Source organism: Calypte anna, chromosome 1 (genome assembly GCF_003957555.1).
Source record: "Calypte anna isolate BGI_N300 chromosome 1, bCalAnn1_v1.p, whole genome shotgun sequence".
Lineage (NCBI taxonomy): Eukaryota > Metazoa > Chordata > Aves > Apodiformes > Trochilidae > Calypte > Calypte anna.
Window position 1 is genome coordinate 119760119 of NC_044244.1, and position 72089 is coordinate 119832207.

The following is a 72089-nucleotide window of genomic DNA, read 5'->3' on the forward strand; positions in this document are numbered from 1 at the left end:
TTTTAATCAGGGTCTCCCCAGGCCAGCAAAAGTAGCTTCATGCCTCACCCACCGCAGGAGCTTTGGTTCAGCAAACCTCATCAGTGTTGCCATAGGATGAGGCAGCTCAGGGTGCACACATGGGCACTCATGCACACTGCAGGATTCACACTGCCCCAGGAGCCAGAGGGATGGTGACGTGGGGAGCATCCCTGACACAGTGCCCATGCCCAAAACCCAGGCAGCAGTTGTCATCCTGCCCCTGCTCCCCACCACTCAGAGTAGCTGCAGCTCTTAGAGGTCCAGAGCCAACACACAACTGGCTCGTGTTAACCCCATCCCCACATCTCCTCCAACACGCTGTCTGCTGCCAAAGTTAACAAAGAGGAGAAAGACCAGTATGCTAAGTTTTGGATTAGCTGGTGCTTCTCCCACAAAAGACATTTCCTAAAGAGCTGTTTGGGGCTTTCTGATTTGTTTTAAGTGGTGGTCATCCTTCTGACTCTCCTAAACTCTGCCTGGCCCTGCAGCCACTCTCTTTTCTCTTTGGATAACAATAAACAAGTTGTTGGATGAAGTGGAATTTGGTGGCTCACAGGAGGACAGTCACCCTAGGAAAAAGCACTTAAAAGTACACCTTCCAATTTACAATACACATTTTACCTGAATTCAGCACTGGCTCAGAAAGCTGAGAGCAGATGTGAATCCTCAAGTGGCTCAGCATAACCCCAGGCCACTTCGGTACTGTTTTCACTCCAGACTCATGCAGCTGATCATGGGAAGTGTGTCTGCTTGTCTTTGGAAAAGAAGCTCTTCCTGTTTGCCTGTTTTTCTCAGGCTTCATAGTTGTAATTTTAATCCAACTAGAATATTTCACTTGAACCTTTGGGCAGAAAATTCTGGCTTCATCAATTAATTTCTATAGTGTAGTTCAACATTAGGAATTATGTTGAAAAAAAACTTGATCTCCACGGTCATATGCACTTAGGTTGGTTCTTTTCCCCCATGCTTGCCTCATAGTAAAAATATACTGTACACTATACCTTACTGTATGGAAATTTTAATGTTTGTAGAAGATATATGTGCTCAGTGAGCTACAGTCCTATATAGTCTTGTTAGCCTTAGTTAAAATTCTTGCTGTTAGATTTTAGTCAGTGCCTGACAGCATTCTAATACTGTTACATTCACTGAATTTATACAAAACTTGGGTCATCAATATTGCAAACAAAACCACAGTGATACCTGGGCTAAAAAGCCACTTAAGAGTATGACAAAAAACTGCTTAAGCCTGGGTAGTCTTCCAAAATGGAGGTTCACCAGTAAAGGTAAAATCTTAAAATTGCACAGTGAGCCATTGGGAATGCTTTGGACTGGGAACAGAGCACAGCATCCACACCTACTAATCAACTGGTGCAGTGAGAACCCATTGACTTTGGTGAAATTAATCACTCCAGAGGAAAAAAGTCAAAGGGGAGGAAGGCCAAAGTGGGTTAGCATAGTCTGAAACCTTGAGATCATGCCATTTCTGGTTCACATTGAGGTATTCAAGCTACCTGTAGAGAAGGAGCATTTGGTGCATCTCTCAGACACTTAAGATTCAGGCAGAAATCTCATGGAACCTGGACGTTTTCATGGCTTTACCTTACCATGCCTGGAAGTGGGGAGCAGAGTGGTGACTTGAGGTGAAACATGGTGAAACACGTGTGTAAGTTGGTTTTGTCTCTGGTTTCCTCTGTTTTGGGGATGCTTCAAAGACTGTCTCCTGCCTGGCCTGTTCATCCCTGTGCGGAGAGGGGCCTGGCTCCTCTTGCACCCACTGGGTGACCAGTTACTGGTGGGGTAATACAGCCCTGGGGGAACCTGCGAGGGGAGGAATCTGCCCTTAAAAAGATTTTTAAGGGTGGGCTGGACAAACATCCTTCAGAAACAATTTAAATATTGTTTGCTCTGTGTTGGGGCAAGGGGGTAGGCTGCATGACTTCTCATCCTGTCTTCTGTGGACACTCAAGCATGTCTGGCAGCACTCTGCCTGAGTAGTGCCTCCACATCCTTTCCCTGACAGCTCTGGAGACAGAGGTGTAATTTTATCACTGTTTTTATTACCTTCCTTGAAGATCTCTGAAGGCCTCACATGCTGAGATTTAATGAGAGATCTGTGAAGCTACAAGCTTGTCTTTGGACATCTCTTTAAAGATGCTTCTACCTATGCATTTCAATTAGATGTGAGGAGGTTTATGGTAGCCATCTTTGACTTTGGTACTTGCAAATGATAGCATCAGAGATAGCAGAGGTGTAAAATCAGTGTTTGCCATGTATTCCTCCCTGCACTGTACAACCTCCTTCACACATCTCCCATTTCCAGGTGTCCCACAAGCCAGCAGCCCGCTGCTGCCAAAAGTGGTTTGCAATTCCTCAATAACTTTTCACTAATTTGCCAGTGCCCTCAGAAGTTAAAAAGCCATGGCAGCTGCCTGTTGAAGAGCCAGGGGCTAGGGTGACCATTATTTAAAAGACATCACTGACAATCTACAGTGAAGTATATTTAAGGAAAGTTTTTTGGCTGGGAAAACATAGCTCCAAGCCTGTGTTTGAAGAAAGCAGGGGAAACAGATCTTTCCCCTAGCATCACATTCCTTTGTCTTCAAAGTATCTGCCTGATTTCTGCCAATGCTGAAGTTGTTAGAGCTTTCTAGCTGCTACCCCAGCAAATGGTGTTTGTTCAAGCAAAGAGCTGGAGCATTCCTGGATACAGATTCCTCTCCTTCTGGTCAGAGAAGGGACTTACCTAGGGAAAATAAACATTGCCAGCTGCAGTGCTGACTTGTTTTGCTAGTCAGTATGTAAAATTTTGCTTCAGGGAAAAATATCTGGTTATCTTATTTGCTGCTCGGGAGGAAGCTCCAGAAGTACCTCTGTGCTTAATACTCAGTAGGTGGCATGTGTGTGTTTTGCACAGGGCATCTGGAGAGTCACTGGGATTTGATGCTAAAGAGAAGTTCCATTCAATTCAGAATACCCTAGGTTTGAGACCACAGATGTGCTCATCACCTCATGGGTAACACAAGCAGACTGTGGTCCAAGACCTGTGGCTCCTGCCATATTCCTTCCTCCTCCAGATTCTGTGATTGAGGCAAACACATTGTCAACTGCTGAGAACTTTTCAAGTACTCTTACTCTCTGGACAAGCTGTAAAAACACCAGTCCAGTTGCAACACATTCACCTTGCACAACAAAGCAACAGGCCATATATTCACAAGAGCACCCGACACACCAGCCAGCTTCCTGCAACTGGGTATTTGCAGGCAACATAGAGCTGGAATTCTCTCAGCAAAACCTATAGAATCAGCTTACATACCCCACTGGGGTTCAACTGCATGATAGAACCTTACAGTAACAAGCCTGTCACTCTTATGGGTGGAGGAGGAAAGAGATGATTCTGTAACAATTATTCCACATCACAGGTGCTGACAGAATTGTTGATTCAGAACTCAAAGCTCCAAAAAGCCTTGGTGAAGTAATCTTTTTAGGATTTTTTTTTCTTTTTTCTTCCCTCAGATGTGGTGTTTTCAATAGGCCCCTTAGGTGTGGGCTCTTCGGGGACATGGTTCAACTTGCTGCTGATAAACTGCAGTCCCAACCTTTGGTTTGCTCCATACAACTCTCAGAGTCTACTGCCTTTTGGAAGAGCCCACAGCTGCAAGGTCTACAGGTATTCTAGGAAGACTGAGGGATTAAGTTATACCTTAGGTAAAACTACCAACTAATCCTCTTAGGGTGCATTACCAGTGAATGGCCTGAAATAGGCTCTCACTAAAGGAGCCCTAACATTCACTTTCTTGATGACATTTTAGTATTTGAGGTTTGTGTCATGGATTTTGGTGCTGAAATATTCAGTACACCATCTTACATCTGCTGTTAGATGCACTTACATGTGTTAGTAGAGTGCTAACAAAATTACAGTTGGTAAAGCAGATATGTGTTTAACTAGTAGTGAGACATGTAAAAAATAGAATTCTATATTTTCTCAAGTGACAAAGTCACTGGAATTTTTTTTTCTTTCTTTTTATAAGAAAAAGAAATAACTATAAAACCATGATCAAAAATGTTACAGAGGATGATTTACATTTTCAAATGATATTTTTTTAGGAAAAAAAAAGAGTGATTTATAACATACGAGTGTTTGGTTGCTGTGTACTGCCTCCTTCCCCAGTACAGTTTGCTATCTGTTACACAGTCTTGCATAAATGTTTAGATTAGGGGAGAAAAGAAAAATTAACTGTGATGGCTAAGACCTAGAAGAGCTGACTCACTGACTTGAGTTATTGCTGTGCAGAAAGTTTGTAAAGCCTTTACATCCAGCGAACATTTGGTGCTACTTCAGCCTTGACAGTTGACCTTTCAGTCTGATTGGGTTTAACAACAATAATTGCAGCATCCGCAGTACAGGCGATGCAGACGGCTGCTTAGGAACCTAACTTCTCTCATTAGGTCTGACTTCATGTGTGTAACATTCAACCTCTCTTTGCATGTGTGTGCAAATTCTCTTGTAATATCTATTACAGGAGCTAAGCAAGGTGCAATCCCTCAGCTCCTTTAAAAAAAAAAATTTAAAATTTCTCCCATAATTTTGAATATTCCTGGATTTAGCGTAGAGGGGGGAGGGAAAACCTCCAAACCCTTTCCTCTCTCCAGGTATTTAGTCAGTACTGTTTTGATTTGTTTTGTTTTTCCCCCTTAGTAAGACCTAGTGTAAAAAAGCAACAAACAAACAAGTTAGACTGTTGTAATTTGGTCAACCACTCGGGTGCTATCCATATCCACCATTTCAACGCATTCTATTTCCTCACGGTTTTCAGGATTCTTCTTGTCTTTCCTCTTCTTCTTGGATGGTGGCAGGAAAGTCAGTATCACAGGTAAAATGGCAAAGCAGTGAAAGAAGGTGACTAATGCTATTAAAAACAAGCACCTGAACAGTGTACGGGTCAGATTTGAAGGCACAGCTGCAAGAGGAATCAGACCAACAATATAGCAGAGGTAGCTCTGCAAAATAGCTACCCCATGCACTTCCAGGGCATTTTTCACCCATTTAGTTCTTGTGAGCTCTTTGCCCAGGACAAAGGTTGATAACAGTGGAGCACAGTTGTCAATTGTATAATTAATTCCGTAAATTAAGCACAACACAGAAATACAATCTAGTTCCACTTTCCACAAGGTCATAAAACCTATAACTCCAAACTCAACCGAGGCAACAGTTAGAGTGAGCCAGACATTGATCAGAGAATCTGCCACCAGGAATGCAGAGAAGAAGAGCAGAAATAAAGCACTAATGCAGGAGTTTTGTAAGGGGGCTCCCACTGAAGAGGCATAGCGATCCATGTACACAAATGATGGATTGAAAACAATGAATTTCACCTTGGAGGTGAGAGAGAGCTTCCTCAGGGTCTCCAGGAGGTCATAAAGTTCTTCCCTCTTGGTTTCCATTGTCTTAGCCACCAAGAACATCCTGGAGGCCACGACATCAACTTCGTTGTTGTATTTCTTTGAAAAGATGATATCCTCTGAAAAATGGGCAAACTGAGGGGCCTTCAGGAAGGAGTTCCTCAACATATCAGTGAAGTTCTTCTTGGGCAATCCTGTAGATATGTTGAGTTTCCTAAGGTAATTTAAGTAGCTTTCAAACCAAGATATCCTCACAAAGCCCTTGGTATACTCCAGCACATCCTCCTGGACACTGGTGTTCCAGTACTCAATGGACTCGTAGATGTAAAACCCAATCACGGGGCTGTAGTTACTGAAATACTTCTGCTGGGCAGTCGTATACTCAATGGTCCGCGTCGCGGTCGCTACGATGTTGCTCAGGTCTGACCCTTCACTGACCTGCAGGTAGCCCATTAAGGCAAAGGAAATATAAACAAGGTAAAAGAGAACTACAAAAGGCTTGACGTAAGTGTTTGTTATCCAGTCACAATAATAGCGTTTCAGGAACCACACCAAAAGATGACTCTCGTAAGTGTTTGTTTCCTCTGAATCTGCCGTGTCCTCGCTGAATCTGGCTGTCAGAAGAAACCTATACCATGCAGGCTTCTCTTGCAACACCTCTGGCTTTGGTACCTTTCTGCAGAAGATACTATGCTGGTAGTTGTTTTCTATGTAGCCAGTAAACACGAGGCTGGAACCATAAAAGGAGAGTACATAGAGGTAGTTGAAGAAAATTGCAATACAGGAATTGCAGCAGAAAATCCTGGCTGCTTCAATGTTAGTGAAGGGACTGGCACCTATCCCAAAAGTGACCAGGTACATGGCAGTGGTGAGAGAAAACGAGAGCATGGAGTCTGCAAATACAGCTGCAGTCCTCTCTTTTACGTGTTGGTCTTCTCTAGTTTTTCTCCAGGAGGACAACATTTCAAAAGTCCCATATAACCCATGACCTACAATAGAGAACAAAGCCAGTGTTTAAAGTATTCAAATTAACATGTGGAAAAACTTAATGTGGATATGCTAAAAGACTCAAAGTAGACAGAACCAGCGATTACCAATGCTTGAAGTAAATGTCCTGCAGAAGAGAGAAATGATTATGGACATCTAAGCCACAGAAGTGCATTTGCTACCTGACCAGCAAACCTTACTGCCAGAGCTTGAGAAGAGTTCTGCATCGCTGGCGCAGGGTTGATGGATTAAAGAAAAAAAATTTTTTCTGGTTGCCCATTTCGTTTCATTATTTCAGAGTGCCTGTGATGGAAGATGCTTTGAAATTAGTTTTTCCTGGTGATGGGATCTGACCTGTGGTGAAAACAAAGAAATTCGACCTTGAAGTGCCAATGCTGGAGGCAGAGTACTGGCTGGCTGCTTTGTAGGACATCTGTAAAAAAATGAAACCTTCATATAAGCTGAACATTGTCAAGTGAATCAGTCACTGATTTCTCCACTTCCCATACAAATTTTCCATCGGTAAAAGAAATCCTAGAAGTGGAACAGAAAAAGCACAAATAAATTTTAGAGATGCAAGAATGGTAGAACTGATACAGAACTGCTTAAGGCATTGGTCTTTAATATACCTAGGGGCTTGTAAAACCAGCTTTATTTTTCTCAGAAGTTCCTACATTTTATACTGTATTTAACTAACTCTTAAACCAGATAGAGTATTCATGAAAGGAGATAAAAACTGCAGACCTAAATTCCTGTGTTTAACCCCCAAATGCAGATAAATCAGGAAGGGTGCATGCTTTTATCTTAATTCCTGGTTGGTTGTCATCCTCCTATGGGTTCTTTTTTGTGACTGATAACCAAGGCACATTTGGAAGACACAGACCTCTGCTCTCTCATAGTAGATCTGAGCTGGGAATGCAGCCATCAACCAGTGATCAGATGAGAGTGGCTGAGATAAAAGTACAGAGACAAATGTAAAAAATACAGTCTTGGTATCACAACTGAATTGTAAAACCTAAACTTTTTCTCATTATACTTTGTATCATGTTTATCTTTACTTAATAGATCCTTCCATCTAATCCCACAGTCTCTGCTGCTTTTTGATTACTCCTCCTTATTATTTTGCTGGATTTGCTGTCCCATATCCACTTCTCTGGTCTGGTCCTACATTATCTCTAGAAATTCCCATAAACCGGTTCACAGCGTTTTGCTCTTACCCATTCCCTGGTAATATTACATAAAACAATCAGTGCCGAATAAGCTGATGATGATACTGAAGAGCAATCATTGGATTTTAGAAGCTGATGCTCCAGTCAGGCAGGTCAAGGTAATTCAGAGATCACTGTTAGGATTTTCAGAATGACTAAAGAATTCCAAAACTGCTGTTTCAGCTTTCCACCTGTAGATTATTAACATTTCTGCCACAAGGGTTGCAAGTATGGGTCAAGAAATTTCATCCTCCTCCTCCCCCCAAATGGATGTATGCTGAAGAACCAGAAAATATGCTAGGGGGGTTGGACCTAAGTGGTCTTTATGGTCCCTTCTAACTCAAACCATTATATGATTCTACGATCCCGTTTACACTTAAATGCCTCATGTAGGCTAAATACTTAATTAACTTGATAAAATAGCCCTTTTGTGGTCAGTACCTTTTAGTGTAGGGGCAGCTGTAGCTGATTCACTCCACTCCTCCTGAACGGAACATCCTATCTACATTTTAACAGATGGCAGAGCTGACCACATTGTTAATGCTGAAAGGAACAGGTATAGAGTATTTTATAAAGAATTCAAAACACAGAGCTCATAAGATGAGATAATAGGACAGATCACAGAACCACAAAATCAGCCGGGTTGGAAAGGACCTCTGAGATTATCAAGTCCAACCTTTAATCCTCCACCACTGTGGTTACCAGACCATGGCACTGAGTGGTAGGTATCTCCCTGAGTGTATGGTGTATCTCCTTACCACAGTCATCTGATATTTAAAGCAACAAAGTCCAAGCTTTCGTGTGAATCAGGTATCTTACCTACATCGTTATCTGAAGTCATGGCATGGGCCACCACTGTCCAATCTGTAGCACTACGACCCTGCTTCTGGTATGGCATTTGGCATTCATCCTTATTTTCCCAAACAATGTTTTACAGCTGCTTTCAGAGGCCAGGTCATGACTGTCAATTTGATAACTAGCACTGTGCCCCCTCTTAACGCTAATGGGGAATACTGGAACTCCCCACACATAAAATCAAGCAAAAAGGACAATCAGTGACTGGCACCCCGTTGCTAATTATGCTTCAAATAGTTATGTTCTAGGCTCAGTAGGGAAAGCTATTAAGCTTGCTTTCACTGTGTTCTTTGTAAAGACAGACTGACCTTTATTTAAATGTAACTGATCACTTGCCAAAGCAAGGAGTGAGAGGTTTAATCCATTTATGGCTCCCATAAGTCCTGCAGACAGGCTCGTCTGAGAATTTCACATGGCATCATATGCATTAGTGTCGAGTGAGCAAAACAGTATAAAATGAGGTCACTGAATATTATAAATTACTTCCATTGTGAGCTTTACCTATGGCATGTTTTTTTTTTTTAAATAGGCTCTAAATAATAGACTCTTGCCTAAAAATACTCAAATAGCTGCATTAATTTGGAAAGCCTTTGACTTTGTGATGAATGAAAAAATTTAGAGCTAATTAAATATGATGCTGAGCATGACTTTTTAACAGGTATAAAATTTTGGATAATGTCTGCTAATGTGACTCCTGACACCACGTATTTTCTTAGAGGGGGAGCCATGAAAACACAATTTCCTCTTACATAATCTTCAAGTTTACCTTAAAATGAAATTCGATTTAGAGAACTGCTCAAGTAAATGTACGAAGAGGCGTCACCATATGTGCTCCACGAAGCCAACAGAAAAACATTTAGATACCATTCTATTTTAGGATAGGTTCCTTTTGTTGTTTGCTGCACAATCTATGTGCTAGGAATTGGTATTTTCCTTCAATTCTGTAATCTGTGATTCCTCTGTTCATTTGTATAATAGCTACAAAACTGTCATTACCTTTATGAAGACAAACCTAAGTAACAAACCCACCTACTTTTTCACACCAGGGGCACTACTGACCCGATCCAGTATCCTCTGAGAAAAAGATTTAGTCCAAACTCATGCACAAATCAGGCATGGCAGCCCAATGATCTGCCAAGGCATGGGATTTACCTAATCTACCTTATTCCTCTAAATACTCACTGCAAGCATAACTTGGAGTGACAATCTCCAAACTTGTCTAACTTGCTGATGCTTGCGTAAATATAGACCACACAGAATAGGGCAGATAGCTCCACGTAAGCATTTTGTAAGAATTTCCTTCACAATTCTGTTATTTCAGCTTCCATTTTTTCGTATCCCTAATTGATTTGCATGAATTACCTCTTAATTCTCGTGCTGGTGTTATGTCTTCTCTACATAATACCAATGCAAGGGCAAATTTTCCCCTGCAAATAAGTTCTGTAATTGCTTTAACTGACTTCTCCCTTTTACTAGAGATTTGGCCACAAATCTGCAATGATTTAGAGTAATTTGTTCATTATTCACATCATTCAGTAAATAATAGATATGAACTCAAACATCTAATGGGCTCCAGGAGATCTTTTCCTGTTGACACTTGCTATTATGATCTGCTGGTCGTGCTCTACAGTCAGACTGTGTAACCATGATGAAATTTTTTTTTTAAGGAAAAAAATGTTCTGAATGGGAACAGTAAAATCTTAGGGGAGTAGTAGAAAGGTATTGGATAAAATGGGGACCATTTATTTACCTTATTATCTTTTCCTACTGCTTCTATCACATATTTTGGGTGGCCGAGGACTGGAATTATGGCTTATGTAACCAAAGAAAATGAAGAAGACAGTCACTGTGATTTCTGAGAAGCTTAGGTATTTTTTTATGCACTGAGGTGGGTTAACTTTAATTTTAGAAGCTAATAATAATATCAGCAATAAAATAAATAAATCATGCCTGGCTTAAATACAGTGCTTTTATGAGTGGCTTGAAAATGCTATAAAACGTTTAAATTGCCTCCTTCAGGATCAAATCTTGCAATTAAACATGCTCTGAAAATCAATACAAAGTATGCATGAGGGAAAAAAAAGGAGTTGTAGGAAGTTGTAAAAACTAAGGTAAAATTTCTGTTTCTTAAAATGATCAAATTATTTCTCTCATTTTAAACACTGCTTATGTGCAAGCACTGAAACTGTTCTTATAGTACTGTATTAAGAGCTTAAAAAAAGCAACGCATCCTTTCTCCTGCTAAGTGCTTGTTCAAGCAAAAGGTCTTTACATCAGCAGCCTAGGCTTAAAGTTGGCTCTGCTCCTGCCTGGCAAATGGCAGGACTGAAGCACAGAGGGGTTCAGGGATTTAAAGAAGCTCCAGAGCCTGTGGGAGGGCAGCGAAGTGACCTCCAGGTCACCAGAGTCACAGAGCAGCTCTGCATTTGCTTGGCTTGTTTCCCTAAAACAAAGGCTGCTGCCTGCTTTTATTTTTTAAAGATTAAGGAATACATTCAATTTTGCACTAAAATCATGTAAAGTTTCAATCTTGTCACGATAGGATGAGGTTTGGTATTCAAATGGACTGCTGTTAGAGAAAGTAAGGGGAATGACCAAGATGAAGATTTTGTTTCCTCTTGCAGTTTTACCCATTTATGAAAACAGAATAGCAGTACACTGTGGCTCTGATTTTTTCATTCTTACTGTTTCGAAGGGTTTTTGTGTGTGTGTTTTATACTTAAGTGCAGTCTCTCTGAATAAAGTCTCACTTCCAGGTTGTGAAGCTCCAGCCTTCTGTGTGGAAGGTCACATTTCAGGAGTAATTAGTTTTATTCATCTCATTTTAATGCAGTGGCACACAAAACGCTAATAATGATTGATTTCCACCTTAGTGAGGCTGAATGCTGCACCAGTACGTATGTTGCCCATTAACTGCCAGAATTAAGATGAGTAAAGCACCAAACTGTCTTCCAAAGGAGGCAGAATCTTCCAGCAGCAAAGCTAAGAACTTTTTGCCCCATTCTTAGGCACTTCCCCACCAAATTTTACTGCTCCCTCATTGCTACTAATTCACCTGTTTCCAGTCTAAAGTGGGCTAAAGGAATGGTGGGATTAGATGCATCAGCAACCCTTTTTAAGGTTTGGGGGTTTTTTTTTTGTTTGGTTTTTTTTTTTTTTTTGAGGGTTACTTTTTAATCTGAAGCCTTTTCCTGACACTGATGGCACAAAAGACTGGTGGAATATGGGGATGAATCATAGCAAAATGTACAGAAGCCTTCTAAACTGAGTAGGAAAAAACCTGAATTGGAAGCATGCTCTGATAGACTTGCTGAGGTTAAGTCTAGATTTTAATTTAAGGTTTTTGCTTGTATTGTAATGGCTGCATCCCTCTAACACTCCGTTTAGCTAGATGAATGGTGTCTCAGATTGATTTAGGCCTGAACCCATCCCACTGAATAGGAGTACTTGTCTGCAACAGGAATTTAGTGTGCTGTGACTTTACAGAGGGCTAGGTGTGTTGCACCAGCTTTCCTTGTGGAAATCTGTGAAGGATAGCTTGCTTCACCTTCTCAGTGGAGTGAAATAACATCTGCAGAGACACACACTGGATGAATTAACATGGTGTGTGTGTGAGTCTGACCTCACTGATTTGCAACTGTCTCAAAAGAGCAATTTTAAAATGAAGAGCCCTGGCTAGGGTGGAGGAGCTGGCTGGCCAGAGCTGAGCAGGGGTGACCCCTCGGGATGTGATAATAGCTATTGGGTGGAGGCTATTCCTCTTCTGAGTGCCAGTCTTCAGTGCTGGGACATCCCTCCAGGCACGAGAAGTACCTGGCTAAGGGGGCTGGAGCAGAGCAAGGATGGCATCAGGATGGCATCAGGAAGAAAAGACCTGTTGAATGGGTGGAGACTACTCCCCTTTCCTGAGGGCCAACCTTCAATGCTGGGACACCTCTGGAGGCACGATGTACCTGGTTAAGCGGCTGGAAGAGAGGAGGAATGGCTTCTGGAAGCAGGTAAGAATTGATGACTGGGTGGAGGGCTACACCCTCCTGCTCCCCTCCAGGCAGCCTGCTGTAGCGGGAGGAGCCTTTCTTGCTCCTGAGGCTCGATGAGCTGCTGGCCTCCCCATTGCCTCTCACAAGAGTGAGCTTCTCTCTGTGGGTGTGTGTCCCACCTTTATTGGCCCCCTGGCAATAGGGGCCTGCCCTAACCAGGCACAGGTGGACTCACACCCACTCTTTGGCAACTTGAGGCACCTGGATGTCTTGTTTCTCTACAGCCTGCCTACTAGCGACCCTGGCTGACTGACAGCTGCCCCTTCAGAACAAAAGGACTCAGGGGTATATATAGCTGTCCGTGCTCTGACTGTTTGGTCGTCTTTTGACCCACCACCATCTCTGCACTGGACCCTGTCCAGGATCAGTGCCATCCTGAAGAACCTCACCGGACAGCTGGACCCCTGGTGGTGACTCTCTCTCTCTCTCTCATTCTTCCCACTTTCTTACCCTTTATTTCTCCTCTCTTCTCTTGTTCTTTCTTACCATTTTCTTACTCATTCTTTTCTCTCTCTTTCTTATATCTTCTTTTCCTCTCTAACTCTTTGCCTGGCTCTACATTTTTGCCTGTGTCAATTGTCAAATAAAATCTGCTTGCACTCAACCTTTTTCTATGGTAGGACTTTGTTTCGTGTATCCAAAACAAAAATAAACTTTAATGTTACATCCGACCGTAACACACGGAATGCCTAGGATGCAACAAATTCACATGACAGCTTGCTGCCAATGTAGGCAAGGTCTCAAGTACTGCATTTGGGCAAAATAGTACATGGGAAATCAGAATCACACCACAGGAACTGCTCTTTTCAAAACCATACCTGTAATAACATGATACAACGAAGGTGCAATGAGTTTTCCTAGCTGACAGTATTAAAAATAACAATGTACGCTGTTCAATTCCGGGATAGCTTTCCACAGTAATGTCAACACAGAGAGTGAGATAATTTTCCCCTGCTGACTTATTTTTTCCAGCTAGGTCAGTGAGTTTATCAGCTCCCATCTTCTGAAAAGCCAAGTGAAACTGCTAATCTGGACTCCTTCTGTCCCAGGTGATGGAATCACCCAGTTGTTGACTAAATACATGACCTGCCTCACTGTGGCCTCTTCCAGCAAGAGTACTTTTACCTTGGAACATACAGTACGTTCCAAATGCTACTCAATATTCAGGCAGAGCATGGGAATTTGCATCCAGTTGAAACAAATACTTGGCTTCATACTTTGTTCTCAATAAAATAGTAAAATACTCTACCTAATGGAGATCCTTCAGCACACAGGCAGAATTAACAACAATCCCAGCTTGTAAATCAGTTCTCACTGCATATATTGTAACTTAGTGGCATGGGTTGAGCCCAACAGGTTAGCATGCTGTTTACTGTTTGTTAGCTAGCAAATCATGGGCTACTCTAACTGATGTCTACCTTTGTGGTCCATAAACAGTGCTGCAGTGTTAGTTTTGCTGTGTGAATGTCAGACCTCAGAGGGTGCTCACTGTAGGACATCCCATCACCTGCGGATGTGCCCATCCCACACACTCCTGCAGGGTAGAGTATGCACTGCAAATCCTACTTGCTTAACCTATACGTGCCGGAGTATTTCTAGGGGGGCCCAATTCACAGTGGAGAGGAAAATCCTACAAGATGATAACATCCTATAACGTACTCATCTGATGAGTTTCCAAGAGGCAGTGTTTCCAAGAGGCAGTATTTCTATCAGAAGGCACTGAGGGCTGCATACAGTTGTGTAGTCTTAAAATGCATCCTCTTTTGTGAAGTGAGTGAAGTGCCAGACACCCAAGCACAGCCTGACTTCATATCATACCTTCCAGCACCAGAATCAAAGGGGAAGTAAGCATAAAGGCTACACACTGGAGTGGTAGCTGGATTAAAAAGAATGCTTGAAGAGCAGGATGGGGCTTACTAGTATAAACACAGCCTCTACACATTGCAGTGTCTTCTTTATCTCCTGTTACATAGATGCTACATGCCTGTATTGTAGCTGGATTATTGTTGGAAACATACCTCAAAAATATAATGACAGTGTTGTTCTGTTCAGTATTTACAATTATTGCTTTAAAGACCACTAAAGTTAACGTCTCTATAAGGTGTACTATGCCTGCAGATGTTAACATCTGACTTGGGATTTTCCCAAAAGAGAAATATACTAAAATTAGATATGTCAGTCTGTTAGGCATCTAGGAATAATACCAACAGATCAATCTCTGGGATTGCTCTACAAATGAATATTAGCCATTCACCCTCAATTATCAGGCTGATCTCTCCAGCTGTGCTTACAACATTACCAGCCATTCCAGGCAAAAAGTCCCAGGCCTGCCCAACTCCTCCCCAACTTACTCCTGGGTCAAACCCACTATCATCTTGGCACATTCACACCAGATAAAAATCTGCCTCAGTCTCCAGAGAGGGAGTTGTGTTTTATGCAGTATCTGCTTGGCAACAAAATAAGAGAAACTGAAGTGTTTATAATAATATGCTCCCAGTATCTGCTGTGCTTCACAGCTGTGGGCGGTTGTGCCCACAGAAGCACCACTGAAAAGAAAGTGTCCCCATACAACACATCCTATTGCTTGGAGAAATCTTCAGCTGGTGCTCAGTGCTTCATGCTAGGAGACTATGATGTTATTTTTAATTGTCAGTCCTGCAGAAAGGCTCTCTGGGCTGCTACGCCTCTGCCCAAATTACTCAATCAATGCACCAGCAGGAAAACGGTGCATCTGGAAACTCAGGACAGGGTTTATGCCTCATCTGGGTTGGGTATAGCCCCACCAAGTACAGCTTGGGGGGCTAGGCTCCTCATAAGACTTATACAGATCTGCTGCACTGGAGTAATTTAGACCCCAGAATGCTGGCAATGAATGTCTGCTGTAATATCCTACCTTTCTACGATTCTAAACTTGACTTTGAGAAGTGCAGCATGGGATTTACTCTCTGTTCTTCTGTGAAACAGTCTGCTTTGGTCAGGCCCTTTCTCAGTGAAAAAGTACACATTTGCACAAAGAATGCACTGACAAAACCAAGACACCTTCACTCCCTTGGCCTCACCCTAAGTGGTCAAGATACAGTCAGTGATGCTTGGGGTACACCATGCATCCCTATTATAAACTCCCCAGAACTATCTTTTATCATGGCAGAGAAGAAACAATGAGCTGATGTTTTAGAAAACGGTGCAAATCATAAGCTATTTTTAAGAGCATTATCTACATTTTACTATTGAAATGAAAATCATTCCGTACATAAATTTCTAGTTCTGAAGAAATACCTACATATATACAAGACACACGCAGACACTGCAACTACTTTTCTACCTGTATAAAGGAAAAAGAAACTAAGAGAAGAAGAATTTTATATAAGAAGGATTAAACAATGCCTCAGTATTCATAGTCCTAGTCTTCACCACCATCCCTAATCAGCAATGGCAGTAACATAGTTTTCCACTGTTTATTTTTGGAGTATGTGTATTTTAAAGCTATTCATTATAAAAAAGGCATCTCATATAATGCATTTTCAAATTAAATTTTTAAAACCATACCGAATTCAGTTCAAATCAGTAGCCTCTTATTATGATTACATGGGTAATTCAGCAAGTACATGATGGTTAATCTTTAATAGTCCCATTGATTTCAACAGAGGAAAAATTTAGGATTTAGGCCATAGGAGAATGCTGGGGTTTTGCTTGGGTCACCCTTTTTAGTACTGAACCCATGTAACACTTGCAGTTTTGTTAAAGTGATAGCGAGAATGTCAGACAAACACTTTAAAAACAGAAACATATCTGGGAGCAGACGTGTGGCTCTTTTATTTTGATGAGGACAGATAAAGTAAAGCAAGTTCTGGTTCAAAATCTACTCAGATAGTAAGTGCGTATTTAATTCCACTTACGAACTGGTAAAGGTTTGTTTTGGCATTCAAATAGTAGGCTGTCAGATCTGCTTAAATGCATGCCTTGCTTTACTCTGTCTTCATGAGAGACCTGGCAAAAGGTAAAGTTGCTTTTTGGTTTTGTTTTGTTTGTTTGTTTTGCTTTTTTCTTTTTTCCCCACAACAGAAGGAGCTGAGCATTAGGGAAATTTGGTTTTAGCTGCCGAACTATTTATGTCTGCACACTGTGCTCATCTCCAAACAACCCAGACCTTGTGCAGACCTGAACCGAAAGCGTTTGAATCAAAGCGGTGCTGTAGGTGCAAGGCGGCAGCGCCGGGGTAGCAGCAGGGCAGCATCTCATCCTTGCGCTCTTCCACCAGCTTCCCTGCCTGGGAGTCCCCTCCTGCTCCTCCCAGGAACACCTCTTCGGAAACCACAGAAAATCCCCCAGGAAGCCGAGCGCTAAGCTAGTACTCAAAGAGAGCAGGGAAAGGCTGAGTTTTGCAGCACGGAGGATGAGAGGAGGAGGGCACCGGGATGCAGCCGGGGTGGGGGAACCGTGACCACTCTCTGCACCAGGGGAGAGGCACAGGGCAGTGAGGTCCGGTGCCAGCACAGTGAAGCTATGAGAGGTGTGGCTGGAAAAAGGAATTTCCCCCGTGATTTGTGTACCTAAAGCCTCACTTGCCAAAGAGGTGGTTAGATGCAGAGTTTTATGTTCAGTACCACTGGGCTCATCTTGCTTATGACACTCATACCCGCAGACAAAATTGCCAACTCTTTTCCCCACAAAGTGAGTTTTGGAAAGATTTTATACATGCTGTGTAAAAAAAAAAAAAAAAAAAAAAAAAGAGCAAAATAATTTACTTAAACATAAATGAAAGCCACCTGCAACCACCAGTGCAAAGTGAATGTTTACCATGTTACAGAATAGCCAAGTGGCATATAGTACATGATGGTTCCTGAAGACAGAGTAAGACACAGGGAGTACGTTTGGGGCAAAATAATGTTTGAAATCCATTTTAAATTTCTAAGCCCACAAGCCTAAATAGCACTTGCTTTTAGGAGTATTTTCCTAGTGGAATATGAATTAGCTTACAACAACTCAAGTTCCTCTTTTCTGCTGAGAAAGCTGCAACCAAAACATCTCAGGCATACCCTTAAATTCTCCTGTTTAATTGACATCTGTCATTATTCTTATTATATAAAGATCAACCGTATGTGAAACACAGTATTTCAAAACTTGCAAAACCATTGCAGATTTGGAACTCATCTTGGGCTTTTCACCAAGCACCCAGACTTTACTTATTCCAATTTTACTTAATCCATCTATCTCTGTCAGTGTTCTCTGCCAGAATGCAGAGGTCTCATGACCTTAAAATGGCAGGCCCTCTCTGCTACATGGGCCCCTTGGCTATTGCCTATTTTGGGGATATCATTTATCAGCTGCACAAAACATCCAGAAGGACCTAAAATGAAAAGTCACCATCAGTTCTGGCCCTCCCTTCCCAGATCTTCATTGGCCATCCAAGTCTAGTATGCAAAGCATACCACAAACACACACACACACATATATTTCCTATATATATATGCAGAGATAGTTGAAGGTCCCTTTTCTCTAACCTGTGAGCTTCCAATGTATTTTCATATATGTGGCAGTTTTTCGTGAGGGACTTCACTACCTGAATAAAATCTGAATAAACTACCTGAATAAAATCAGGGTGTTTTCTGGACTGTTTTCTTTTAAACTGTTCTCTAGACTGACTTTCTAGAGATTCAACTCCTCTTTTCCAAAAAAACCCCGTTATATTTACTGAACCATCCACACCATCTCATGAAGCCAAGAAGCACATATGTGTGCAATGATTTAACTGGAGTTTGTGGTGGTGAGGGGGAAATATGGACACATCAGCTGTGTCACCACTATACATGTACAGCTGCATTCTGTACTTGCCACTTCTGAACTGCACTGAAAGGGCTGCTACAAAATACTCTGCCACCATTTGTATTTTAAGCCTATTTCATATTTAGCCATACGTATTTAAGCCTATGGTGGCTTCTTGGTGTCTAGGCTCCTCTCAAGGAGCTCGGGGCACATCTTAGGAGACCTGGAGAGAGGGAGATCAGCCAGTGAAACAGGTGGTTAAACACCTTGGCTTCAGGTGGAAAACACTGACTTTGGTAAGAGGATTCATTGGTACATTGAGAGAGGAAGGGTGGCCTAGGGTTCTACTTCTGCTCTTCCCCATAAGGACCAGGGACTGCAGAAGATGCACAGCTGCTTAGAGAGCACAGAAAGAGCAAGACAGAGGGACCGAGGAGAGAAAAAGTAGAGGAAGAGGAATGACTAGGAAAATGACATGTCTGGCATCGTGCTCAAGGAAGATAAAACCAGATCATTTTATTTATGTATTAGAAGGGGAACATTTCAGAGTGTAAGTGAGCTGTGCAGGGTTGAACTGGGAAAGCTGAGCAGATGGAGTGACAAAAAAACACGTGTACTTCCAGGGTACTCTTGGAGTCCTTTGACAGCATAAAAAAAAGAAAAGGATGACTGGTGGAAATCTGATGCAGCTGAGATATGATGGCAGAGTATGCTGGGGACCTATTTGGGAGCTGTGAAAATTATTCAACATAAGGAAAATGGTAGGAGCAATGGGCGCTGCTGTGACTGAGAAGAGCAGAGGATGGAAAAAAAAATAAAAAAAACCCCCAAAATCAACACAACAAAATGGCAGAGGCGTCATGATGGTAGGAGTGGGGAAGAGAAAAGAAATAAGGAAGGTCTCGGGGAGACCACAAGATGCTGATGTGATGCAGGCACTAGGAAAGAGATGCCATGGCCTGGAGACCTGATGTAGGAGGCTGCCAGAGACTGTAAATGAGATGTATTAGATGGGAGAAAGGGGCAGTGGGGCATAAAGCTGGGGCAGGGCACGCTTCTCCCCAGCACAAAGGGACAGCAGAGGGGCAGCAGGACAGGGAGAGCAACAAAACTTAGCTTGGGGAAGAGAGACCCGGTAAGCTCCATATTTTTATTAACTGATGACAGGAAAATTGGTGGAAAAGTACTATATAAAGTCAAACATTCATGTGTGTGTTACCTTTATGTGTAGACTGAAGGACACCGGGGACACCTGTGCAGTGGCTGCTTTTTTTCTCTTTGAAACTCTCTTTCTATAACCAGTGTTGACACTTCAGGTTTATTGAATACAGCAAACACTTGGGTGCTTGATAGGGAGGATAATGAATGCTTTTAGGGCATACAAATCTGGCATATGGTGCAATTCCTTACCAGCATTCTTCCAGAAATCTGAAGAAGCTGGGCTAGGTGCCTTGTCGAGACTGAGGTGCTGCTCCAGTGAGCTGCATGTGCTGGCTTGTGCCGGCCCAAACACCCCCACCCTCTCGGAGTTTTCATGATGCTTCTTTGCTACCCTGATTGGTTTTGCTACCTTCACAGTCCCTAACCTTCAGCAATCCTCTCTCTGTCCTCTCAGGCTTTTCAGTCCAATAATCAAAACCAAAGTCCCCTCTTCTTCTTCCTAACATTTTCCGTCCTATTTTCTTTCCCAGATGTCTCCGACCTCAGATCCCACCTCTGTCACTCCAACTTCTTGTATCCACAAAGCCCCTGGGCTGACATTTCAGCTTACTCCACCACCAGCACAGCTCTCCCTAGGAAAGCTACGTGGAAGGTGTGCATCCAACAAACTGGTGTTGCTGAGAGATGATCAGCACTTCTCTTCATCTGAGAGGAGCTCCAAGTGCCCTGGTACCTCCCAAAGCATTTTAGTCCTCTGCTGCTCCTGTGCCTCCTCATGCCAGATGCAGTCCCATGCAGTCTCTTTCTCCCCCAGACTTTTGCCCCATGACTGAACCTCAGGAGGACCCTCTGTGGGTTCTGCCAAACACTTCCACCAGCTCCTTCCCAGCTGTCCCTGCTCTTTTGACCATTTCCCCTTTCTTTATTCCCAAGAAAGGTGCACCTACAGGGCAGGATGCGATGGGAGGATGGAGGGAGGTGATAAGAAGAGGTACTCACATTTATCCCTGTTTTGCTGACTTTCACACAAGGCTGGCTATCATTTCTGTTTACAGCAAGCTGCAAGCTCGAGCTGCACTTGTAACTGCTAGCTGGTTTTCCCCTGCCAGCATGGGAGGCTAAATATAAGCCCCTAGAGCTGGCCCTGCGTCCTTGCCCGTATCTGGCAGTGCCTGGCAAACCACCGCGATTTCACAGAGCTGATGCTTTCCACTTGGCAGCTGAAGAGAGCTGCCTCTCCCTAAATAAGCCCTACGAGTTTCTAGAGGAATAGGAAACAGATTGCTAGTTTTCTCTTCAGTGCAAAGGGCAATACTGCAATTTTCTTTTGAGTCTCGGAGTTAAACGCTGCGCTTCACCTCTGGGAGGTAAAAAAAAAAAATCAACCCAAAAATGTGTTCAGCCACTGCTGCTTGTTGTCCGATGGTTTGTTTGGTAACACTGCGGGGGGGTTTTGAGGAGACTGGCATTTTTAAAGGATTGCCAGTTATTAAACAACATTTAATGCGTAAGGGAAACTTGTGATGAATACATTAGCATCTGTGCCAGACCAAACATCTGTAGTTTTTAGTGGAACAGGCAATAAAGAGATCAGAATTCTAATTCTGCTTTCCAGCTGACATTATAAAGCAGCTATTTTAAATTCAGTCGAATTAAAGAATTTATTTTTTTGGTTCTGAGGGTCAAAAATGAATAGCCCTAATTCAGCAAAGAATTCCACATGAACTAAGCATGTGAGTAATCTTGTCCTTAAATTACTTGTTTGCACACTGATAAATGCAGATGATAGTTTTAAAAAATCACAGAGGCATATGCTAATTCAAAACATGCCCAGATGAAGGGTGGGAGACTGCCAAGTTGCACTGCCAAGGTTTTAGGCTTAATTTTCACATAAGAAATACCTGTATAAATCCAGACGTCAAGAAGAAAAGTTCCCAGTTTGACAAGATATCCTCAGAGCAGAGGGAGGCTGCAGTCTGCCTGCTCTCTGCTATCTTGCCCCCAGTGCAGCCCCTCTGTGGGGGCTTGGACACATCCTGGCTTTGATTTTTTGCCATTCAGTTAGCAACCAGCAAGGGCTAAAAAGAAACCTGCCACAACATAAAACCTGTCAGAGTAGGGACATACTCAGGCTATGAGCAGTCATCAACTACTGAGTTATTCTGAATTAATGAGTTACCTTTTGTGAGCTGAGTTACAGTAACCTGCCTTAATTAAAGAGTAAAGTGAATTAGAATAAACTACCATGAGGGTGATTAAACCCAAAGCACAAGTTGTTTAAACCAGTTTGTCAGATTTAACAAGTGGGGTGGGCAAAAGATGCTCTTGCTTAGTTTCCACAGCCTAAGCGTAGGTGTGAAATTTAGTAAACCATACCAATTTAATACGTTAATTGTCCAGGCAAAAGCTAGGGATTCAGCACTTAAAGAGGCTCATAGCCTTCACTATAGCTTGTTTGCTCTTGGAAATGGCTGGTGCAGAAGAGATGTCACAGAAAACAGGATGAATGAAATTAGGTATTATGGAGCACACTGAAGGGAGTATTTAGCAGTCATACTGCCTAAGTTATTAGGATGGGCTTGGGACTGGACAAACTACTGAAACTATTCAAGAAGTAATACTTGAAAACACGAAAAAGTTGATAAAACCATTGATGACCACCTTCAGTAACTGCATGTTGGAAGGGCAGCGATGGTCTCAAGAAAAACTTAGTGAAGAAGAGAAAGAGTGTGAGATGAACAAGTTAAAATTCAACAAGGACAAGGGCAAACTTCTATATGCTGGTTGGAATAACTTATTGTGCAAAGAGTAGAAAGTGACATGAAGGATCTGTCAATTACCATGTGCCACCAACCAAATGCCAAACATTTTGTGCTGCTGAGAAAAATAACGTCATATGGGGATGTATGAACAGGAGTGTCATGTGCAAGATGTGTGAAATCATTCTCCTACTCAACTTGCTGCTGAAAGCTTCAGCCTGAATCTTGTGCCCAGATTTAGGCACTGCACTCCATGGAAGATGTTGAGTGGCCAAAAGCAAGAACACTGCTGGAAGTCTGGTAAGTATAGTCTGAAGAAACCTAGTTTGAAAGGGAAGAGGATTGGAAAAGTAAGAGTGGTTCCAGATATGGAAAGAAAAAGAAAAGAAACTTGTTTTCCAGATGCAGCAGGGAAATAAAGACAGATGAGTTGTAAAAGGGGAATTTAGATTAGACATGACATTAGTGCCATAGCAGTACTGCAGTGCAACAAAGAGGGATGAGGCCCAAGAAGACAAAATGCAGGGTGAGAACTACCTGTTAGGAAAGATGCAATCCTCTCTTGTGGCAGAGGGAAGATGATGTCTGGAAAGCGTCTCCCCTCTCCCTGCCCATTGAGATGCTGACGAAAAAGTCCTCAGCTGCTATAAACCAGGGAAACTTCATTAATTATACCAGTGAAGGGGCCTCGCCTGAAATGTGTCCAATGTAATATTTTTTTCTTTCTAATTTTTGCTTTTAGGCAGCAGATTATGTGTAATAGCTACAGGGATACACTGCTAGCAAGAAATCCATTGGCTTTCTAAAGGTCAGTTAATCTATGATCTCATCAGATGGTCTCTGAAATTAAGTGGAAGTAGTCCAGTGGGCTATAATGGAGGCTGCTTTCTGTCTCTAGCCTTCCACTAGCTTGAGTTAAAGCACCCCTTCTTGCTGACAGCCAACACAGCTTCACTGAGGGCAAGTCCTGCCTGACTAATTTGGTGGCCTTTGGCAATGGGGTCACAGCCTCAGCTGACAAAGGCAGAGCAACAGAGGTCATCTACCTGCACCTGTGCAAAGCATTCGACACTGTCCTGCATGACATTCTGATCTCTAACCTGGAGCCATACAGATTCATTGGATGGAGCACTCGTTGGATAAGGAGCTGGCTGGATGGTCACACCCAAAGAGTTGTGATCAGTGGCTCAGTGTCCAAATGGAGATGTGTTTATCAAGGGTCTGTACTGGGACCAGTGCTGTTGAACACCTTTTTGGTGACATGGACAATGGCATCAAATGCACCGTCAGCAAATTTGCTGACACCACCACCTGTGTGGTGAAGTCAGCACACTATAGGGAAGGGATGGTATCCAGAGGGACCTTGGCAGGCTTGAGAACTGAATTTGTGCAAACTGCATGAAGTTCAACAAAGCCAAGTGCAAGGTTCTGCACCTAGGTCAGGGAAATCCCATGCATGAATACAGGTTGGGAGGAGAAAGGATTGAGGACAGCCCTGAGGAGAAGGATGTGGGGGTGGCAGTGGACCAGAAGCTCAACATGAGCCATCAATGTGTGCTTGCAGATCAAGAGAGCCAACTGGATGCTGGGCTGCATCAAAAGAAGCACAGACAGACAGTCACAGGAGGGGATTCTCCCCCTCTGCTCTGCTCTTGTGAGGCCCCACCTGGAGCACTGTGTCCCTGTCTGGAGTCCCCAGCATAAGAAGGACACAGAGCTCCTGGAATGTGTCCAGAGGAGAAACACTGAAATGATCAGAGGGCTGGAGCACCTCCCCTGTGAAGACAGACTGAGGAAGTTGGGGTTGTTTGGCCTGGAGAAAAGGAGGCTCTGAGGTGACCTTGCAGCAACCTTCCAATATCTGAGGGGGGCCTACAAAAAAGCTGGGGTAGGGCTTTTTACACAGGTGTGTAGTGAGAGGATAAGGGGCAATGGTTTAAAACTTGAAGAGAGGAGATTTAAGCTAGACATTAGGAAGAAATTCTTTAATTTGAGGGTATGAGACACTGGCCCAGGTTGGCCAGGGAAGGTGTAGCTGCCCTCTCCCTGGCAGTGTTCAAGGCCAGGCTGGATGGGGCTCTGAGCAACCTGGTCTGGTGGGAGGTGTCCCTGCCCGTGCAGGGGTTGGAACAAGATGATCTTTAAGGTCTTGTCCCTTCCAACCCAAACCATTCTATGATTTTATGATTCCATAAGCAAAACAACACATAGAAATGAAATAAATTTTGAAACACATAGTCAATCTTTCTGTTGAGCTGCAGGGAAAGAAAGAGGAAACTCTGCCATTCTAGCTATCTGCTGCTTTAAAACAGTTCTCATTAAAAATTCCAGAATGTCTTCAGCACCACCTGTTCACCTGTTGATATTCCTGTCCCATGGGAGATGTTATGCAGCTGGGGAAGCAGGCAAGACTCACATGAATTTGACTGCTCTGTCGTGACTTGTTCACATTGAGAGCTGAGCTGCGTATTTGAAACTTACTTCTTTTAAGAGTGGGAACACTTCAACTAAGCAAGAGCAGAGAAAAAAAAAAAACAAACCCAGAAGGAAAAAGAAGAAAAAGAAAAGAGGACCTTTTTCAACTGGCTCGGCAGTTGAAGGAGCACTAAAATAAGAGTGTGAAACTTTTCATAGTTATCTGTAAGTCTTCAAGGATTTAAAGTCTCAGCATAGTCACTATTAGTGAATTAAAGATCTGAAAGGCTGTTCCAGCGAGCAGATGCTTTGATCTCTAAACAGAGCTAGTATTTCATATTTTTAAGTCGCTTTCCCCAGGTACTTTTATTTCACATAGCTGGACTTCAGACTGCTTTTTTACTACTCTTGCAACACATCTGGAAATCCCCTCCTATGTAATATACATTACTTAGTTTGAGGAATTAAATTGTATAGCACATGCACAGGCATAAAAACCCACAAAAGAAACCAAAAGACTCAGGTCAGAAAGCTAGCTTTCTTTTGCCTCTGACTTTCTTGTACTGCATTTCCCTTGGACTGTGATACGGTTTAATTTTCATAGAAGCCATCTGAAAACAAGAGACCTTGCAATGTAGCTGAATTCTCTTTGTCACAGAGAATACATTCTGTACGTTAACTGGTGGTGCAATGCACTGAAGCATAGTCTTTAATTAAAGTGCAACAATACCACAGCTACCATACAGGCACGGCATAGGAACCTGGCGCTGGATATAAAATTAGCTGTGCTGAAATGTGTTGTATCACTACATGATGCGAGTAAGTCAGCAGAGACACTCTTACACTTGAAACCTGAAGTATTACTGAGCACTGATTTTCAGATGGGGGAAGCTGTGAGCAAATCAATGTATGTATTATTCTCCCCAAATGAATAATGTTGCAAACAAGGACATATTAAACACCTACAGCGCACAAAGCTTTTCACACTGGTTATGAACCAAACACAAACAAAGAGGCTGTGATCTCTCCAGAGCTCTTTTTTTCTCTCCCATGAAGTCCTCCTGCCTGTCTGGATACAACACAGAGCATCCCCTCAAACTCCCTGGTGCCAGCAGGAGAGGGCACTGATTTTAGGTCGGGACCAAGCTGATCGCCCTTCTCCCCTTCTCTTTCCTACCCTTGAGGAAAACAAAATGAAATGAAACCGCCTCAGCGGTACCCCACAGCGAGCGATGGTGGCATGAAAACCAGGGGGATGAAGATGCCTCTGCCAGCACCATTCCTGCTTTCTCTGTAGCCCTCCTCAGTGGGATACTCTGGCACTAACCAGAAAGGGTCCGTCCCTGATGAGGTGGGGGGAGGCAAAGCTCTCACTCCACCAGGGCTGTGAAACCCTCCTTGCTCTTGCTCAGCCAACACAGAGGCTTCAGGAGAAACATAACACAGAACCAACAACCACTGCCCTTATCCCATGGACAGGTCCCTGCCAAGCACTGCCCTGCTCCCCAAAGGAGCCAGCGCTCTCCCAGTGCCCCGTGTGGGCAGCCCTTTGGATCTGCCAGCACCGTGGATGCTGCAACTGTGGCACAGGGACTTCTGCAAAGGTTTCCCTCCAACCCTGGCCACTGAAACAAAGCAAACATCCACAGAAAAGCAGCCATCAGGCTCCCCCCTCACATAAGGTTTGACATTCATGCTGCCCTTGCTCCTCACTACCAGACGGGCACAACATCACGCCACACCAGAGCCCCAGGCATGACTTTAACATCCTGGTGGGGTACAAAGATTATAAGGAAAGAGACCCTGTGGGTTTGGCACAGCATGGTGCTGCAGGGAGGAGGCACTGGGAGCCATGCAGTGATGCTTCTCTGCTTGCTGGGCAATGTATCAGGGAGGCACAGACAAACAAAAGAGAGAGGAGATAGTTACCTAACATGACGAAGGGGATTCCCAGGAAGGTGGAATTGTATTTCCCACCAGTGAGATTGATGATCCCAGCAGCAGTCAGGGTGGCAAGGGTCACAGTCAGCAATCCCAGCAGGCCAAGCCAGGGTTTGCTGCGGACACAATCCTGCATGGAGCAGCAGAGAATGGCCAAGGTGACCACAAGGGCCAAGCTTGTGATCAGGTAGCGTTCTGACACCCTGCTCGTCTTCTGGAAATCCTCCTTCAGCGAAGAAGAAGTGAAAGGATACATTTTCACCTTCCTGTTGGATTTCTGGAAAAGTTCAACAGTGTCACAAAAAATGGATTCCCACTTCTCTGCCACCATGTCATTCAAGGAGTTGATTGCCTGCAAGTAGTAGGTGAGCTGAATGGCTTCTGCAGACTTCACCCGGTCTTTGCTGTGCACAGTAACCCCACCAAGCTGATGCCCATTATACACTTCCCTGCCATCCTTTAAGTGAGTAATCGGGTAAGTGATTGCAAAATTAGTTCGATTAGAAGAACGAGCAGCCTTTAATTCCTCCAGTACATGCACTATGTCGTCCACTATGCATGTCTTGTCATTGTTCAGGATACATATATGGGCAAACGTGTAATTGAAACCAGGTCTTTGAACTTGGATCCTGGTCACAGCAGAGTGCAGCTACAAGGGAAAGAGAAATCACACACGTTATTCACCGGTTCATCTCGCACGGTAGCAGCCAGATCAACTGCGGCTCCTCACCTCCGTCCCTTTCCTACTCAATCTAAGCAACAACAATGAAACTTCTGGTGACTGCAGTATTAATAGCACGCTCATTGCCAAAAAGAAAAAAAAAAAGAAAAAAGAAAGAAACATGCATTAAAATAGCAGCATTATTCCCTTCTCCTTTGCTGGTAGCTCAGGTATGCTGAAGCTTTCATCTGTGCCATGCACATCTGTCGCCCAGCTTCCCTAAACCAGCAAACCCAAAAGTCTAGGACCTCTGATTTCAAGCGATTTGGGTGAATGTAAAAGGGGCAGCTACAACTCAGCTGTGCCTGGGGACACTGTCATGCTCAGGATTGCCTGATTAGTCTCTGGACAGATAAACTTCAGGTACAGAAGGCGGAAGAGTAACGTGACTGGGGGGGGATGCAGCTGGGTGGGACAGCAGTGCCAGCAGTGGCAGGGCACAAGCTCTTGCTCCAAGGACAGGCCACAGCAGTACGTCCCAAGTGAATGCAGAGATTTTTGGCATAGCAGGAATAAGATAGCTGGCATTAATTAATTTGCCCTCTTTCCCCATCAATCTTCAGAAAGTCTAAAAGAAGGACTCTCAGACAGGTAACACCACTGGTTTTCTTTCCTCTCTCCCAGAGGTTGTGATAATCAGAGAAGGCCCAAATTTATGTTCTGTAGGTTATTCCTATTTCTTGTTTGGTCCATCAGCTCTTAGTACAGCTTCCTTGGTAAGTTGTTCTGCAGCTTTCTGAAATTTGCCATCCCTGAGCTCTGACCTGAACACTCAGTTATTTTTAAATACCAGGAGGGCAGAAAAACTGCCCTCTTCTTGAGAAAAATAAAGAAAACTCATGCAACCTTTCCTGAATCCATTTTAGTCAACACAGAAGAAGCAAGAAATCTAAAAGACAGGAAGGAAATAGCCCCAATGGGCTGAGGTTAAAATATTTTTCAAAAGTAGAATATTGAGTTTGCTAACATTCAGAGCCTTAGCAAAGTGCAAGCTGGTTTTTTGCACAATTTTCCTTGCCCAATGTGCAGCTCTAACCCACCACCACTTAACTCCTCCCGTGCTGCTCTCATTTTGCAGAGTACCAAGACCTTCCGTGAGGATGCTGCCGAGGCCAAGAAAACGTCACCCACCGCCAGAAGCCTGAGCAGACTCCCTGTGGCCACCATGTCCTTTGTCATGGGTAGCCAAAAAAATTCTGCAGCTTCCAAGGTGGCACAGGGGCTACCTGATATCTCAGAAGCTGGGGGGCCTTGCATGATGATGCTTATGTGCTCCATGCAGGACACAGTGAAATACATGCATTCTCCTGAGGTGTCCGCAGGACGATGCAGAGGAGCACGTGCCCTTGTGCTGCAGGGTCTCAGTAACCCTGTGGACATGATAGCCTGCACAGTCTGGTGGCTTGGGTGGACATGTCTGCTGCTCTGGAGGGAGAAATCACCAGATCTTTTTTGTGAAACCCCAAGGATTTATTCCTTCCATGTCTTCTAGACCGTGGAAGCATTGCAAAGGTGTGGTGACACAACCAGGGCTGATAAAAAAGCAGAAAGCCCTCTTTCACCTGCAACAGCTCTTTCAGGGAGCTGAAAAGCCAAATTAAGAATGACTATAAATTCTTCTCCTTAAAGGGAGAATTGTTATTTTCTACCTTCAGATTTTGAGCAAGACAATGAAAACTGGCTATGAGGAGATGATTCCTTTTTCTTCCTGCTTGTGTATGCTGGTTTCCACTGCAATGCAAACAAGGCAGAAAGCTCCTATTCCCACTAAAGTGGCTGGGGTTAGGTGATATTTATGGAACTAGCTCCTTCTGAAGACAAGCACCAGTTAGAAACATAGAAGATGCAGTTCACAAAAGCAGAAGAGATTATATACTCATTGGTGACGATGGACAAAATGTCTAATAATCATGGCTAAAATCCTGTGTCTGTTGAAGTTAAATAGTTATAGTGACGTTTGATTGTTTCTTTCAGATGTATTTGCAGAAAATAACCCCACAGTTACAGGATACTATAAGCCTGCTTCGTGATGGGTATAAATTTAGTTACGCTGTCTCTGTTCCTCAGGATGATATGACATCATACAGGGAAATTTTAAAAAATTCCTATATTCTCAACTTGTTTCTCCAGCAGCACAGGGGTGTATTTTTCCACATTTGAGTGTTTTTTACTTTTGACACAACAAGAGTTCAATATTGACATTAGAAAGATAGATTTGGGAAATGAACTCAACTAACAAACCTTTTCACAGCACTGTGAGAACACAACATGGTGAGAAGCAGAATTCTCCATCCTGATGGGATAAAAAGTAACTGCCTGTGCAACAGATTAGGGTCCCTGGCACAACTTTGTTCTAAAACAAAACAAGCAAAAAAAAAAAAAAAAAAAAAAAGCAAAGATTTGCAGGACCATGACAAAGCATTGAGTCTCTATGGAGAATTCTTCTAATCTTTCCCATTTGTTTCTGCAAAGTTCTGCTTTGCAAGAGCTGTTCTGGGGTATGAATTCAAATGTACGTCATTATAGCTTGGAAAAATGTCCTGATCTACCAAATCAAAGACAGATATATGATTTTAATTTTTTTACAATGGCAGCTACTGTATGGTTTTCATCAACAACGGTAGTAAAGTCAGATGTTGTATAAAGAAGCACAGCTGAAAACAACTAGGAGGAACAGGAGGAATTTCCTGCCTGTATTAGATCCACAATACAACTTTTTTAGAGAGGATCCATCCAGTGACACAGTGCAGAAGAAACTAAACCTTCATGCAACTTTTATCAGTGTTGTTATTTACCTACCCTACCTCACTGCTGCATTTGCTTCCTTTTGCATCTGAAGCACTTTCTTTTAATATTCAGCTTATAAAATCAGCTCATCTGTCACAGCTGTTACTTCACCTTTAGCAAAAAGCTAGAAGCTAAATGTCATACCTAAAATACTCATTTCTTCTCAGAAACAATCATTTCAGACTCAGAAGCCTGTTCTGCAGGGATGGCCTGGTCCTCCAACTGAGCCTGTGCTGGGCTGGACTGGACACTGTGTGGTGAGGACCTGTCCATTGCACCTCCCAGCACTGGAACTTTGGGAAGAAGAGGGGAGCAGGCAGCCAGCTCTGGGTCCTGATGTGTCCCAGCTGCCAAGCAGTCCCCAGAGCCTGCTCCAAGCTCCTGCTGCTCAGAGCAGCTCTGCAGCACACTCTGAGCTTTTCAAGTGGCCACAATGCTTGGTCCTGGAGTGGAGGCAAACAGATGAGGAGGTCAAAAACCTGTTATTCCCTCCATCCCAGCAAAGTATGCTGAGCACTGCCCCCACACACCTGGGGAATCAGCTCTCTGAAGCCTGACTCAGACTTTCATCCTCAGGACAAACATATCACTACACTTGCACTTTGCTTTTTAACACCAGACCCTAAAAACCAAACCTCTCTTGTCTCAGCACCAGGTAGGGGTGTGCTGCAGGGTGGCTGCACGCTCTTTGTCCCTTTGCTTGTCCGTGTGCACCATGAGGCTGCTGCCTCTTCCCTGCCAAGAGAGCTGCAGTCTTATGGCACTCTTCTCTCTGCTGTCATCCCGGGGATTTAAATGTGGCCTCACAATGGTTTTTTCACTCATGTCCAGAGCCCAAACCCACAGCCCTGAGTGAAGGGCTTCCACAGAGAACAGTCCATGAGGTTACAAGTACACATCCTATGAAGTTCAAGGGATTACAGTCTTGACTGTGACACACCAGTAGGCCCCCCCAAGAACTTCAGTTTCTTAACAGGATATGATAAAGGCTGTTGTGTGATGTGGACAACATTAGCAATATGCTAATACATAATGCATATTGCACTCCACAGGGCAGCAGATTTTAATAGCAAGTAACCATATTCTGAATAAACCTGGCACGTAGTACTGGGACAAATGACTGACCACCAGATTCTCACTTACCCCACTGTTTTCTTATCCTCACCAGTCCTATTAGGAGAAAGGAAGATTTAAAGGACTAGCAAAAGCTCAATGAATATTTTCTTCTTAAAGGGAGACATGAACTGCTTGCTCACTGCTCACTGCCTTTTCAGCTAGTTCAAGCAACCAAAAGGTGGTTTACTGCTGAGGTGCCAGAGCACTGCAGCACGAGGTACACAGCACTCCCAAAGCTCCCTTGCCATGGTGGCACAATGTCCCCGAGAGCGCTCAGGCACAACACAGTAACTTCCACCTCTCCTTTCCACTATTGCTTAAACAGCAACTGCCACTTTCAATTGCCCTCTCCTTTCCAAAAATGGTGTTTATGTGTGTCCTGTACCACGCCAGAGTTTTCTAGAACAGAGTTTTATCTTCCTCCAGCCTTTAGCCATTTGTATTTGGTTAACATCTTGGTCCGGGTCTTTGCTTATCCAATGAGTCCCATGCTCACTCAGCTATTTCTTTTAGACAGAGAGGAAAGATGGCTTCAGCTGGGAGGGAAGCCCCTTTCTGCAAATACCTCCAGGTGAGGGCTGTTCTCGTCTCACCTCTCCACACCAAGCCACGTTTCAGCCTGTGGCACAACTGACAGATGAGATGTGACAAAAATTGCACTGCCCTGCCAGATGGTTTTGCCTGCTGACCCAGAAGAGGATGCCAGGAGGTGAAACCTGAGATACCTTCATTTATCCTGGGCTAAAGCATTTGCTCCACGGCCTCAGAGTCTAGCGGCTGCAAAGACTTCTTCAAGCTGTTTTTGGCTGATGGTCCTCCTACCTCTGCCATGGGCACAGTGGGGCAGGTGCTGCAAACCAGAGGCCCTGAATAGTCTCAGTTTGCCCATCCTGGGATGGCCAAGCTCTGCGAGATGGCCCTTCCCTATGCAGAGCTTGGCACAGCTTTCAGCAGTGGCAGTGAAGCTGAACCTGAAGGCAAAGGGGTTGTACTTAGGGATGTGTATTCAGGACAGAAAGGAAAGCTTTATTATATCCTTAAGTATGTGCGAAAGATGCACAGAGACAAAAGAAGGGGTGAGGAAAACCTCTAGCCCCTTTGCGTGTCTAAGGAGTCCTTTCTTTAATTCAGAAGTGAGCAAGTATATTGTCAGTTTAATCAGGTAACAAAAAAGTCTGCAGCCTCCCTGCAAAGCAAACAGATCCCATCCCAGCAGGGAGGGGTTAGAAACTGCTGATTCATTTGCAAAATGGTCCAATCGCAGAAATCCTTCAAGCCCATATTACATAATCTGCTACCCTTATCAAAGCTATGGGCAAAAGAGATGAGGCACAAGGCTGTGGTGATGGCCACTGGTGTGCCTCCCAGGTCTCACCTCACTGGTGGAATGGCTTTGCTCCAAGGGAAACTCAGTGATGAGAGCAACAGCAACATGCAACGGGACAGTTCAGCCTTGCCAAATTCTTAGTCCCAGCTCATGGAAAGACATCCTGACTCCCACAGGAGCTGCATCAGAGTCACAGCCACATTTCTAACATTAAGGATGTGTACAATTACCTTCTGCTTATCTTATATCCCACAAATATGTGTTTGGTTTTGCTGCTGAGCGGTGACATGTGGCATTTTATAGAGGCATTACTCATTGTAAGGACTTAACTAAGCTTTGCTACTTGACATATAGCCAAACAACGGCCAACTAGACAGAACTAGCTAGATATATGGACATCCTCCTGTACCGTGAATGAACTGGCACACAGAGACATGTTTTACTCTCAGGAATAAAATCTTTGCAATGCCATATTACATTTTGTTGGTAGTGGTGCTATTATGTGACTCCACTTAGTATTTCAGTCTATATCTGATGATTCAAATTAAAAATGAGGGCTTCACTCATGCTACTGTTCCCAATTCCTACAATTTTTTACTGTCATTTTCAGCAAGTCTGGTTTTCCTTTGATCCCTGGAGCCTGAAGTATTGTGATTTTTTACTTATTGAAGTATTCTTTTAAAAAAATCCTCAGCTTTCATAAAAAAAAAAAAAAAGTCTGGTCTCATGGTTATAAGGAGGAAAGCTCCACAGAGAAGGCTCAAAAATTTAGTGAAGAACGAACTCGTTATCTATTATTGCTTAAAACCTCGTCACTGTTTTGGGTTAAAGACTGAAAAGCTAGTAAGCAAGATGAAGAAAATGATTTTAAAAATAGGCTTCATTTCATGTGAAGCTAGTTTACTCTTCTGGTATTTTTTACCGGTAATTTGTGCCAAGGAAAAAGAGGAAAAGCCTTTAATGTATTGCTATAAATTTCTCCATGTTTTCTATGATCTCAGTAATCCCTGGCATTTCATATCTTTCTGGAATGCTTTTTTATTCACTTCAAGAGGTGGCCTCAGTCAAAATGTGAAAGGGTTATGAGAGAGAAGAGACTTGGACCACTTGCAGCTTAATTCACGAAAGAAAATACTGTGGGTTCTGCAGACATGGGCAAAATAAACTCCTAAGAGTGGATTTTCATCAGAAGAAGGTACAGAGAGGGAAGGTACGGGAGCCCCCAAACAGGGACATGCCTTGCCTGAGACCATGAATTCAGGGTGGAGGTTCAAAAAGAGGCTGGTAGACAACAACCTCCTGACCAAACCAGTTTGCCCCAGGGATGGAGAGTGTGAACACAACTGATGGAGGAAGCCAACAAATTGTAATGGCTCAGGGTAAACATCAGAAGTTGCAGCTGGAAAGTGTGCAGCAAGGAACGCTGCGGGTAACTGTGCTCTTTTTCTAGCAGTCCTACAGTCAGGTTTCCTGAAGAGATGCTAATATATTAATTATGCAAGCTATGTATTTTTGCAGCTAAGTTTTTCAGATGTCCAAAAGACACGAGTTATATTTTCTCCAAACATTTTTCATGTAAGTGAAATCTCAGCATTTTCAAACTATATGTCATCGACTGATGGAAAACTGTTAGTGCTCAAACTGGCAGATGTGCATGAATTTGCATTCACATCTGCCTTTTTGGCAGCTACAGAAAATTACTAGATATGATTTTTCTTTTTTAATATCAAGTGGAGAAGCTTTTCTAATCAATACCATCTTAATTCTGACCACCACCCTGATAAACCTGCCTAAATTTGTTCCACTGAGAGAAGCCCACGCTGGTTTTTGGGCCAACTCTGTCAGAGGACAGGATGCCTGGGCAAAAAAAACCCCTCTGTGCAGCCTGGTACATGGCTCTGAGATGGATTTTTCCCATTTTTTTCATGGTGGGGAAGAAGATGAGAACTTTGCTTCTGCTACTGGTCTCACATCAGCTCTATGGTGACCTTCTCCATGCACTCTAGAACTCTCCATAAACACATCTCCATCATTACCATACTCCTCAGCAAGACGGAGATACAGTGTTGGCTTTTTGGAATTGCTCCTCCAGCAGAAGTGGGACAAAATATCCCTTGCTCCTGCAGAAAACTTTGAGTTCACAGCCCATCGTGTTAATTAACGACTCTGCTCCTCCTTCTCCCTTCCAACAGCAGGGAGAGGCATTTCCTGCTCTTAAACCCCAACTTAAACCCCAGTTACAGCTTGCAGGAAGCCCAGATGTGGTAGCTAGGGAACCCTGGCAGCTCCCTTCAAGCCACCACCTGGGACACTGGTAGCCAGGCCTCGGTGTCTGTGACTCACCAAAGTCCCCCCGACACTTGTGCTGCCAGCTTGCCGTGCTCTCCTGGAGGCTCACCCAGAGGGAAGATGACGTGCATCAGACGCAGCCAAAAATCCGCCCACTGGGCACTCTGTCAGATGTGAGGTCTGAGCCTGACCTTCCCGGGCAGGAAAGGTGATACCACAGAGAGATGGGGCACAGCGGCCTAGGGGAGCATCACACCACAGCACAAGGCAGGAGGGAGGAGAGAGGGAACCCGTCCCGGATGGTGTGGCTGGTGCTGCTGGAGTCGGTCAGGAGGGTGGCGGGAAGCACCGGGATGTGGTTGTTCTCTCAGGGAACAGGCAACTTCAGGACTTCTGCTCCAAGCCCTGGCTGGTGCTGCAGGAGAGAAGAAACCCTCCTGCCTGCAGGAACCACGCCGAGGAGCTGCTGCTGCTGACACCGGGAGCTTAGGGGGGTTCCTGCACATGATTCCACGCTGCCCTTGCCGTGTGCTGTTTATCTTCTCCCTTCCCTGGCTGTGCCCGGATCTTACCTGCGTATCTTAATTCTCATCTGTTTTCGCATAAGATACATTTTAGCCCCTGCAGCATTGTGCTGCTATGACAACAGGCTTGCACTTCTGCTGCTTTCACACCCTTGTTTTTCTTGTATTAGGACTCTTCCCCTCATCTTACAGCCTTGCTCTGAAGACATGACTTCATCCTTCGCTCTTTCTAAATAGCAGAATTCACTATTTGGTCTGCTGACTGTTTCCCTAGAAGTGTTTTTAGTGCCAGATCTACCTAGAGAAGGTGGAGATCTACTGTATCAATTGCTAGATCCACAGATGACTGCCTGTCTCCCGGCATTCAGAAGTAGAGGAAGTTTTAAAATAAAGGGTACCTTGCATTGGCCAGGATCACGACAGACCCAGCTTTCCGCTCTGCTGAACAACCTGAACCTGTTCCCACTGACCTTGAAAATAATGGCTTAAGTGTGCCATGTTTGTACAGCAAAGCAATTGGAAACAACTCAGGCACGGGAACATAAATATGGTTATTTCCTCCATGAGTTTCCTCACACGTAGAAAATAAGTGAGGGAATCTGGGAAGACCACAGAGAGAGCGTGCAGACACGCACATTAATAGGGACATAATAATTAAAGAGTGAGGAACTAAAACCCCAGTAAGTATGAGGTCTAGAAAATTCTGAAGTTAAAACTATTTTCTTCTGCAGTAATTAGAAGTTATGCGGTTCTAAGATAAATGCGTTCTTAAGCAGAAATACATAATTTTAGATATTTGCTTACAATGTACAAATAGATATTTAATCAGTTATCTAGATATGTTGATGGTCAGTTTATATGAGAAGGGCAATATATAAGCACTGTCTGAAAATATGTAGTTAAGAAAGATTTCTTTAAAAAGTAACCCCCCATCTATAGACTTTCGCAGATGCAAACTGCAAATGCAATCTCCTTTGGTATGTTACATTTCATTCCCTTTTCCTCTTTGCATCTTGTCATCTTAAGAAGAGGTTTTGCCAAGAAAATATTAGTACTCTGTTATTGTTATTAACACATAACTTAAGTGGAAGAGAGGATATCCTTCTTAAAAAAAAAAAAAAAAAAAAAAAAGGAAACCTTTCATTTAAAAAAATAATTTTTTTTTCAGTATAACATGGTTAACTCACACTAAGTATAGAACTATAGAGGAATGAACGGGTTCAAAAGTATGGTTGTCTCAAATTCTGGCTAAATCAGAATATATCTGAGGGATTAAAAAATTCTGATTAGGTCCATATGATTTCAACCTACCAAGTGTTTATCTGCAAGTGGAAATACCACCACAGAATTGTAGGGGGGCTGCTCTTGCTATTTTTAGGAGGGATTCTAGACTTAGGCAACTTGTATAGACATTACATAATCATCTGAACTTCTACACAATGATCCACATCAAACCCCCCAATCATTTTTGTTTCTCCAAGCACTTCTTGGAAATACAGGGGTAAAAGCACACTTTCTTCAGTTACACCTTTTTACTTCATACCTCTCTCAAATCAGTCGAATCTTAGGGAACATCCTGCACAGTGGCAGCACAGGACACCAGTGCCCTGCGCTCAGCTGTAGAGGGGGTACAGCAGCAGGTAAAATTTCATTATTGCCCTCCCACAGTACCTCAGTCTCAGGATGCTTCTCTTGGATCACCTATTCAAAGTCAGAAGCTCAAGGTATGTTTAGGCTTCACCCTTTCTTCTGCAAACGACTGTGCTAGCTGTAAATGCAACATCAGGATGTCACGCACAGGATGGTTTAAGTATTTGTGGAGAGTTATGAGAACTGTGGATGGAGAGTTATAATTTTTTTTCTTTTTTTTTTTTTTCTTTTTTTTTTTTTTCTTAAAAAAAAAGGTTCTCAGCATCAAGTCTGAGTCAAACAAAACTATTATGTAAGGCAGCCACACGCCTCCCTTGTGTGGAGCAGCTTGTACATTCAGCAAGCCCTGCCACTGTGGTGTGAGCAGCCAACACTGTGCTGGCATATGTATGCTGTCAGCAGGGAGTCCTACGGCAGCTCCTGCGCCGGGAGTGCCGCTCGAGATCTGGGCCTGAAGCAGTCATGAGGCCGAGCTCTTCCCTCATCTCTTGCCAGCCAACAGGGTATTGTGCAGTGGTGGTAATGGTGAGCTTCTCAGGCTGATAACGTGCCCGCAAAGAACTACACTAAGTCAATCAGAGCATTTTAGAGATGCCACCAAAGAAGTTATTTCAATACCTAATTACTTGGTTAGGATGTTGCAGCGATGAGCTTCTGACAGCATCAGCTGTGTTGCAGTTTCAACTGCTCAGACCCCAAAACTTTCTGTCCCTTTACTAAGGGTACAATGGAAGCTGTGCTCTTCTCCTTCCCTTGCCGCATGACTAGGGGAGCTGTAGCAGTTCAAGGCTCATTCCCTTCCCTCCTCGCACGATTAAGTGGGATATGGAACATAAAGAAACCAAGATGAGGTGCTGCAAGAGCATCTGGTGCCTGCCTGGGGCAACCATCCTCCTGGGTCTCCCATCCTCCTGCTAGTGGGTGGAGATGCAGCAACAACCATGCAGGAGGAGCCAGCATCCAACCTGCCTCTGCTAAAGCAAAACCTCTCCCTTGGGGTGGTCATCCCTCTCCAGAAAAGAAAAAATAAGCAAATGCTGCCATACAGGTTCTCCACCCTGACTGTGTCTACAAAGCAGCATTTTCAGGAATGTAGGTGGGATTACTCCTTGGTTTCATCCAGGACACTTGTTTACAAGCACGACACTTTGAACTGTTTGGCTCTGGATGGAGGCTAGGGGGTTAACTTCAGATGCCTTTGCTCTCTTCTCCCCCATGCAACTGGATGTATGTAGGAAAACCTTGGTGGTCATCCTTCTCTTTCTCCATCCCTTGATGAGTCCGCTTGACACAAAATGTAGCCCCGCATTACTACAGATATAACACTACTGGGCACCCTCCCTCCTGCTTTGCTGTGCTCTGACCCATAGGTCCTTCCAGAGGGTTGGACAGGCAGCTGCCTGAGCTCTGCCCACAAACAGAAGAATAATTAGGACAAAAGATGTAATCTATTCTACAAAAGACATATTGGCATCAATTAGATAAGTAAAGAGTTGGAAATAACGCATCAAATATGCCTGACAATGTCAGATTAACAGTAAGAGTAAACAGTCAAATGACAATGGTGTTCATTATCTCACTAAATGAAAAATAATTGCTTTGTTGGCAAATTTTGTCTGTTAAAAATGAGGCAGTGTTAAATACTGACAGAACTTTCTAAGTTATAGCTCTTTTACTAACATGATAAATCTCATGCAGAAGTTTGCTTGTGGAAAGATTCTGAGTGCCATTTATTTCTGTGTCACTATGCTATCGATAAAACTACAGATCTCTAGAGGAAGCAGTATGGAGAAAAAAAATCATTATCATTATTATCCCATGACTGAGTAAATGTACACATACTGGATGTGAATGCTATTCATGGTACAAGAAAACGAAGGAAACTCTCTGGAGTTTCCTTGTTTGCCAGTAACATTCCAGTTACTGTACTCAGTGAGTCGATATTCATTAAATCTGTTTGCTGATTACTGTCAACAGAAAAAAAAAAAAAAAAAAAAGAAAATACTGAGTGGTTCAGTAGTCTAGTTCTGTATGTGGCTGCAGTGGAAGCAAAACATAAATAAATCCACTGCAACAGTTAATTCCTTGCTTAGTGAAGAGTGAGGTCTCCCCAAATACAATAGGTATGCATCTATTTTCTCATCACAGAAGAGACACTCCCTGAAGCTCTTAAGAATTAACATTGGCTGTTGTATGGCCTGACAGTTTGACATTCAAGGAAAAGAAGAAAAAAAGCAATGCTGAGCCGCTGGGATTTCCACAAGCCAACAGCAAAAAACGTGCAGGATGGAGCGAGCCACACCTCTGGTTATTTGTAAATGTACCTTTCCTTTGGTGAACTTGACCGTCCTAACATACCGGTTTTTTTCTGCATCTGTTCTCCCTGTTTTTCTTTTCAAGATTGTTTGAAACTACTGGCGTGTAAACTAGAGTACCAGCTTCAATAAATGCAGATTTCTGACATGTTATGATATACAGTGCAGTGCGATGTCCTGTTAGATGCTGACTCGCACGCTCCATACCACTCAAGTGACAGGGAAGGATGCTGCTGCCCGCTTCAACTTGAACCGGCAGCACAGGCTGCACCACGCCTGCAACCTACAGCTGAGCCGGATTTTTCTTAATCTATGAAACCAGCGTTTTCTGTGATGGTGGGATGGGGGCGGAAGGGGGAAAAATACTACTCGCTAAAAATAATCAGCCGAGTTATTTCATTATGCCTTCGTGAGCCGCGAGAAGGAGGTTTTGTGCTACTTCGCTCCGGGCAGAAGTGCAACCAAGACACAGCAGCAGCCCCCAAAAGCGTTTTCGGCAGCTCGGTACCTGACTGTTTTTGAAGTTTGAGTTTATCAACACCCGAGCCGCTTTCACTCGTGAGCACGAGTACAAAGGCACCGAAGAAATTACTTAAGCAAGCAGCCTGCCCTTCTCGCTCACCCAAAGCAAAAAAAGCCAAAACAGGGAGGAGAAAAAAGGAAAAGAAAATAAAAAGAAACAGGGAGGGGGGGGGGGAAAGAGGGGAGCAGCGGGGCAAGCGGGATGGCGGTGCCGGTCCCCGCGGCGTTCAAGCATCCCAACTGTTGCCGGGAGGTGACCGGGCGGCTGCGGTGGCAGCGCTGGTGTCGGGCGGGCACGCAGGGGTGGCTCTGTGCGGGCGGACAGGTGCGGGGAACGGAGCTCAGGGCCGGCGGGAAGCGGGGCGGGATGCGGAGAGCCGGGACAGGCGGGAGGAGGGCGGGAGGGGGGGGGGCGGTGACCGGGGCCCCGCCGTGGTTACCTTGAGAATGAGATCGGTGTGGTGCTGGTCCAGCATGTTGGCCTTACGGAAAGAGGTGATGATCACCCTGCCGTACCTCCCCGGCGTCTGCAGGTCGGAGTAGAGCCGGTGCTTGGAGCGGTTCACCGGGAAGAGGCTGTCCACCAGGTTCCTCTCGATCTTAGCCAGGCTGTGCGTGGGGGCCAGGAGGTGCTCCACGCTCTCCTCCACCTGATAGCGGCTGAAGCTGGCGCCCAGCAGGATGGAGATGAGCACGGGCGCCGAGGCGAAGAACACCGGGTGGCTGGCGACGAAGTGGCCGAGCCGGGAGAAGGACGTCCCCAGCCCCCTGTGTAAGACCTGCCGCAACATCCTAGTGCGGAGGGCGCGCAGGAGGGCAAGCGCCTCGCCGGGGCCCCCGCAGCTTGCCCACGGCCCCCGCAAGACCATGGGGTGGCCCCGCCGGGCGCCGCCTCCCCGCCGGCCGCGGCTGCGGGGGGCCGGGGGCCGCCGCTGGGGCCGTGCGTGTGTGCGGTGTGTGTGGTGTGTGCGGGCTCCTGCCCGCCGCTGGGCGTGCGCGGGGCGGCTCGGGCGCTCGTCCTCCTGCGACGCCGCCGCTGTGCCCGAGAGGACTTTCCCTGCGCCTCGTTGCCTGACTTGCCAACCCGCCGCCCCTCGCCGCGGCCGCGGAGCGGCGGCACGGACAGCCGAGGGAGGGGGCGGGAGGGGCAGGTGGGGGGGGGGGAGCAGCCCCGCCACCGCCGCCGCGGCCCCTCGCCGCGGGAAGGGGAAGGGGCAGGCGCCGCTCGCCGCTCCCCGCCCCCACCGCGGAGTTTGCGCGGGAGCGGGGCTACCCGCAGACTGCTGACTAATCCCCCGGCCGCCGCAGGCGGGGCGGGCGCGGAAAACCCTCCGCGGCGGCCCCCGCCGCCGGCGCCCTCCGCCCAGGGGCGCGGGGCCACGCCGGGCGGCGCCTACCACGGGGCGGCGGGGCGCAGCGCCGCGCCTCCCGCCGGGGCCGCCCCGCGGGCCGTGCTTGGGACGCCACGGCCCGCCCCTCTCCGCCCGGCTGCCGGCCGGCTCCGCCCGCCGCCGCCGGCACAGCCGCGCCGCCACATCCCCGCCCCGCCCGGCCGGCAGGGTTTAGCGCAGGCTGGCTCCGACCCCGACGGGCGGGCGGGAGTGTCCGCCCCCTGCGGAGGGGGAGTTGGTTGTGTTTCGTGGGAGGCTTTGGCTCCGGGACCCGCTGGCCGAAACAGCTGGGCGCCACTCCCCGGGAGGTGGCCGGACGCGTCCCGGGGTACCCGACGGTTCGCCCCCCGGTCCCGCCGCGCAGCCTACGGCGGCGGCCGCGGTAACGCGACAGAGCTCGCCGGCCCCGCGCCGCATGAGTGGGCATGTGCGGCTCCTCTCGCACATGCCCATTAAGAAAGGCCCCTGCCCGCATCGCCGTCCCCAGTCACCCGGCGTCGTCCGTGGGCCACCTGCTGCCACCCCGGCAGCCCCTCACTGGCCATGCGGTACCGGGGGAACACGCTCCTGCTCTCCTGATCACAACCCGGCAACTCCGGTAATGTGCCTCAGGCAGCGTGTGGCTGAGGTGCCCACGTGTGCGTGGGTACGACCCTATCCCCGCGGGGTGTGACCATGCAGGACGGCCTCGTTTGTAAACACAAACTGCACTTAAAAAACAGGAACGAGGAAGAAGCGTTCGTGTTGGTCATGTCTGGCTGACATACTGGCCAGCTGGCCTTAGCTGGTATTCCTCAAACGCGTGGTGCTGGTATTTGGAGTCCAGTTACTACCCAGGCCAGTGGTTCTACATGTTGGCGAAAAGGAAGATTCTGTTGGACAGCTGTTACACCTGTTGCTGTAGCAGCACTCCCTGTTTTGCTTATTGATAGACTGACAGTCTATCTGTCCTTTTACATTTCGGTAGTGTCTGACCTAAGCTAATGTTTTGTCACGGACGCTCCTTGCACAAAATCTCCTTGACATCATTCCTGTCTCCTCACTTGCAGCTAGGTCACACGGCTTGAATGCTAAACTCTTCTCATGTTTGGTGTTTCTCATGTGGTGAGTTAGCGAACGGCTTGATTGAGCAGTGATGAGTTACGGCCAGCAAGATCCCCAAGTCCCCCAGTTCTTTTGGGATTTGTTCCCAAGTCCGGGCAGTGCTCCCGGAAGGACCCTGCCTGCAGGGCCAGTGTGCCTGATCCATAGATGCTGAGGCTTGTATAGCAGTCATGCTGCTGCTCGGTTCTGTTCCCATGGAGGTAGGTTTCTACTGCTTCTATCAGCTCAACGTCACTTAAAGTAAAAAAGATGGGAATAGAAGCAGAAGTGCAGACATGGGAGAAGATTTGGCCCAAGTTTGGGTAAAGTTTGGTATCAGTCAGGCCACAGAGCTCAGGTTTCTTGTCTCCCAGTGCAGAATTCTTCCCTTGCTGCCCTTTTCCAGCTGCAGAGCATAGCACAGGCTTAGTCACAGCAGTGCATAGTAGGGGGAAATATCAAGATGTGCCCAGTGCTTCTTGACATTAGCAATAAGCAAAGAGCTTTTGCCTTTGCTGCTGACAGTATCGTCTGTGGTGATCTTTTTTTTCCATTAAAATATTTTATCATTATTAAAATTGAAGGAGGTTATTATTTTCGTAAACATCCAGTAGCTGATTCACAGTTCTCCAGAGTACTTCAGGAAAACTAGCTTGAGGGCCTGATACCCAACCCCAGTTCTCAACACATTAACATTTGAGCACCCCAAGTGGCCCCCATAGTGTGGGGGCAGAGGGGAAAACTGATGTATCAGAGGTTCTGTAGGATGTTCCTCTGTCTTCCCAGACTAGCATCTGCATTATTGCCTATTGTAACCAGCTTCAGACTGCACTGTTAGCTGTGGTAGAAATGATGTTTTTCCAAAGGTAGTTGTGGGTTTTCACCCCACAAAGTTCTGCATCACCTTGGGTCAAGGAATTGCCCTTTGACTGAGGGGTTGCCCGCAGGGGAGGGCCATAAAGGGGTGGGATGTGAGGCAGCTTAACATGTGCTGCTGGCAACTCAGATGAGCTCTGTGTGCTGTAGCCACACCGAATGGGAATATTGGAATGCTGTGAGTATCCTGTGGATGTTACTAAACCAGAGGGGAACCTTCTGTGTACTGCTGACTCTGCAGATAGTGAAATCACCTTGTTACTGACTGTCACTGCTCTGGCACTCCAAAAACTGCCATCAAAATATTTTGTGGTAATATGGTTGTTGGGAGCAGAGCGTCTGGAGGCATCCCACAGTACTCTGTAAGGAGCAAAGCACAGTTGAGCTCTTGCTTCTGTTGCAGGAGAATGCTCTGGTAACCAGAGCTCTTGGTGATAACATGTGCTGGGCAGTGCACATTAACTTGCTAAGCACTGACCTGCTCCACCTGTCTTTCAGAGGAAATGGAAGGGTAGGATTTCTGTCACAAAAACGTGCTACTCTGCTACAGCCCTGAATGGTGCTTTATAAAACAGATAACGATGTCTCATTGCTCTAGAGAGTTTCCAAACTAAATTAAGAGAACGATGGGAAGAGATGGCCATACAATGAGGTGCAGCTGCTGGGAAGAGGGATAATGAGGACAATATGATTATGTCCTTTCAAAGCAAACGCCTCTGGGTAGCTACTTGTGGGGACAGAATATAAAAGGGATATGGGGAAGATGTGACTCATAAAGATGGCATCTGCTTGGGGTTCAAGTCTGCTCTCAAGAGCAGGCCTGTCTACCCCGAAACATTTGTTGAGTCTCAGACCTGTACAAGGAGACTGCCTCGACCCACATTTAGGAGCTCTCAAGGCCAGACAAGTCTGGCTGCCATTCCCAGAGTCTGTAAGTCCTGGATAAGTCAAGCACCTGATAACCCAGACCAAAGGGCTTTAGCTTTTTGTGAGTGTGAGCAGGATGCTTTCAACATCCAGAAACAAACACCTCTCTATGGATCTGCTCAAATCTTGTTAAAATGGCAAATTTTAAAACTAATGTGAGAGGGAGAAGTGGACAAGGTTTTATATAAAATAAGCTCTTCCTCCCACCTCCAGAACAAGGGTTCCAATGAAAGAAAAAATTGAGAGAAGTGTTGGAGGAGAGGATTCCTGATGAGTAACTTCAGATGAGTGAAGAGGGCCTAGGGGAAGAGAAAGGTGGCAGGAGCAGCTGGGATGGCTGTGGGAGGTATGCAGAGAATCAGGATTTTGTGTTGTTTAGTTAGGCATGAGGAACCAGAGAAGATATTTTAGGAGTGGTGCAGGGGATTTAGTGCTGCGAATGGGGAATGATTTTTGCAACAGAGCACTGAGCAATGTGTGATGCAAGTTCCAGCTGGAGCTTGGAGAGAATGAGGTTACCAACAGTGAGGAGATGCGTAACAAAAGATTTTTTTTTTTTTTTTTTTTTTTTAAAGGGAATGAAAAAGAAAATGTTCAAGGAGAGTTTAATAATTATGGCTAGATTCTTATGGAATGCAAAACCTTTTCCACTGAAGTTCTCTGTGTTATGCTCATTTACACCTGCTGAACATCTGGCTGGTGACGTGCAAACACATTGCGCTTTGTTCCAAGGGCTCGAAACAACATGTAACCAGCCCAGGATGCCTGGGGAGAGCAGTAACTCTCATTGCATCACCTGATCGAGCCCTGCTCTCTATTTCTTGGCCTTGGGTCTGGGACCTGGGCCAGTGCCAGTTGTATTGGTGAGGGCACAGACAAAGTTAACAACAAAGTTAATCTCCCATTGCTGACTGGGTAGGGAATCTCATGACTCGTAGCTTTTGTCCATTTGCGGTTAACAGAAAGTTAAAGCAGAAAGAGGCCTCCTCCTCCTTTCCAGCTTGAGTCCCAACACAGTAGGAAGACTACACAATAGTACATCACTGTTTTCACTCACACATGCAAAACTTCTCCCACAAGGATAGCAATTTGCTAATACTGAAAAGGGCTTTATAGAAGCAACCATGGGAAATTGTAAGCCAGATTCAGTGCAGTTATTGGTTTATATTTAGCCAATGAAGATGCTAAATTTTCCCTTTTTGTCTCCTCAGTCCCATTTTCTCTCAGCTCCTACCAAAGAGCGGGGGCATCATGGGTACAAACAGCATGATCACAGTTTGAGAACCCTAAAACTAAGGTGATTTTTTTTAACTCTTAACCCAATGTACAAACCATGAAGCACCACCCTGCCAAGGGATGGCCACATATTTTGCAATCGGCACCCACAGATTTCATTGCCAGAATTTAAGATGGCTGATTTCTTACCTCCTGAAACAGGCTACTGACAAAATCAATTATGTTGAAATTTTTCCTTCAGCATGTGTAAGCCCCTAGTGTTCACCGAATGGAATGGAAGGGAGAGGTAAAGAAGACAAACTATGGTTCTGCATGCACTTTGGCACTGCACTCCCCAGTGCCTTGAAGTTCTGCCACCCGTGACAGGACACACATACACTAATTGGACTTGCTAATGCAGATCTTGGGAGAAGTCACAGGAACTGGAATATCTTTTTGCATCAGCTAAAAGGAAAGAAATCCACACCCCTTGCTCCTGCATGACAACGTCTCTCTTTTTTTTGCAGCCTATCTTGTAAAATGCAAATGCATAAATGCTCCTTGCTGGCCTGTTCCTCCTCCTGGATACAGAGATGTATAAAAAGAATGTAAATCACCAAGAAATACTTTGACAGCTGGCACCCGATTCTTTCCCAAATGCCCTGATGGTCAGTCTTTGGCAGCTCTTTGCTGATTCATTAGGACTGCTAAGAGAAAGCGTGTGTGACTTATCTTTTATAGAGTATAATAAAAAGAGGGAAGTGCCCTGTGTGGCTAAAACTGCAGTTCTGTGGTCTGTCTCTGAGATGCTCCATTAGCTTGCTGCTGGCAGTGATGACACAAAAACTGGAGATCCCCGATTGTACCATTAACATGAACAGATTGAAAAAACAAACTGGGATGTAACAGGGAGACTGTATTATTTTTTTTTTCCTATGCTTGTATGAAAACTCAGCAGAGGAGAAGGATGGTTGTTCCCTTGTAGAGTTGCATAGGCTGCACTAGAACACAGCTCTGCTTTTGTTAGGGTTCTCCTGTATTATGTTACATCTAGATTTGCTTTTTAAGCTGAAGCCCTTGAACCATCATTCTCTGGCTGAAGTTCTGGCTAGGCCATCTGACACTTGTGATTGACTGGATTATTAATCACGGCCTCCTACCTGTTTATTTTAAACTGGTGACCGCTAACACTTCTGTCAGCCTCAGGGAAGGGTCTTTCCTTTGCCACAAATAATAATGGCTTGGAAAAAAAAGTCCTCCCTTGCAGAAAGATAGATTAAGTTCTTGTTTTGAAATGTGGTCTAAATGGTTCTGATGTACTGAAATGTTACAGCTAATATAAGCAGACGAGTCAATTTACAGCTTTCATACCACATTTTAAGAAACAAAACAAGCAGACAAGGCAGCACAATAAATCTGCCTGGTGTCCCAGGCTGGTTGCTAATTGAACAGTTTTATCAGATAACTGGATGATGCAGCTTCCTAAAAAAATAGGAAATGCACAAGTTTTGTCAAGATCATGATTTTGTCCAAAGAAGTAGAGGACAGACTTAAATAATATATTCTTTTGGAAAAAAAAAATCTGTCAGCCAATGAAGAGGCATCACTGTAGATGTGCTATCCTGTGTACCCAATAAAAAGTTCATGTTGGAATAACCCTGAGGATACTAGTAAAACAAATTATTCAGGATTCAAGGGAGCAAAAGAAAAAAAAGAGGTATAGTTTGTGGATAAATTATTTTAGAAAAATAGGAAGTTATAGTTTAACAATCATAGTTGAATGTATAAAATGTATGGCTTCTCTGCTTTAAGGGCTAAGCATTGCTGTAAGAGACAAGCAAGTTTTAATATCAAACAAAACATTAAGTGGAAGTTCAGTAAATACATCTGTAGATATTGGGATTTTGGCAGAGTGTATCTCGTAGAATAGTGTGAATGTTTGTTATTTTTTTGGGGTTTTTTTTTCCTGTTTATGTCCCCATACAAACTGGGCAAAACAAGCAAGCTGCAGGTGAAAGCAGAAGAAAACATATGGACCTACTGAAACAGGTTAGCATCTGATTTCACATTTAGGATAAAGGCATAAATATGCACACATATATTAACATACATATGTGTAGGCACACATGCTTGTCACCATATATATATATATAGGACATATGTAAATGCGTATTAAGTATGTTTACATAAACATGCTTAAATGAAAGAAAGGGACATTCAAAATGGATATTAGCAAAACTTTCTAACAGTAACATCTTTCTAATAGTAACATGGAGCACTAGGGTCACCTGGGAAGAGGTTAGGCTTTCCAGTATTGAGGGATTTTAAAAGCAAGGTTGATAAATGTGCAAGGTATGATGTAAGTATTACTAATCCCATCCTGGGGTAGAAAAATGGACTAGATGTCCTTGAGGTCAGTGTCAGCCAGCTATATTTCCTATGACTTTAGGGTAGAGACAAAGGATAGGCTAGGTGTTACACATCCACTTGTGATGGAGCATAAGAAAAACAGCCTGTGAGTTGCAGATGCAGAGACACTTAGTGCTGAGCAGAGGACAGCCACCCCCCCAGCTCACCTACAAGAACAGAAAACACTGGCTTGGTGGTAGTCACAGAATTGTCATGTTTGGAAATGACCTCTGAGATTACTGAGTCCAACCATGCACACACTCGACCAGCAAAAAGCAAAAACCAAACAACAACCTCAGCCACTTGAGCACACCCATGAGTGGCACATCTACACGTTTCTTAAAAACCTCCAGGGATGGTGACTCAACCACCTCCCTGGGCAGGCTGTTCCAGTGCCTGATCACTCTTTCAGTAAAGAAATTCTTCCTATTATCTAACATAAACCTCCCCTGCTGCAACTTCAGACCATTTTCTCTGGTCCTGTCATTATTCACTTGGGGGAAGAGGCCAACACCCACCTCCCTACAACCTCCTTTCACCTAGCTGTAGAGGGCAATGAGGTCTCTCCTCAGCCTCTTCCTGCTGGCCAAGCTGTTCCTGATATAAACCAGTCCCAGGCAGAGCAGCCAAACTGCATAGGCAGGGCTGATCAGCCTATTTCTCCCCCACCTTCCTGCTTTACATTCTGACTTATGTCCCCTTTAAAGCCTTTGGCTAGGCTTTGTGTCTCTAAAGCTGTTAGTAAAGACAATTACCTAAATATAAATTACAGATGTTCAGCTTTGGGACAGCACGCTCTGACTCAGAATCGTCTTCATACTGCTCTGTCACGTTCTTCCACCTGCATCTAGATTGCATATTGAGTCATATTGACAGTGCAGTTGGCTATAAAGTAAGAGACCTTCAGAAAAGGACATTTGAAAAAAAAATCTCTTAATTTATCTCCAGTCTTTCAGAATGTCTGCATCAACTGGTATCAGGCAGTTTAAAATCTAGATTCACTAGATTTTTGACAATATCACAGAGGTTTTGCCTCATTTACAGGATTAACCACAATGGACCAAGTCCTGAAAGCTGCAGGAATCAGGTTCTACCACTGCTGTATGGTCACAGTCAGTTCCCTGTTAATCTCCTCTTTGCCTCAGTTTTCCCATCTTTAAAACTGGAACGAGAGAGGCTGTCTGCCTCTCAAGGGGAGTGGAATGAGTATAATGAGCAATTAAGAGCACATAGCAAATACATTATAGTATAAAAAGTTGAGTTGTATTCAGACCAGAGAACCCTAATTAGTAAGGCCATTCTTAATCTTCATTTTTTTGTTATGCTTTATCAACTGTTATTAAAAATCAAAATGAGCCACAGAATACAATGAAAAGTAAAGGGGAACCGTGTTTTAACCAGCCTTTAACCTTTCCATTTTCAGCTTCCTCAAAAATTATGGATACCATATGGCCATTGTCAGAGTCCTGCCCCAGTGCTTTCCCAACATACAACAGAATGTTGCAACAGGTACATGCTTGACAACAGTTTGGATGTACCTCCATGCTGTTCCTCTGCTGTGCCTTGAGCTGCTGCTGTGCTTACTGTCATAAACATGTCTTTCCCCTGCATTGCTGTAAGTACCCATGAATGAAAGCAGGGACTGGCTACAACCAGGAGAAAATAGTAAAAGAGGACTAATTAGGACCTTTAAGTAACAAAAGAAACAAAAGAAACCAGCCACATTATTTTAAAGCATTGGGATTGGCCATTCATAACATCCCTTATGTTACATGTGTTCACTAAAAATGTACAATACTTGAAAAGCCCTCCAAAAAGTTCTGTTACATGCTTGCCCCATGTCACCACATAAAGAATATGGAGGATGAAAGCAGAACATTTCTTTGAGGATCGTGTTTCGGTAAGGCAACAGCCTGTCTGATTTTATTTTTAAGCACTAGAAGTCTCCCATGACGAAGCACAGAATGCACAATGCTGGAAGAAACCCAGGGCAGTAAGTCAGAGGTGTACATTTTCTGAGCAGGTGAAATGCACACAGCATTTGATAGAGAGCACTTACTCCTAAAGCATACCTTTTCAGTTCAGTAGCATTAGCTATTTAGGCAGGGGTATATTCAGAGTAAGAAAACATCAGATTCCTTTTTCTCTTACATGCTTTTCACAGAGTGTCTTGATGTTCTTTGTGTTTCTGATGTTCCTCAGATAAAACAGAAGCAGGGAATTACCCTACTGAACGACTTATATTTGATCTTTATGGGGTTTTTAGGTTTGGTTTCTATGAAAGCTGCATTCCAAACAGCACTTTCTGCTCACGAATATAGAATTCTATTATTACTGTAAATGTAACATGCTATTTTACATTCTAATTGAGGAGCTGGTGTTTTACCTGGGTAAGTGCCCATCAGCATTAGATGGCACACAATTAAAGTAGAGTGTCAAAACCTAATTTTCTAAGGCAAATGTTTAAAATCTCCTATGTGCCTATTTTTGGATCAAAAGCCCTTATCAAGCTGTACACTGGCTTTCCTAGCAGATATGAACGTGCAGACCATGGCAGTATGAATCATCAGCTTGCCTCTGATCAGAATTCAGGGTGTATTCTGCTTTGTGTATAGTAATAATTAAGTTGGGCTTTGCACCTGAAAGCACACACTTTATATTGACTGTATGGGAATATCATGTGGAGAAAGACTGTTTTATATGTCTGTGAAATTTACTGTACATTTGAGAAAATAATGAAAAGTATTTTTTTCCTCAAGGCTGCTGCAAGCTTACATTTTGGTTCATGAGAAACTAATGTTATTCCTTAGACTAAAACCAGTATTTCATTATTCTGTAATATTTACATCACAGTAGTACTTAAAGCCTCTTCTTGCTGTTCCTCTAAAATTCTTCCCAATCATAATAATCTCTAAAGTCACTATTTGCTCATGCTTAGCAGATGGTTCCTAAGAGATGGCTGCTTAAATCACACTGTATTTAGCATGCTCAATTTGGGGGTTTGCAATTGCTTTTTTTGGAAGCCAGGGGCTGCTCTGGTCCCTGGCAATTCTGCTAAGTTCAGGGAGATTGTTTTCCTGTTAAGCTTTATTTTTTAAAAAAATGTATTCTCCTCTGATATCACGGAGGGTGAATTAGTCTGACTGGAAGGATAACTGACTTGGGAAACTTGGGGAGTAATGGTGCAGAGGGGAACTGGGACCAGCAGGTGGGACACAACAGTAAGAGTGAATCCCAGGCTTGGGAAACAGTTCTTACAGGAGGAGAAAATGAACAGAGAGATGTGTCTGTAACCACCACTAAACAGCCCCCTCTTTGTATTCCTGGGTTTCTTTGTTGCCAGAGAAGAGTAGAGACAATTACAGTAAAGGGACTGTTTCATCCTCCCTTGGAAAGTTTCTGTCTTGGCTTGTGAAGTCAAAGCCTGTATATTATGAGTTCAGATCTATTAGTGGGGCCTCTGAGATGATACTGTATTCAGGAATTCATGTGGGGGAGGGAAAGCATTAAATCACTCCTCCTTCTAGAATTTATATACAGATATATATTTAAAGAGCATCCGGGTTGCACAGTCAAGCCATGAAATGTTCAGAAGCACCTAATTAGAGACGCCAATACATCCTTAACTTGGCATCAGTGTGCACTTACTTTTTTCTTGCATGGTAACCCATTCAATTTTTTTTTTTTTTTTTTAGGATTAAGCCCTTCCTTTTTAGGTGTCCATTATCAATTAAGGAAGGAGTCAGAGTTGCATATGGAATGAGTCTGTTCCCTGGAGGCCAGACCCTGCATCATTTGCTGTAGGTGCTGGAAGGAAGATGTGACTGGAATGAAGAGGAAAAAAGAAAAGAAGAGGAAAGATTCCTAAATTACGTAGCTGTATACCCTCTTGCAAATCAGATTTTGTCCTTGCTTCTCACTGCAATGGCTGACTGTCAGGCGACTCTGATACTTGAGAGCTGGGAAGCACATTTTTGTCTGGGTAAAAGTATGAGAGGAAAGGGCTTGAGCGGGGAAGAGCTGCAGTGAGGTGAGTGAACTCAGATTTGGCTTCTGAAATTTGTTACCTGTCTTTCTGTCAGACTGGGAGATCCTCTGAGTGAAAGAGAAAATCAAGATAAGTGATGCTAATCCCTGGGTCACTGATCTGTAGCCAGGGGTCCAGGTGGCTGGGAATAGCCCGGACAAAGGTGAAACTGGCTGCAGCTCAAGGAGGGAGGACAAGGGGCAGGGTAGGAAGAGTGGCCAGGCTTTGGCACAATCGAGCTCTCACATGCGAGGAAAAAAGTAATTGGAAAGGGAAACTTTCAGAAACCTCCACTGTCTCTTGGTAAAGCTTTTAAACTCCTTCGCAATTGCCATTGCTGAAGGCTCTGCTGCTTTCGGTGGTCATTGGGGATGCCACCAGCCTGCCATCGGCCTGGAAACACAGAGGCTGGAAATACAGAGGATTACCTGGAGGCGGGAAAAAAAAAAAAAAAGGAAAAAAAGAGAAAGAAAGAAAAAAAAGTCGATTAGTTGTTGTGAAGAAAGCAATGCCTTCCATTTAAGCTGGCTGCGACCGCATGGATTCTCCTCGCCTTCAGTTCTTGGAAAGAGCCCTACGAAGAAGCTCGCTGGCTCCCACCACCGCCGTCCCCGTCCGTGCCTTCCCCACAGACAGCGGGGAACCCTGCGCCTTCCCGCAGAGAATGGGAGGAAATAAAACGGCAGGAAGAGAAGGGAAACCTCCGCAGCGCGGCTCCTGCCCCGCCGAAGAGGCTGTGTGTGAGGGGGGAGAGGCGGCCGGGCATCGGCGGCCACGGGGGGGCGGTGTTGCGCAGCGCTCCCGCGGGTTTGGCGGTGCCGGTCGGGGGGCCGAGCTGCTGCAGGGCTCGAGAGCCCAGGGCTTGCCCGCTTTCCCCTTTCGGTGACGGATCCGGGGAGGGTCCGGAGAGCTGAGGGAGCCGGGGAGCCATTTCGTGGCGGCGGGGACAAGTGGCGCCTCCTGAGGTGGCCCGGCCCTGGTGCGTGGGCCAGACCGTGCGGCTTTAGCCCCGTCACGGACGCCTTCAGCCTGGCTCCCAGTCTGGCTATGAACTGCCGGGCCTGGAGGTTGTTCCCTTCCTGCAGCCGGCGCTGGCTGCTGGGCAGTGTCCCCGGCCTGCTGCGGGGACACAAGTGCGGCGTCGGCGGTGCCGGAGCCCAGCAGTGGGGCTTCGTGTTGTCATTTTAGGGAAAAGTGCCGAAATCTCCGAACGGGACGCTTCAGCTCCTCGGCTGACAAAGCAGCTGAGGTTTGGTGGCGTGAGGCTGCCTCAAGCATGTGGGTGTTACCCAGCCAGCACACCCAGTGCGAAGCAGTACAATAGATCTACCCAAAAGCAATGGTTGGGATCTGTTATATATTTTTTTAATTTAAATTTTTTTTTTTATTTATTTATAATTTTTATTTTTTTTTTTTTTTTTTTTTTTTTGACCGTCTAGATACAAGTGTATGCTGCGGCAGAGAAGAGAGGCAAACCCAATGCCATGGAAAAGCAAACCCGAAGGTAGAAGCAGCTGGGGACAGCCCCGGTACGGCACTGAAGTGGAAGTCGAAGCGTTTGCGAGCAGCAGCAGCAGCAGCAGCGGCGGCGGCAGCAGACGGGTGTCTCTGAGCAAGTGTCAGAGTGTCTTGGCAACAGTACAAGATGTCTGCAACTTTCCTTCACTTATGCAGAGAACACGTCATGTAGGCAGTGCAGTGGTGCGTGAACACAGCAGTGTAGGCTCTGTCTTGAAATATTTGCATCGAGAGCAAAGGCTTGTTTGTTCAGAGTAGGGAGGCTGAAAATTTTGTGACAGAGGCTATGGCATTTCACTCTCTGGCCATTAATTGGTTGTTACAAATCTGCAGTGCAGTCATGTTCCAAGCCACCCCCACCTCCCTCCTTCCTCTCCTTCAAATTGTTTATTTTAATAGTAATATTAGTTTTAAGTGGTGTAGAATATGAACTAGTTTCTTTGGTAACCAAGTCGGTTACACACCCACACAAAGTTAGAATCTGCTAGGTGCAGACATTTTCCCTTTTAGAAAAGATGTGGGTTTTGAAAACCACAGCAGTAGGGCAGCAGTATATGTTCTCAGGAGCCATTCCAGATAAAGTTTCATGTACCATATGTAAATTTATGTCTAAGTCCTGATCTTTTGCTTATACACCCATATGGAACTTGAATATATTACCTATATATTGATTTCTCCAGCAACTTCAGCATTATACACTTCTTTCTCATCCCAGTATTTCAGCCTTCTCACTTTCCCCCTCACTCCTCCCCACTTTCAGAGAATAGGTGGCTGTGAAAGAGCATGCAGTAGGAGTACAGTGCAGGTGAATAAGCCTGTGGATACATGCTGCATTGCTTCTTTATTTGGTATGAGTAAAAAAAAATGTGCTGTTCCTTAATTTGCCTCCTGAAATTACAGAGGTGAACTGCAGTGGCTTTTGTGGATAGCTTCTTTTTAGGGATTTAAATATAAAAGTGGAATTGTGCTCTTGGGTAGTTTTTGAAAATGAATAGGTACATACAGGATTAAAATTAATTGTGAATATAAATTGTAACAATTAATAGGACTAAAATCTCTGTCAAATTGTCTTGATCACAATCAGTAGTTTAGTCTATAGCAGAAGCAGAAGCCTAGAGATTTCTATTTCACTTTCTCTAGTGACCCGTCAAATCCCTACAAAATTAAATTTTTCAGCATGCTCCCGGTGTTGCTTTAAAACATCTAAAATTTTCAACATGCTTCCCTTGTTCCTGTGTGTGAGGCAAGATGGCACTATTACCTGAGAACTGACAGGTAGCCATAAACAGAGTCTGAGCCTGACAAGGCCATTCCATTGTTCTTGTCTGAACAATAAATAGGGAAGAATGAATTAGAAGGTTTTATGTCCTTTCTTTTCCTGTTCTGAATCATCAGCTGTAAAACAGAACAGTAGGTATGTTTTAGTTAAATATGATTTTATGCTAATGTGATTCCTTTTAACTGCAGTTTTTTCCAGGGTGGCAAAAGCCTGACAGGAATAGGGAGAGCACCTGAAAATACTCTTACACAGTATCTGTTATTTTGTAACACCCCTTCCTGTGCCACAGCAAAGTAGGTAACGTGCAATTCTGCAGTAGAAAGCTGGAAAGGTTGTGTTACCTAGTTTATGGGTGCCTGACAGAGATTCAGCTGGGTGATGAGCAGTAAGCACTTTTTAAAGTACTGCATAGTTAAAATTTGATCCATTAGAAATGGAAGGTAATGAAAATGTTAGTTGGAAGAAAAGTCTGACTTGTAGAAAACAGACACATATTACTATCCTCCTCATGGTCACTTATGTCATTCTATGACCACATCACTTCTTTAAGTCTGCAGGGAACATTTCCCTCCGGGCTTCTGCACATTCTGTTGTCTCCTTCTGGTGCCAGACACGGCCCTTTCTGCAGCACCTTTCTCGGGCACTTGCTGTCTCTCATTGCCATAGAGACAGTGTGTACCTATTAGAGACACTGCAGAGATGTGCTCAGTCAAACCCAGGGATGGCTGGTGAAGGCAGACCATGGCCAGACCTGTAGGCTTAAGGTGCTGCAGAGAGGATTTTGTGGCCAGGTCCTGATCTGCATAGTTTTTTCAGCACAGAAGGGCAACAGGTTCCAGAAATCCTCAGCAGGTCAAATGAACTCATGGGACGCAGCCAAAAGGCTCAAGGAACTCATTCCCAGTGCCCTGGGTTATCTGAACCATTCCCCAACACTATTTCTTTTAAAGATGTTGCACAACGTTTTTAATATTCCCAATAATAACCAAAATGCTGCATGGAGAAGAAAGGCTGGGCATGTAATGTAAGAACCAGGCAAGGACTCAAGTCAGCCTTGATCTCTACCTCTGGACCTGTGTTTCTGTGTGGTCCTCATCAAATTGTCTTCCTTGGTTTCTCTCCTTCAGAACATGGGTATTATTTTGTTTTTCCCTTTTTGTAGGTTAAGTGGGAACCTATGGCCATCGTCCAACCTTATGTCCATGTACATACACGCTGTCTGGCCACTTATACAATTGTTCCAGAACAGATCTATTGCAGCTCCTGAGCAAGCTGATAAGCTTGAGCACGTTGGGTGCCTTGCCATGGGCAGGTAGCCCCCTGCATGCAGGTTGGAGGGGCAGGCTCCAGGCAAGGTGCCTCAAAGCATGGTCCATCACCAGGTATCCTAAGTCCTGCTTGTAGTAAGGAACATTGGCACTCAGAGGCTAAACAGCCCCTCGAAGTAACAGGAGTATAGATGCAAAATACATGGTGACATTGTTTACTGGGTATGTGCCTCTGCTTAGGCTCAAACTTGAAGGAGAGACACTATTGTGATAGGAGTGGATATGGTTACCCTTATGGTGAGGAGCTTCTGCTGAGCTGGTGCATGCCCTCTCCCAGGCTTGCACGTGAGAGCAGTGGGAGAGAAATGTGGAGCAGAGTGAATCCTGCTCCACCTTCCTTTCCCCCAGCTGGCCACATCACTGGGGAAACTGGGGCAGCAAACTGCATCAGAGACAGACCCAGAATGTGTGGCAGGCGCCTGGTGCAAAGACCTTTGGTTCTGTGCTGGCCAAGTGGTGTCCCCGGATGGTAAGACAAGGTTAACAAACATGCACTCAGGCTAATAAAGCTTGACTCTCAATGGGGCTAATTAGCTTCTGTACAGCAACACGGCAAAATTGAGTGGCAGCTCTGCAGCTTAATCAATGGGCAACAATCCCATGCAGATCTGTTGTGCTTTCCTTGTCTGCTTGGGAGAATCTTCTGCTCCTTCAGAAGCAGTAAAGGCACAAGGGCAAGGGATGCAGCTGCCAGTCAGGTCAAGGTACAAAGGTGGTATCCATCATTACTGTTGTTTCTGTAATGATAGCTGAAAATAGCAAAAGCCATCATTTACAGCTACAGTTGTGTATTGATGCTCTAACACTTTCAGCCCTGGTTAGTCCCATTTTTCTGCTCTTCTCTTCTGTATCTCTTCACAAAACATCTTAGTCCACAGCAGCCCTTAAAAATGTGTAAGAATATGTTAGCACGTGGGCCTCAGTAAGCACCACTGTTACCAACTGTAAAGAGAAAACAGCTCTTAAGAAAACTGGTGTTAGCTTTACAAAGAAGCTCAAGAAAACCTGTGCCTACAAGGTGAACGAGTATGCAGACAGCCAAGGGGTATCTGGAAAAGGAATAAGTCGTCCAAAAAAGGAAGTGATGGGGGACAGCTGGACAGTTTTTATGCTCCCAGCCTTTTAGTGTGAATTCGGAACTGAAACTCATCATACGCCCCTCATTTAGAAAAGCTCCATGGCGAGCATTTATTACTTTTGGGTTTATGTGTACGTGCTTAGGTTTGCTTATTTACTCAAGCCACAGCTCTTTTCCCCATCTTGAATGGAAGGGATGGAGGGTGTGGCTTTACCTACCTTCAGGGTGTGGAGATCTTGGTTCAGGCCTGGGTTTCCTTTTGCTTGTCTCTCGGTGATTAGGTTGCCAAACAACACAAACTCTGAAGTAAAGGTGCCTCATGTTGCAAAAGCCTTATAAGAGCTTTACATGGTTTTCATCAAAACTTGGTTTAAGCTCATAATAATGGCCTTCATGTGCTGTGAGTACATTAACACTGTTCTCTGAGACAGAGCCTGCTTCCATTACTCTGGTTCCTGTGGCACACAGGAATTATTGCCTACCAGAGAAGTGTTAAGTGAAATGTCACCAGGGGATTATCACATCCCTTTCCTGTGTGTTTTTGCTAAACTGAACTGGAAAAGAGGAGCTCCCACTGCTCTGGTAGGAAGCCTTGAGGAGGAACCCTGGTTTGTGCTTTTTTATTATTTTTTTTTATTATTTTTTTTTTTTTTAGTAAGGTGGAAGAAACACTGTTTTGCTGTATGTTATTCTGGTATGAATACCTGGCCTTCCACAGCTCAATTCTGACACTTCTATCTGTCTTCATGGAAAACATGGAATGGCCCAGGAAGATTCACACATAATGTGGGGCTCTCTCCTCTCCCCATTTCCCAGTGTAGTCCAAACACATCTCTGATAGGATTTTGCTGTCTGTATGTTTCTTAAAAGAACCAACTCTAAGCATAATTGCTACCTTTTGGATTCCTTGCCTCTTTGCCAGTCAGCCTTTGCTGCTAGCACAAACCAAGTTTTTTTGACCTTAGTGTCTTTTTCTTACCCTGGCCACTCTCGTATTCCCTAAGATTAATGTGCTGTGCTGTGAACTCTGGTTATTGTTCATTGTGCTTATTGTGCAATTGTGATTTATGCAAACTGGTGTCACCTCAGACGAGGTGTAAGCTCTTCCTAGCTTGTGTACACATGTATTTGACAGCAAGATGAAAATTGCTTGACATCTTGATATTTTATGATGTTATATGGGTACATCCTGGAACATATTTTAGCTGTGTAATGCTGTAGTAGTAGGCAATCATGAGACATTTTTACAGCAAGTGTAATGCCTGAGACAAAGATGCATAGATCTGGGCAGTGATAGATTAAAAACTAATTGTGGTGCAATGCTGGTTCTTGTTTAAAAGGTTAAACACTGAAAATAGCATTTGAGGTTTTCAAGCTTCTATCACAGCAGCCCTATCTTTGCTAAGCTGAAGGGCTCACCTCTTTCTTTTGCATTTTTTGAGTGCTCCCAAACACAGAAGGCACCTGATGTACAGAAACAAAGGTGCAGCCCCTGCCTGGGCAGGGGCTTTGTGAGAGAAAAGTCTTTGTTAGAGAAATAAAAATCATAACCAGGAAAATAGACATGAGGAAGGAGAGAAAGAGAGGTGAGGGTAGCAAGGATAACACCATTTCTCACAGTAGCATGAATGTATCTCAGCCCATTTAATAGCAGACTTTCCTCCTCCTTGTCTTTACCCTTCCATTCCCACTCCAGACAACTTCTGTGGGAATTGGAGTGAGGTGGGGGAGGTGCTTTGGGAACAAACTGAATAGAAAGAAGAATGTAGAGCAAAACACAAGAGATAGGGAAGAAATGCCAGGTGTAGGGACACAAACAGGCAGATGTCCTGGGGTTGGTCCTGCTGCTGAAGGTGACTAAAATAGAGTGCATCAAATCCTCAGTCTAAACTTTCCATACTTCATTACATGTTCAAGGAAAGACTGGATGGGATTTCCAGCGACCTGGTCTAGTGGGAGGTGTCCCTGCCTATGCAGAGGGCTTGGAATGAGATATCTTTAAGGTTCCTTCCACTCAAACCATTCTGTGATTTTATTATTCTGTGATTATAGTAAGGAAAAACTAAGTATATCTAGGTTGTAGATGTTGATAAAGGAGTGGGTATGGTGCTGGTGCTGGAAAAAATGTCCATGTTGCAGAGGTGTCAAGGAGGTGATTTGTGGGACCCACATTGCTGAAGGTACAGCCGGTGAGTTTAAATTTGACACACACAGGGTGGAGAAAATTGCCTTCTTGTCAAGTTGCAGAACCAATACATGGAAAACTTTGGCTTCTGTAAGGCCTCCTGTGAGAGATTTTATTTTCTGTGACTCAGCTTCCATAACTGCTAAGGAGAACAGCAGTGTATTTGTCAATGTCATGGGAGTCAGCGCATCAGTGCTGGAAAATTGCTGTGAGGTCTTTGGATGGGCAGTACCATAAAAAGCACTTTAGTCAAAGGATCGTCATAAAAACACTTAGCCTGGTATCTTACCACTTATGTTTTAACAAAAGCTATTTTTAATACCATGTTCTGCAGAATGAGCTAGTTTTGCTGCTAATTTAAAAGTGACACGCAATGTCTTTTCTGATTTTGGGATTTAAGAAAAAAAAAGCCTGCTTTGTTTTGCTTGCTGGTTTCTTTTTTTTTTTTTTTTACAAAAAGAATAATTTGTCTTTCTTTTTTTGATATGTTTGGGAGGACATGTAAGGTTAGAACTAGATGAAAATTGGAGGTTTTTGTTTTGTTTTGTTTTATTTTTTTTGTTTTTTTTTTTTTACCCTATCATTAACTTCTATCCAGCCAAGGAAAAAACTGTTGAATTATCAAAATTTAAAAAAAAAAAATCTGATAAGGAAACAATACAATGAGTGTATAAAACAGTTGCTGAATTACAGCTTTTCTAGATTTTATAGGGTACTGAATACTGCTGTCACTAGCGTTTTTTGCCCCAGTTGGAACCACTGGGATAAGGCCATTTTGTAACAAGGAAGATGAGTCTGCTCAAGCAAACTGGCTCAGTCAAAGGTGGGGTGTGGAGCTATAGCTTACAGTAGGGAAATGGGCTATCACAGGGAAATCAACCAAAATTGCTTCAAAACACAAACATTTTGTGTCAAAATAATTTTTTTTACATTTGGATGGGACTACCTGAAATAAGATACTTTTAAAAGTTTTTGTGGTTAGTGAAAACAAAAAGTAATATCATATGTTGTCCTCCCTGTTAGTATTTTACTATATGGGCTAAAAATATTTTCAATATAAAATTTCTAGTCCAATTCTTTCTAGGGTGAGTCCAAAACCAGTGGGTGTAGTGACTATTTATTAACCCCTCCCATAATTTAATGTATTTGTTAGTTGCTACTGAGGTGAGACCTGTCCTAAAATGTCAGCTATCTGATAACATGGAAGGATAATGTTATGAGAAGCATTTTGCTAAGACAGTAACTTTGTATTTCAGTGGGAATTATTTTAATATGCTACCTTACTCTTTCTACAATTTATTCAAATTAAACTATGTTTTAACATTATCTGGCATGTTGCAACAAGACCTGAAAGTTCAGATACATATGTATATGATATGCTTCTATATTTAATAGAGGTCTGTGAAATCTGACCCCACGAGATCTGATACAACACACTAAAGCAACCTGAGTTCTAATGCTACCTATATGCTGGTGTTGAAAAAATGGAAGGAAAAAGTGGTATGACACCCAGAGTACACCTATAATGGTTTCATTTGTTGTAGTCATCCATCAGCAAAATGATAACTAGCCAACCCTTTTGTCATCAGGGCACTATTAAATTTATCATTTAAGTTTGTAGGTAAACAAGAGAGCTAATGAACCAGAGACAAGTTCATTATGATGGGCAAAAAATGTAGGGATTTTGCATTGCCTTCTCCCTTGCTCATCCTTTCATTTCTGAGCTGTTTTGATTTGGCATCAATTTTACTCCTGTTTCACACTTGTCTTGCATTGCAGTAAATAATTAAACAAAGATGAAGACAATTGCAAATCAGCCTTGACATATTTTGCCAAGCAAATTGCAGGAACCATGGTTAAGACTCCTTAAGTGGTTGCCCTGGTTTTGCAAATTACCTGTTACATGACCTTGGACAATTAACCTTTCCCTGTTTCTGTTTATCTAAGTGTACTACCCTCTCCACCCTCTCCCCCCTCGGGTGTTATTAGGCTTAATTTATTGATCATTCAATACACTCATAAAATATTTTGGAATCTCTGCTGGAAGAGACCAGGTAAGTGAAGAACAGTATTCAGAAGGATTATTCACCTATTAAACTTGGTTTAATTTGATTTACTAGGTTTTATCAGCAGAATTTGATCTAAAATATTTAGCAAATAGAGATGGAGAAAAGTAGGAGAGGGTTATCAAGGACATGGATATTTAAAAAGATGAAAAACTGCAAGAAGTAGTTAATGGGTCTCTTTAGACATGATATGACAGGGTGTCTTTCCAACAAGCTTAAATAAATTAATATCTGCATTAGTATGAATTAGTCCACAAGGTATTCTCAAAGTTTTAAGCTCACAAGCCAATCATGAAAAAGCAGAAAGATTTGAAAATAACAGATGTATAAATAAAATAAGTGAGAAAAGACAATTTCCAAGTTTTCTTATCTTTTAAATGAAAGTTTCAGTCACCTTCAAGAGAACCACGATTTGCAAGGCACTTTTGTGAACTCAGGTATTTCTGTGACTGTGAGGCTTAGGATTGCAAGTCCACACCTGAAGTTGGCAGAATTTTTTTTTTTTTTCCCAGAAACTTTTTCTTGGATGAAGAAAATTGCCTTTATAGAATTGAACTTTCTAATGAAAATTATTATTTTTGGTCATAATAATTCCTTTCTGGACTACTCTGTAAAAATAATAAACTATGAACTCCATTTGAAGTTTCATCCACTGTAGACTATCCTTTAACTCTCCTTTAACGAGCACTAACTGGGAGGTTTTTGAAACGTCTGCTTCAAGATTTTGTACCAGTAAGAGTAAGACAACCTGGAAAACTAGCCCCAAACTCAGAGGTGTCAAGGGAAAACACAGCAGAAAGTAGAGACATGATGACAGTAAGGACAAAGGTGCCTTTTAGAATTAAGAATGGTTCCGAGATGTATGTATTGTACACTCAAGACGTGATGTTAAGATTGCATTCATTTTGAAATCAATCCTGCATGCTTAATAGATTTGGTAACATCATTTCTTTCCTGATTAACAAGGCATTTATCCCTCTTCTGAAGGCACAACACTGAAGGAAACCCAAACCAAACCCTTATTTTGCTTTTTGCAATGTATGTTCTAGGACATAAAGAACTTGCTTCTTCACCCAGAGAGAATAGCTGGGAGCCCAGCTCAATGCCAGGCTCAGGCTGCTGACTTAGCTTTTCATCAGCAAGCACTGCAGCCCTTTTTGCCTCCTATTTCCATCCTGAGCTGCTAAATAATAAGGCTTTTTTTCTCCTGCAGGCTGCAAAGAAAAAAAGAGAAAATGAAAGAGTGTCCTACCTCTTGGTTGACACTTGGAATACTTGGAAAGGGCTGGCGTATTATGGGATAGGAGGGCTGTAATAGTGCACAGCTATTAGACAATAATTGAATTGATATCAGAGTGATTTTTGCAGTGTGCTCATTCTTAAGCTAAAGACACATCTTTGCCTTTGCATCTGTTCTGGAAACGCTGTGCTTTATTTGTCTTTAGTTGTAACTTAATATGTCCAACTTCAAGTGAATGTTTTCAAGCCCAGAAGATTAATGTCTGATCCTTCACTGTCTTGCACTCTTGAGTAGGACTCACATTTGCAGAAAGAACCTCTTTGTGCTGCTAAACCTAACCGTGCTTTTCACCTTTGTGGCAGTGTTTCTATCTGGAGTATGGGAAGCACCTTGTTTTTCATTCTGCAAGGCAAAGAAAGCTCAGACCAAGTCACAGTTCCTGAGTGCCTTATCCTCAGGATGGCATATCAGTATCAGTTTCACTGTTTTCCCCTAAGCTGGGGGTTCAAAGCTGAGTGGACTTCTGTTCCAACATGGAATCATAGAATTGGTTTGATTTGAAAAGGCTTTTCAGATCATTAGGTCCAACTGTTCAACCAAGTCTGCCAAGTCCACAAATAAAACATGTCCCTAAGTACCACATCTACATGTCTTTTAAGTATATCCAGTGATATCCCGATCACTTCCATGGGCAGTCTATTACAATGTCTGACAACCCTTTTGGTGAAGAAATTTTTCCTAATATCCAATCTAAACCTTTCCTGGCACAACTTGAGGCCCTTTCTTCCTGTTCTATCACTCCTTACTTAGGAGAAGAGACCAAGACTCACCTGGCTACAACCTCCTTTCAGGTAGCTGTAGAGAGTGATAAGGTTGCCCCTCAGCCTCCTTTCCTCCAGACTGCAGTTTCCTCAGCCACTCCTTGTATGATTTGTGCTCTAGACCCTTCACCAGCTTCAACATCACTAGGTCTGGTTTAGGAGGTACCAGTTAAAGTCTCTCATTCTTTCTTTGCAAGTGCAAGCTTGTTAGGGACAGGCACTGATAGAGAGATTTGGCTGTCTTTACAAGTTGGAAGCTTCTGAGTGTTGTTGCTTTTGGACTTCCACAATCATCTTCCAGGAGCACCTGGTATTACCATACTAGGTGACTGATTATCATATCTTCAGGGATCAGCATATCTTAAGTAACTGAACACACACACTTTCTTTTTTTATGTGTCAACTCAATATAGGAGATTGTGGAGGCCTGAATTTCCAATGAACAAATGCACTGTTACCTCTGTTAGCAGCCACAGGAGGAGGTAACGAGGCCAGCAGAGCCTGAAAGCACAGCATTAGGGCAAGTTGTTCTCTTGCTGGGCTAACACTCCCCTTTCTGTTTGAGACTAGGGTCATCATTCTGCCAGGTTTTTTTATTCACCAAGAAGTTGTAGGAAGCAAAACCCATTGAAAACCAAAAATTATTCATCGATAGCTTATGCATCAGTTATTGAATAAATTATCTGTGAGCAACATCTTCTGTGTGGAAGAATTATAAGGCTGAGCTTTGCTTACTAAGTCCTGGCCAAGCTTTCTTTGGTTGTTTCCACTCTCTCTGGCATTTCCTTTTTCCATTGCTTTATTCATAAGGTGGTGATTTTTATTGCTCTCTGCTCAGCAATAATGTGGTTCCTATCCTTCCTGCAAGAAGAAATTTCTTACACTTTTTATTACATATAATCATTCTTTTCTTAATTTATAGCATGTCATGTATTATTCAGTAACATCTCTTGGCTCTGATTACAGGTTCTATATAATCTTACACACTTCAAAAATGATTGTTTAAATTACAATAAAATGATATCCAGCTCATTTATCTGGTGAATTTGTCTTCCTTTTGCAATTATCAGGGTCAATGTTTTATACAAAAGAACTTTCTTCAAAAGCCTTGCAGAGGGGTGGAGCTAACGTGCTGGGATTCTTTAAGAAAGGAACAGCCCTGGGGAACACTGCCTGCTTTGGGGTAAAGATGTTGAGGTTTGAAGGGAAATGGCACAGAATCTGTAAGTCCCCGGAGGGCTGAATCAGAGTGCACTGAAAACAATGTGACCAATGGATGCAATGGAAAGCAATGTAAACTGATGGCAAATTGTGGTTTCAGCAATTTTTTACATTCCTCCAAAGGTGGAAAACTCCATAAATCTTTCTTCTCCTCCTAATCACCTACAGGAAGAGCTCATCCTAAGGGATATATGAACACTGGGACCCTTGTGTCTCCACCCCTCTGCTCTCCTGTGCTGGTCTAAACCATCAAGAGCAAAGGGAGGTTTGGATTTATTTGAGATAGGAAGAAGGCTGATACAGGAGGTAGGGTCAATGGAGGGGACCTGCTTTTAGGAGGTGGAGAAACGAGGAGTGACTTGAAAAGCTGCTTTTCCTTGACCCTGATGAAATTTTCACACTATTTGTCAAGATCAATTAGATAACCCGTGCTGTGGCATTTTCCCATCAATCCAGATATAGATTGCTTCTAGTAGTAGTTAAGCGTTGTGATAATGTTATGCAAACCCTGTTGGAAATGGGGTTTCTGTTGTTTTTAGCAGTGGACACACAAAGAGGACAGTATACCTGCTCCTTTTAACTGCTAACTTCAGCCAAAACATGTCACTCCATCTAATTACCTTCTTTTCTTATGTATTCAGAATATTTCTGGTCCTCTCCTTGATCTCAGCTACCTGCTCTTTTATCTGAGAAAAAGAGTTTCCTGCTGATGAACAAACAGTAAATTGCAGCGCAGCCAGTTGTAGGCTAAACCCTGGAATAAAGATACTAGAAATATCCAGGCTTTTCCTGTGCTTGGTGAAGATCCAGTCACTCAAGGGAGGAGACCTTTGAAAGGGTTTTCAGAGTGCTGTCAGGTCTGAGTGTGATTGATGGGTTTTATTGGTCTAACCTGGCTAGGCCTTCAGCTCCTTGGTCCTTATGAAATAGCGCACAATGTCTTTCTGAACTCACCTTATTTCCCAGAAATTTCTATTTTTTCTGGCTTCTTCAGTCTACCTTTGCTTCAGAAGAGGCTGCTAGATGCTCCTGTAGCTGGTGCAGCTCCTTTGGCCACCACTATGTTTGGCAGGAGCCAATTCACACCTCAGCCCTCCTCCCAGCCAGCTCCAAGTCCAGATGCTTTGAAGGGAACACAAATCACTCTCTGAGGAATTTATTTGTCTAACTGAATCTTCTCAAGGTAGTCGTACATCCAGGTCCTGACCTACTGGGCATGCCAAAGATATCAAGAGTGTGTTTCTTGGACCTATTTCTAGCCCGTCTTGTTAAAGCAGGATGGTACATACCAAGGTGTGGTGGGCATGTCTCTTCCAGGGCTTCTTCTGGCCAGACATCTAGATTTCAACTTCAGCTTTCTCACTTTTGAGGGAAAGGGAAGGTGCTGGGTATCTATGCCTAGCCTGAGCCACTTAGCTTATCCTTTTTTGCACCCTTGGGTTAAGTGGGGCAGCAGCTGCAGTGGGTGACTCCTCCTCAGCTAACATTCATGGCATAGAAACCACTTCTAACATGAATCAGTTCCTCTTAGCAAAACTGCCCACTGGAAGATTTCCTTTATAACTCCCAATGCCAGGAAAAATAACAAATTTCTTACCTTCCTCACACAGACTCTATTCCTATAAGCTCCGTTATCAAATGAAAGCAAGAGAGGTATTTTTATTGTAGCTTTTGCTGAAGATTCCTGACTGAAAATCTGCAGTACCCACTCTTCTCTCTGGTTAGGATCCAGCACTGCAGAATCTCATTTTCACTGTAGTTCAGCTGAAAACTTTGAAGACTGCAGACAGGAGTTGGAGCAGTGTCTGGGTGCTGATTCTTGTCAGGTTTATAGATGTATTCCTAAGCAAGTTGTTTCTGTTCTGTGCAGGATGTTGCTTCTGTCACTAAGGGCTATGTTATGTAAAAATAATGGCAGAAGCCTGCCCTAACCTGGCAAAAGCTGGGAATCTTGATTGTTCAGTGAAATGCTGCCTTTTCAATCAATCCTCCTCCCTAATTAGTGCTTCATGGTGGAGCTGATCTTTTAATAATAATGAAAAAAACCAAAAACCCAGAGAGTAATTTGCTTGATGATCGATGGTAGAAAACCTGAATACAATATTAAAAGTACCAATCAGCTGCATTAGAGGTTTAATAAAAAACATATTTGACAAAAAACCATGAGACAGATTTTTCAGTATGAATCACTGGAGTGGCTTCCCCCTGTAGGCATTATATCTAATGTAGTCTTGTGTGACTTGAGGGGAGAGGCTGCCTCACCAGCTTTAGTTCATGCATGCACTAGGAAAAGTTACTGTAGACCTCAGCAGGGCTTATTGGAATAGAACCATAGAATCATTGAACCATCAAGGTTGAAAAAGACCATAAACCTCAAGATCATCGAGTCTAACCATCAGTCCTACACCACCATAACCCCTTAACCATCTCCTGAAGCACCACATCTACTCTTTTTTGAATACCCCCATGGATGGTGACTCCAGCACCTCCCTGGGAAACCTGTTCCAATCCCTCACCAATCTTTCAGTGAAAAATTTTTTCCTAATATACAATCTGAACCTACCCTGGTGCAACTTGAACCTATTTCCTCTTGTCTTATTGCTAAGAGGCCAATATCCATCTCACCATAACCTCCTTTCAGTTAGCTATAAAGAGCAATAAGGGTCTCCCCTCAGCTTCCTTTTCTCCAGGCTGAACAGCCTCAGTTCCCTCAGCCTCTTCTCATCAGACCTGTTCTCCAGACCCCTAATCAGCCCAGTCACCCTTCTCTGCACCCTCTCCAGCACCTCCATGTCCTTCCTGTACTGTGGTGTCCCAAACTCCACAAAGTACTTGAGGTGCAGCCTCACCAAGGCTAAGTACAGGGTTAAGATCACCTCCCTACTCCTGCTGGCCACACAGTTCCTGGAACAATCCAGAATTCTGTTGGCCTTCTTGGCCACCTGGGCACACTGCTGGGTCATGTTCAGCTGGTGTTTAATCAGGACCCCCAGGTCCCTCTCTGCTGGGCAGCTCTCCAGTCCCCAAGCCCATAGCACTGCCTGGGGTTGTTTTGGCCCAAGTGCAGGACCTGACATTTGGCCTTGTTGAAACTCATACTATTGGCCTTGGCCCATGTAACAATCCTGTCTAGATCCCTCTTCAGAGCCTCCCTTACCTCAGGCAGATCGACACTTCCACCCAGTTGAGTGTCACCTGCAAACTTACTGAGGTTGCACTCTGTCCACTCATCCAAATAATCAGAAAAGATGTTAAACAGGAGCAGCCCCAGCACTGAGTCCTGGGGAACATCACTTGTGATTGGCTGCCAACTGGATATAACTCCATTTAGCACAACTCTTTGTACCTTGCCATCCAGCCAATTTTTTATCCAGTGAAGGGAGCATGCATCCAAGGGGTGAGCATCCACCTTCTCTAGGTAAAAAAAAATGCATTTCACTGGGGTAATGTGAGTGTGCAGAAGAATAGAATGGGCCAAGTCAGCCACAAGATGTAGCTTTACAATACTAGGAATGAACACAAAGTTGAGCTGATATACCTTAATATGAAGACTGGATGTTCTGTTTTGAGGATTGGTACTAACTAGCCTGAATTTGTAGGCCTAAAATGTTATGCTACCTTGATGTGGGAATTATTTCCTAGGTTAAAATTTTCTAACTTTGCTGCAGTATTAACTCAGGCAAGTAGCCTGAAGGGATATGGTCTTTTGCTACTGACCTGCATGTGAGGAAACAGAGCTAATAAAACTCATGCAGTTATATCCCACATCCCTGGTATAGAAATATACAAGGAGCCAGAAAAATAAATTCATTTCATCTAGAAGAAAAAGGCAAGAAAAATCACAAAGGCTTTTCTTAGATGGGTAGATTGTGTCAGTCTTAAAATGTCTTAGGAAACACAACACAGTATGAAAATAATCCTACAGAAGTATAAGCTTATGCTCTCTTATAGGATAGCCTCCTTTATTAGGAGGTAGTACAGGTTTCCTAAAAAACCCAGATCAAGCCTGGAAAGTCCAGATTTCATTGCTGTGGTAAGGCCTTGCCAGTTAGCAATGGCAGCTTGAATACTGGGAGCAAGGATCAAGAGGAAATGAACCTGAATCATGTGGGAAAATGATTGCATTAAAGACAGAAACTGTGTTCTACCAGTTCTCAGGCACAGAGTGGCCTTTGGCACTATTGTCTGTGAGATAGGAGGTATTGACTCCATGCAGCTTTATTTTTTTTAACACATGTCCCAGGGATGGGGGGGTCTGACTCCCTGTTGAGGACAGGCTCCTTCAGTGGGTATGCCCAAAATAAACTGTGAACCCTCTGGGGGATCTTTGCACCTCTCCACGGACATTATGAGTCCAGCCTCTTGTTTCAGGTAGGTGAGTTAGTTCATGTAAGTACCCCTGTAGTGCTGTTTGTATAATCTCCCATCACAGCTGTGGTTCACTGCAGTGTAAGCCAGGGCAAGAAGCTAACTGATTGCAACCAGGCTTTAAAAAGAAATGTAATTAGATGTAAGTCATCATTTCAGAGCAGTTGTGCTGACAGCTAGGGGATTAATTCTGCTCTTACTTATTAAGCATATGCACAGTATTTTTGATATAATTTAAGTTGAAAAGAATATTACATGACAGGCAACCCTTTAAACTTTTACAACTTCTTGGATCTTCTTCCAATGCTAATTGTAATCCCAAGTGATGAGACTAACCATTTAATAAAAGCTCAGTAATGTGTTCTGCCACTGGCCAAGTGGTTACTGGGTATGGGGAATCCTTCTGCTGCTTCTGTCCCTGTATGCAGTCAAGGATGGTCAAGGGACTCAGTTCTGTGATGGCCACAAGGAAAACAAAATCTCTCACCTGGTAGAGTACCAGCTCTTCTTGACTCTGCTCTGCTGTTCCTGACTCTTCTTCAATTATTGTGGAAGAAACTTTGATGATTCCTTGTCCCCTGAGGCTGTGGCACCCGTCACCCTGACACAAGTTACAGACTTGTACTTATGAACTGTAATAATAAAGCACATCTTTTAAATATGACAAACAAGTGTTAATGCAACATGCTGCTGAAGCCCTTAGGCATGGGTTTCCAAAGCCTTAGAGACCCAGAAAACTCCTGAAAGCAGATGATTTTCAGCAAAGCATTTTCTGTAGTGCTCCTGGGACCAGAACAAGCTAGGCTAGCAAGAGAGGCAAGAACATGGGGTGGTTTTGGCTCAGAGCATCTGTTTATCTGTTTATCTACCAACATAAGTGGTAGTTACCCTGTAGGGGGAGACTGGGCTGGTCACAGGTGGTACCCAAGCCCTGAGTAGTTCACTGGAGGTTGAGAGGTGCCAGTGCTGTCAGAGCCAGGACAAGTGAGCAGTCACCTCTCTGCAGGCAGAGCGGTCTCTCCTGTGAGCAGTTCTGCAACTATTTCCCCACTCAGGCAGCTGCCCCACATTTGTAAATAGTAAAAACTGATGGCCATGCTGCTGGCTAAGTGTAATAAGGATCTTGAAGTAGGCAGGAGAACTGCAATAGGAAAAGAAGGCTTGTTTTTTCCCCACAACAAAATACTCAGCCCAGTAATGCTAGTATAGCTGAATCTGAGCTGTTTCACCCACTTTGATATTGTATTATTAATTCTATAACAATTGTGTTGCTGTTCTGTACCCTGGATGGGGAGTTTAACCGTTTCATTAGCTCAGTGGGAAGGGTATACAGGAACAGTTTAATTCTGTAGGCTTATACTGAGTCACAATGCTCAAAAGAGCAAATTCCAGCATACCAGAACAAATTTGGACACTGCCAGCCTCCTCACAGCACAGACTTCAGCTAAGATCACTCTGACTAAAATATACAGCTAAAGCACAGCTGAACGTGACTCATAGGAAATGTAATGCTGACCTGAATACACATGCTGAGCACATGCTGTAGGTGGGCAGCTTAAACACTCTGGAAAGCCATTCCCATTAGGCCTATTGCCCACCCTCTTGATTGATGATGAAAGCCAAACTTGAACAAACTGAGTTTCCCGTTGGCCCCACAAAAGCAATAAATGTACTGCCCCCTCCCTCCCTCTGGACATCACAGATACATGAAGAAAAGCTTGATGACAAACCTGGCATGAGGCTTGCTGATGAGTAGTGGGAAGGATTTGCAGCTGGGAAAGATGTGGGAGGCTGTGAGAGGCAAGGGAGCGTGTTTAGGAGAAATGACAGGCTGCCAGGGTGATCTGCAGGGGCTGCTGTAGCTGGATGGAGGCACGGGCAGGGCCCTGTACAGCACACATGCTGTGCAGGCTGAATGCTGGGTTTTGGTGTGTTGTCAAAGGTAGATACAGAGTGAAGGCACTTATCAGTACAAAATTAGAAATGCTGGTAAAATCACAGAGTAGTTTGGGTTGGAAGGGGCCTTAAAGATCATCTAGTTCTAATCCTCCAGCATGGACAGGAACCTCTCACCAGACCAGGTTTCTCTAAGCCCCATCCATCCTGGCCTTGAACACTGACAGGGAAGGGGCAGCCACAGCTTCCCTGGGCAACCTGTGCCAGTGTCTCACCACCACCCCCCTATAGAGTTTCTTCCTAATGTCTAACCTAAATCTCCACTCTTTTGGTTTTGACCCATTACCTTGTCCTTATAAAAAGTGCCTTCCCAGCTTTCCTGTAGGCTTCCTTCAGGTACTGGAAGGCCACTATTAGGTCTCCTTGGAGCCTCCTCTTCTGCAGTCTGAGCAACCCCCACTGTCTCAGCCTGTCTCCAGAAGAGAGGTGCTCCAGCCCTCTGAGCATCTTTGTGGCCCTCCTCAGGACTTGCTCGAGGAGCTCCATATCCTCCTTATGCTGAGGGACAATAATCCAGCTTGGGTCTCACAGGAGTGGAGTGATAGGATTATAATGCCTCTTCATTTACAAAGGAAAAAAGTTTGCAAATCCTAATCCCTACCTAGAACTGGAAAAAGGAAAAACAGTGATGAAACTTCGTTTCTTTATCCACTCATTCCTTAAATAGAATGAGCATTAAGCAGTTGGTGTGGTTACAGTCCCACGTGGCAATTCCCACAGCCTGCCTTTGGGCACACATTCCACCACAGGCAAAACTTGCCTTTGTAAAGGGAATCTGGGGAAAAAGAGGAGCTTATGTTTTCTTGACATTAATGAGAAGGATCTGGCATTAGCTGAAAGTAATTGACAACATTGGGGCAGTGATAAGGGACTGGATTTGTTGCCAGAAAGACAGATTAAAGGGAGAGGCAGTTTTTGAGTCCAAGAATCATTCCAGAGGTGAGGAAGTACATCTTCTCTAAATCCATAGGGGTATATAATGGATCTACTTAAATTTTTATATTGCTGCACAAATACTTCCAGTCATTGAAAGAGCAAACCCATTTTTTTTCCCCACCGTGGAAAAATATAAATCAGGATTGTACTGGTCTAATGGTAACCATTCCATGTCTGCAGCTGAGCTCTTTCTAAAGAAAGTGAATCCATGAACATGTTACCATGACACTGTAAATTACTCTGTGCCAGCTGAAATATGCTAACTGGGAGAGAAGATTACACCAATGGATTTTTTTTTTTCTGGATGTTTTTTCTTATATGTGCTTTTGTGCTAAATACTTACAGGGGATGACAGTACTGTATGAAC

General features: G+C 44.0%; 1 protein-coding gene across 1 annotated transcript; it reads right to left on the reverse strand.

Moving 5' to 3' along the window:
* Positions 1-4752: 4752 nt before the first annotated feature.
* On the reverse strand, positions 4753-40667 carry PTCHD1 (patched domain containing 1). The gene is made up of 3 exons (XM_030455187.1): positions 40239-40667; positions 26536-27196; positions 4753-6407 (listed from the first exon to the last, which is right to left on the reverse strand). The coding sequence occupies exons 1-3, from the start codon at positions 40665-40667 to the stop codon at positions 4753-4755; spliced, it is 2745 nt and encodes a 914-aa protein (XP_030311047.1).
* Positions 40668-72089: the final 31422 nt, after the last annotated feature.

Coding starts and splice junctions, on each gene's coding strand:
- PTCHD1 (XM_030455187.1), bottom strand. CDS start 40,667: ATGGTCTTGCGGGGGCCGTGGGCAAGCTGCGGGGGCCCCGGCGAGGCG. Junction 27,197..40,238: donor ACACCGATCTCATTCTCAAG/GTAACCACGGCG, acceptor TTTCCCTTGTAG/CTGCACTCTGCTGTGACCAG. Junction 6,408..26,535: donor AATCCCCTTCGTCATGTTAG/GTAACTATCTCC, acceptor TCTCTATTGTAG/GTCATGGGTTATATGGGACT.